General features: G+C 37.9%; 4 protein-coding genes across 6 annotated transcripts in view; 2 read left to right on the top strand and 2 right to left on the bottom strand.

The window, feature by feature from the left end:
* Positions 1-2908: 2908 nt before the first annotated feature.
* LOC142609828 (transcription factor MYB1) lies at positions 2909-7613 on the top strand. 2 transcript variants are annotated; one of them, XM_075781548.1, is made up of 2 exons: positions 2909-3396; positions 6038-7613. In XM_075781548.1, the coding sequence occupies exons 1-2, from the start codon at positions 3147-3149 to the stop codon at positions 6907-6909; spliced, it is 1122 nt and encodes a 373-aa protein (XP_075637663.1). In that variant the 5' UTR covers positions 2909-3146; the 3' UTR covers positions 6910-7613. The 2 variants fall into 2 exon arrangements, with proteins under 2 accessions (XP_075637663.1, XP_075637662.1); XM_075781547.1 differs by having other exon boundaries at positions 6029-7613.
* A 23751-nt stretch (positions 7614-31364) lies between these two features.
* LOC142611047 (uncharacterized) lies at positions 31365-35008 on the top strand. The gene is made up of 2 exons (XM_075783059.1): positions 31365-32434; positions 34436-35008. Exons 1-2 carry the CDS (start codon positions 31983-31985, stop codon positions 34674-34676), a joined length of 693 nt encoding a protein of 230 aa, XP_075639174.1. The 5' UTR covers positions 31365-31982; the 3' UTR covers positions 34677-35008.
* Positions 35009-37820: 2812 nt separating this feature from the next.
* Positions 37821-43155, bottom strand: LOC142610932 (serine/threonine-protein kinase BSK5). 2 transcript variants are annotated; one of them, XM_075782923.1, is made up of 10 exons: positions 42824-43155; positions 42475-42695; positions 42245-42380; positions 41606-41739; positions 41407-41512; positions 40338-40423; positions 39949-40137; positions 39301-39456; positions 38892-39005; positions 37821-38274 (listed from the first exon to the last, which is right to left on the bottom strand). In XM_075782923.1, the coding sequence occupies exons 1-10, from the start codon at positions 42903-42905 to the stop codon at positions 38032-38034; spliced, it is 1467 nt and encodes a 488-aa protein (XP_075639038.1). In that variant the 5' UTR covers positions 42906-43155; the 3' UTR covers positions 37821-38031. The 2 variants fall into 2 exon arrangements, with proteins under 2 accessions (XP_075639038.1, XP_075639037.1); XM_075782922.1 differs by having other exon boundaries at positions 39301-39459; positions 42824-43099.
* A 24037-nt stretch (positions 43156-67192) lies between these two features.
* The window catches only part of LOC142610627 (phosphatidylinositol:ceramide inositolphosphotransferase 1), a 5612-nt gene continuing 715 nt past the window's right edge, over positions 67193-72089 (bottom strand). The window contains exons 2-12 of the mRNA XM_075782491.1: positions 71980-72069; positions 71184-71270; positions 71019-71087; positions 70044-70124; positions 68854-68925; positions 68676-68736; positions 68485-68587; positions 68182-68277; positions 68046-68092; positions 67839-67963; positions 67193-67606 (exon numbers count right to left, since the gene is read on the bottom strand). Coding sequence (XP_075638606.1) covers positions 67526-67606; positions 67839-67963; positions 68046-68092; positions 68182-68277; positions 68485-68587; positions 68676-68736; positions 68854-68925; positions 70044-70124; positions 71019-71087; positions 71184-71270; positions 71980-72069 — 912 coding nt within the window. The 3' untranslated portion in view covers positions 67193-67525. The remainder of the gene's footprint in view (positions 67607-67838; positions 67964-68045; positions 68093-68181; positions 68278-68484; positions 68588-68675; positions 68737-68853; positions 68926-70043; positions 70125-71018; positions 71088-71183; positions 71271-71979; positions 72070-72089) is intronic.

Raw genomic sequence — 72089 nt, 5'->3', positions numbered from 1 at the left:
GATTCAGTAACTAATTTTTATTTTCAAAGTTTTAGATTAAATTAGCTTGTTGTTTGACTCTCTTTTTTTTGTTTAAAAATGCCAAAATATTAGTAAGAGGATTATATTTAAAGTTATTTTAGTTGTGATTAAAAAAAATTAGGGTCAAAATGTTCTGATTTTTATTTTAGAGGGTCAAAACAAAATAAATTTTTATATTTTATATATTTTTTCTTGACAATTCAGGGGGTTCATTTGAGCCCCCTGGAACATGGCTACGGCCGCCCATAACTTTTTGGTCTTTTAAAGTTCAAACAAAATCGAAGAAATATATATATAAAATATTTATTATCTAGAGAAAATTTTTAAACCATTAAATGAATTGTAATCATCGAAGTAAGAAATTGTAAGGCGATTAAAACTGACCATGATGACTTAAGTGCGTCGCTGTCGGCTGAACCATCCTAGCCTCTTGGTCCTGATATTTGGACAACAACTGAACAAGTCCACAGGTTTATGTGGGCCTAGGCTGATTATGTATGAGTCAGACTGTATGTTCATGTAAAACAAAAGATTTACTCAAGTTTAGGTTGGGCCGTAATCAATGGGCTCATTTCTATTTTTATATATATGGACTACTTTTTTTTTAGGTGCTATATGGGCCAAACTTAACTGTAAGCCGAAGTATGAAGCAAGGGCTAAGCTTAACATCTTAGGACCAAAAGGCCTAAAGTGCCTGCCATCTCTAAACAGTGACGTTGTGAGACCCATCACTTTTTTATTTTAAAGCACCAAAATGGTCTTAAATTACACGCTTCAATATCGTATTCGTATGCATCGGGTGAACTCAAAATTCCCCCAAGGGGATTTCTTCTTTTTATTAAATAATTAAGTAGATGGGAGTGAGAATCTTAAGAGGTCTCTTTTTGGAAACCAGTACTTTCCAGAAAGTACTGATTGAATTATAAAAGCATTTTTAGTAAAATTTTTGCTTTTTTAATAACATGGAACTTCTAAAAGTCAAGACCTTTATAATTTATCTCTATCAAATAAACATTAGATGATTGAGGCATCTTGCACAAACTCGTGCATCAATCCTTAAGTATGAATAAATCATCCCCTAGAGTTCAAATTAGTGACATTTGGATTTATAGCTCATCCTGGCACATTGTGGGACTCTATTTCTGAATGAATCCTCTAGTCCAATCACAAGATAAAGCAATGAGTTTGTTGGAAGGACACGAGAAATACAAGTGTTGAATGCGAGAACTGGGCTCTATCCCACCATGACTAAGCTTGATTGTTTTTTTAGGACTAATATGTGTACAAACAAGTCCAAAATACAATAATACATATATACGTGTTGCACGAACTAGAGAAACAATATAATATTAGCAAGCGTGAATATGTTTAGTGAATTCTTATTAATTGGTCAAGGAACTCAAGTATAGATCCTTTGTGAAAATAGCGCAAAAACTATAATCCCCAAACTCACAGATTTAAGTAGACCTTGAGGTCCTACAAGACTTGCAAAGCTTAGATCCATGAATCGATGTGAAGCCCCCAAGTAATACTACAAATAAAGACTCCCTTAAATACTATTTTTTGGGAACTCAACCTAAGTTCTATGCTTTTACTATGATTGTCAATTTGCTCTATAATTCTCACTTGCTTTTCTCTTGTTCCTCCTAGTTGTTTAATTGACTGATTTCTCCCCCTTTTACACTAGTCTGAAGGGTCTCAAAATTACTATCTTCTCCCTTTGCCTTGGTCTTGCCATTCACCTTTGTGTTGAATCTCTATATATTTCTTTGGGTTGTGTTAACGGGCACTGTGCAGTGCCCCCGTTAAGCACACATTTTCTAGACACTATATTTGTCTTTTTCTTCAATTTATATTACTTTTTCAGTGTTGCAGGTACTATTTCAGATTCTTTTGACTCTTTTTAACAAATATTTTTTGTCTTTTCTGCCCTTAACCAGCACCGCTTGGTGCTGGTTAACATTCTCTTATTTCTTTTCCCCTCTTGTTCTTGTTTCTCTTTCTTGAGAACTCATCCTTGAAAGAACTCTTGGTTGTTTTACTTTCGTAGGAGATACTTTTTTCCTGGGCAATTCAAGTATTAGTTGAGGTCAATGAGGATGGGTCTCTTCTCAAGGCTAGGAGAGGGACATTTCAAAGGTTTCCTCATTCTGATAGGAACTTTATGCATTGAGCCTCTTTTCTAAAAGTGGTATAAATCCTTCTTTAGTGTGGGTGAACTCCTAAAGCTTGTTAGGTATCATTCTCTTTCCATTGTTTCTTTTTGGCCAAAGTTCCCCGAGCGTCTCCCTCATGGACTGGTTGGTTTTCAACTTCAAGTTGCAAAGTTTAATGAGATTATTTGTTCCTCTTAAGTCTTTCTTCCAAGGGAACTCCATATTTTGTGACTATTTCCTTGGTGGACCCTTTTTGGGCTCCCTTTTTTGCTGGGCTGCTTTCATTCGAGGATCTCTTTCCTTACACCCTTTTATTGGGTTGCTTGCACCTTATTGAAGCCATTTTTCTCTCTTCTTTCGCTGTTGGGCTTTTTGCCCCATTCTACAAAGTTCTTTGACCTTTTCTACAAGACAGTTGCTATAGAATTATGTGTCCTTTATATCCACGCAAGGCCCATGATCTGGGTTCCTCGAAGTAGACTTGCTCTTTTATTTCTTTTTTGGGTATCAACACACACCTTAAAAGGAAAATTATTATTATTATTTTTTTTTTTTTGTTGAGAAACTTGGTGGCGTTTAGACCTAGTAACATTATTTGTATTTTTAAAAAATATATATGAATTAAAAAGTGTATAAAAATATATATAATGTTGTTTAAAAATTTTAAACGTGTTTGTATTCAAAAACATTTAAACTACTAACAACAATCGGGACAGGATTGCTTTGGGTAGGGGCCGGCAAAAAAAACAAAACAAACAATAGTCCTATACTCTTGTAGTTGAACTGTTCAAGTAGTTGTCATCTGTGAATCATCAGGGAAAAAAACCCGCGGAAATTTGAGATTGAGAGGGAAAAAAAGAAAAAGAAAAAGAAAAAGAAAAACCGAAACACTTGGAGTATAAATTTAGTCAGCTGTCTCTGTCGGAACACTGATTGCAGTGAATTCAAGTAAGGTTGGTAGTAAGTAGTATGGAGAGAGAGCGAGGAGTGGAGGAGGAGGAGGAGGAGGAGGAAATAACAGTAGTGGTGGAGGGCAGAGATAAAGTGAAGGGCCCATGGTCTCTCGAGGAGGACGCTATACTGAGTCGGCTCGTGAGCAAGTTCGGCGCCAGGAATTGGACCCTCATTGCTGGCAGAATCGCCGGCAGATCCGGCAAGTCTTGCCGCCTCAGGTGGTGTAATCAGCTCGATCCCACAGTCAAGCGCAAGCCCTTTACTGGTTTGCTTCATCTTCATCTTCATTTTCATTACTTTTAAGAATTTTGGTTGTTTTTTTGTTTGTAAAATTGAAGGTTAGACATTACTTTTATTCTCTTGCAATTACTTTCTGTTTGTGGGTTATACAAATACCGTTACTTTATTCATGTTAGTCTAAAAGAAATCTATCTTTTTGCAACCAATTGGGTTTTTTGGGTGCTTAACTCTCGCCCATTAAATATTGAAATTTAAGTAGAAGAATTAGGTTTCTTTTGGAGAAAACGAATGGAATGGGTGTTGAAATTCGAGATGATTGGGGAAAGTAGTGCATCATCTGCTGGTACAAGGAATGACAAATCTAACATTCAATGTATTGGGAATAAGATTGTTTTGCTCCTTAAAAGATCATTATGTTCTCTCCAGACCCCGCAGAAGTAGAAGCTTTGTCCATTGGGAACGACTTTTTTTTTTTTTTTTATAGATGATCATCCTGGATTAATTAGCACTTATTAAGAATTTTGATGTTATAATGCACAGTATTGTAACTGTAGAAATTTTGGTTACTTCAGTCTACATGAACAAAAAATCATAAAGATCAGCAAGACAACAATTACCCAAAGTATAATTTGTTGATACTTCCAGAGGATTCTGATCTATGTCAAGGCAGTGTGACATTGTGTGGTTGGATGTTTACGAACTGTTGGAGGTGTCCATGCAGGCTTAGCTACCTGTTGAATCAGGCTTAGCCACTTTCAATTTTCTTGACTAATTCACATGATTGCATACTGCATTCTACGTTGCATATGTGTTCTTATCTCCAAGTTTAGATCAAAGCACTCATTCAATTTCTTATGTTGTACATTTAATCTATTATGTCATTGCATCTGGCATGATTGTCTATCATCTTGTAGTGAAATCCTAATTTGTTGAAATACCATATTCGGCATGTCTCCCTTCTTTTGTTTATAAACCTTATGATATCCATAAAAGTGGAGCTAAAGTTTGCAATCAGCGTGGAAGTTTGCTTATATGGCTACTACTTACCGCCATAACCTGATGTGATTATGGGAATTAGCATAGAGAGGTTGTGTTTTTCATCTTCATGCGTGTGTGGACTGAAAAAACAGTTGTCATTGTTGACATTTCACATGTGGCTTGAATTAGCGCCACTAAACCAAGTAGTTTCAGTTTGAATTTGTTTCATGCACTACACTATATCAGTGTGTGTTTAGTTCTCTTTTACTGGGCTTTGAAATTCAATATGCAATCGGACTTTGTCAACCAACAATCTGTTTTTACTTCTACTTGGAATATGAGTCCAATATGCTGACTTTGCAAGGCCAGTTGTTTTGAAGGTGCAGTAAATTAGAGAATTTTTGTCGAAATTATTTGTGTGGAAGGCCAGTTGGTTTTGTGCCACAATTAGGGTACATTTGAATGTAATAATTATTTCTATAGTTTAGCTGTTGATAGTTTAGTTATGTTGTTATTGCAGGGAATAACATTCCTTATGAATAGCTATCTTTTTTTTAAAATAAGGAATTACTATTTCTCTCTAAAAGAGTTGTAATAGCTATTTCTTAGTATGTGTAATAATTTCTAAAATTAATATATTTCTATAAAAAAAATACCATATGCACATAACAATTATGAAAATAGAAAATGATAAAATAAAAAAAAAAGACTAATCTCTCTCTCAAAATTTAAAAATTCTATGTTTTAGGAAATATAATTATATGAGTAAGATATTTTCTAAAACATACCTAAAATTTTATCTAATGTTACAACTCACAATTAAATTTATGAATATGTTTAGTTATTCTATTATAACACATTTTATTCTCAATAATAAAGACTACCATCTTTGTCGTAATACATATTCAATGTACCAAACGTACCCTTAGAGCTCTCTTGTATGTGTGGCAAATAGAGGGCCAGTGTGTCGCAACAATTAGTATTTGTAGTGCTGCGGTTTTTGTGTTTGGTGCAGATTTGTGATGGCTCTCTCTTTGGTTTGTGCTATGCGGCAATTTGTATTTGGCCTTTGGTTCTTTGTTTTGGGTTAGGGATAAATCTCTTTGAGGGTGTTTTGCAAGGTGCAAAACTTTATCATTGTATTTGTGAGAGAAAGCTATTTGGCTGTAATTGGGATTTGGGTTTGTGAGAGTGTCTTTACACCAATATGTATTCTCCCAAATTTAGTTAGTGAAATTTCGTCTGTCGCCCGTGGATGTAGGCTATTTGCTGAACCACTTAATTCTTTGGTGTTCTTGTTTCGATTTTTCTTTTGGGTTGATTTAATTCATTCCTATTTTTCATTTGGAGATCTTCCTCAAGCCCAAAATATTCACAATCAATCTTGGTTTTTTAAGCTTCCGCTATTTTACAACCATCATCATTATCATGCTTTTGACAAAGATGGGAAACATGCATTACAGAGGTTTTCAGTGGCAATAAAACCCCAATCAGATTTTTACATGCTGTCTTGTATAGAAGGATATGCTTCTTACAATAATGGGCAAACGTAGTTGTTTGTATGTGTGATTGTATCATGTATATGTAGACATGCAACACCTTTGAGCATATTGTTTAATAAATGTCAAATTAATGCTTGTATCATTCTTCTTCAAGAACAAATGCTGACAAAACTACAGTTTTTTCAGATGAGGAGGATCAGATCATAGTTGCAGCACATGCAATTCACGGAAACAAATGGGCAGCAATTGCAAGGCTTTTACCAGGAAGAACAGATAATGCTATTAAGAACCACTGGAATTCTACTCTAAAGCGTCGACGGATGGGGGTTGGCAAGATTAAGTCAGAATCTTGCAATATGGTTGAAGATAGCTTAGAAAAAACCAAGGCATCATCTGAAGAAACCCTATCATGTGGGGATGTCAATTCATTCAAATCCTTGGAAGGAAGAGACATGAGCTCTCTAGAAGATATGGATGATCAGAATGAAGACAAGGTGCCAATTGAGGGTCATTTTAGTCATGAAGTTATAGACCAATCTACTCTATTTCGACCTGTGGCGCGTATTAGTGCTTTTAGTGTATGCAACCCTTTGGATGGCCTTGAGCCTGCATCATCTTTCCCATGGCCAGTTCCAATGCAAGGACCTCTGGTTCAAGCATCAAAACCAGATGTTGATATTTGTAAATTGTTTGAAGGGGTTTGTGGTGAGCGGTTGGTGCCTCATAATTGTGGCCATGGTTGCTGTGGGACTCAAAATGATAGAATTCCTCGAAGTTCTCTTTTGGGGCCAGAATTTGTTGAATTCTCAGAGCCTCCATCCTTTCCAAGTTTGGAATTGGCTGCAATAGCCACAGATATAAGTAAACTTGCTTGGCTTAAGAGTGGGTTGGAGAACAGCAGTGTCAGAGCAATTGATGATGCAGCTGGCAGAATAAAATCTCATGGATCTCAAGTGCAAACGAGGCATCTTGAAGAGAGTAGGGTGAATGGCCATTTTTGTTTTGATGAGGGAAACAGCAGGTTAACAGGCATGAAGACCAATGTGTTATCAACTTAGACACCATTTTCTTACTGCAGTTTGAAGTTGAGGGGATGTAGTTGAGTTCAATTATTGTATCTCCATGTTAAGTGGATTTGCAAGGTTAAAGACAGGAGGATCTAGAAGATCTGTAAACTCTAGAAAAACTCATGCGTTGTGACTGTGTTGTGTGATTAGATATCCTAACTTTCTCACTGGAAGACATTAGTGACATTGGAAGTCATGGATTATAGAATGAGAAGAAATTAGTTAGAGCCTGTAGCTGTAGTCATCTAATTAGCCTGGGCACCTGTATCTCTTTCCTAAATAACTGATGCAGGGATGGCAGTCAGTTTCTGGCTGTGTTACGGGAGATAGAGACCAACTTCATCTAATACAAAGTACTATGAATTTTTTTTTAATGGTTTCATTAGTTGAGCCAATACAAAAGTAAGTATTTCTCTGTGGTTTCATTAATTGATGCAATATTTGAAAGTCTGACTCATAAATGAGACCTGTAATTTTCATATGCCAATTGTTTACAATAGGAAGGCAAGGCAATGTCTGTATAGTGTGTACTAGTGGGCTGTAGTAGTGTAGCGTGTGCTCAGTTGTAATGAACTTGTGGCAACTATTTTCAATTGAACAAAAACTTGTACCATGTATCTGCAGTCTGCTGTACCAATCCTGTAGAATGTAATTTTTCTTTGCATCAATTTTTAATATTTCAAAGTTCCTAGTAAGATTTACATCTGAAAAATAATTTCTTTTTATATTTGGCTTTTTATAATTATTATATATTTTCTTCATTTTTGTATCTGACTGATTGCTCCCGGGTGTTGAGAGCCTGAACTCTCACCAATCCAAGTATGATGGCTAAGAATTAAGATCATGCCACATGACGCAAAAATTGATGCAAAGAGCATTGGTGGGACTTCGGAGAGAAATACTTGGGAAAAGATCAAAGTATGATGACCTCATGGATTCAGCCAAAAAATAAAAAAAGATGATCTCACAGATATCTAATATCTAATACTTCGGACTCACGTTGAATCAATCGTCTGGATTTGGCTGAACTGAACTTTGGGAGAGAGGAGCTGAATACATTTTCTTCCAAGTTACAAATTACATTCCCTGCACTTTTGACTTCCAAAAAGGGTACTATACTTCTGCATCAATGTCAAAATATTCAGTCTTAATGTTTATCATGAATCCAATGCATTTCACTAGTTCTGAGGTTGCAATACACATTTTGGCGCGTTGTCTAGTACCGATAATTTATCTTATGCATCCACTTTATTGAATGGGCCACTCACAACCTATAGCATTCAAGTCTTTAAGGTCATATTTACTGCTACATAAATTTGATTTTTTTTTTGGTAGTAAAATTATAATATAGCATTTTCTCAACAACAAAAAAAAAAAAGTCATATTAAAAAGTAACAATAATGAATTCTTTTAACAATTTATGTTGTAAAACACTAATTAAATATTATTTTAAGTGATAACAAAAATGTCCATTTGAACCTTTCACTTTAGGCCTCCAAATTTATTGAGCAGACTTGGGAGTGAGTTGGATCTAATACTGCATTATAGATTACTAGCTTGTAATCTCATGCATATGCATGGATACACTAAAAATATACAATAAGATGTATAATATAATTCTTAAATATATAATTTAAATACTATTGATAGTCATTTCTATATTTTGTTAACTCTTTAAAAAATTTGTAAGGATATTATTAGGTATAAAATGTAAATTATCCATGTTTTTTTATTATAATTATTGTGAAACACCTTTTTTTTTTTTTTTTACAATTCATTTATTCTAGACTCTTTAATTTTTGTACTTAATAACTCATTTGGATTAATATTTATGATGTGGTCTCACATTTGACTCTAAAATTAAGAAATAAAACTCTTTAAGAATTAATAATTGAGGACACATGGCACAAAATTAAAATTCTAATTTGAAATTTTAATTTGAGTCTCTCTCAGTTTCACTTATTATTATATATATAGATTTTCAATTTCCCTTGACGTGGCTACATCCATTGGGATCCAACTTTCAAGCCTGATTTGCTCTCCCTAGGGCTTGCACTTAGAAGGTGGCTTCAAAATTTGCGGTTAATCCTCATATCTAGATGCTGTGTGTTGATTTCCTTGCTTTTGAAAGACAACCTATGGTAGAGAACATTGCTATCTCTAACTTCTACTCCATATCTTCTAGTGGAAAACCTTTGAACTAAATTAGATTTAGTACCATAATTCTTTGGCCGCTTCTTATTTTTGGATTAATGGATGGATGTTTCCCTTCTATCTCAGTGTCAGCAACTATCATCAACTTTTTGACCCATAATAGCTACTTGTTTTTGGTTGGAAGAATATCTTAAACTACTTTCACATGTGCATTTTAAGGCGTTCATGCAAATTTAAATTCCAGATTTTCCTCCAAATTGTATGGTCCATGTCAAGTTGAACGCTTAGAGGCAATTTGAAAGAATAAGATCCCTCTTCATTGAATCCTCCAATTTCCTCCCATTTTTATTGAGTGATGCTACAACTATAAACTATTTTACAAAAATTTTACAAATTATTGTTGTGACCAATCCTTATTGGTTCTTATCTAGTCTCACCTCACTACTAATATTAATTTTTCACTTGCCAATAATTATTTACCATATCAGCAATTTGTAGAAAAGATCATAAAATAGTTTTTTTTAGAAGGCCATAAAATAGTTTTTTTTTTTTTTGAGTAGTTTGTTACTCTTATATTTTCCATTTTTGTTTAAATATGTAGCATTTTTTCCAGTTTGTTGTGGCCATTTTTTTTTTCAATAGTTTGTTACACATTTTCCATTTATTATCCATAATTTTTTTTTTTTTTGAGAAGGCCGTAAAATAGTTTGTTACTCTTATATTTTCCATTTTTGTTTAAAAATGTAGCATTTAAAAATCAAATAAATGTCACATCTCATAAATCGTACTCAAAATGGGAAGAAATTACTAATTAGAGAATTCAATCAAGAGGTAACATTTCCTAATTTTCTTGATTGCTTTGCCTGTTTTGTCATCAAACAGCTCTTGTAATACTCGAAACCATATGTATCAATTGAGCCACTAGGAATTAGCTTCCTTGGGAGTTGTTGCCCTTAGGGGTCGGTTTGAAGAATGGGATCCAAGGTATCCATGGATCCTCTCATATGTCAATGCAAGACCCATCTCTCACCAAAAGGCAAGCTCCCTTATCTAGGGTTGGATTGGTGTTGAGGATGCCCTTCCAAATACTGAAACCTTTGACCTTTTTGCAAATTTGAAACCCTTGTGCATATATTATCAGTGTACAACAAATGTGTTGTTTTAGGCTCTACTTGTGCAATTTTTACACCTTTGTTTGATCCTCTTTCCATTTCCTTGTTTATTAACCAGGAAAGGACCTCACTATAGAAGCTGAATAAGTACAATGAGAGTGGATTTTCTTCCTAAGGCCTCTAGGAGTGAAAGCTATCAAAACAGCCCCATTCAATAGTAAGGTGTATTTTATTATTATTATTATTTTGAATCTTTTTTATTATTATTATTATTATTATTATTATTATTATTATAAGGACACAGTTTGGTGCCTAAGCCCAAAAGGAATAGAATCTAGGCCCAAAGAGTCCAATACAATGAATTTGTAAAAAGTGAGCTAGAAAACTAGGCTTTAATGAATAAGATAATAATTACAATGAGCTCAGATGATAAGAAATCAAGAATAAACTGGTTTTGCCCAAAGAAAATCGTCATCGGCACAGTCCGAGTAGACTAGTTCTTATGTATATATCTTTTGAATTTGGTTACAAGTCCAGTTCTTATTGCTATAGTGTTTTTTCTCTCGAATCTCCGATCCCGCCTGTAAGGGGCTTCTTCCTCTATTATATTCTTCTCTCTTCTTCATCTCCACCATCCACGTGTAGGTCAAGTTGTTGGCTTTGATCCTTGTCTCATCAGTATCTTCCTAAAGTCTTTGGGAGTAGCTGTAAGGCTACTAGCCACTGTTCAGGTATCACCTCCACATTAATGTGGCCAAATGATTAACTACAGAGCATTCAATGCGGTGGTAGCAGCTTTCCCTTAGATATTTATTAGCTTCCCTTTGTCCTATGTTTCCCTGACATTTATCATTATTAGTAGAACCTTTAAAAGCGTTGCCCTCGAGGGCAAACCAATCCTTCTAACCTCTGCTTTTCTTAGCCGAAGAGGCATTCCTCCTCGAACTACCTTCTCAAACCTTCGCAATCATAGTTTGCTCATGCCGCTCTGATTCTTGCATTTTCCCTATCGTCTATCTATCCTCGAACCACTAAGCGTCCTCAGATAAGGCCCACGGCCCAATATATACTCCTAGGCCTTTTATCCCTACAATTATTATTATTGTTGTTTTTGTTCTTCTTCTTCTTCTTCTTCTTCTTCTTCTTCTTCTTCTTCTTATTATTATTATTATTATTATTATTATTATTATTATTATTATCTGTGATATATTGTTGGATTCAGTTCACAAAAGTCTTGTTTATGCTAAAAGCTTTAAGAGTTGCAATAAGGTGTATCATTTTTTTTTTTTTTTTGTTCTTGCCACCAACAATTAGGCATTTCCATTGCATGATTGATCCATCGTGCATGATTGCTTCTAATTTATCAACCAAATATCTAGGAGATCACACTCACATGTATGACATATTATAAAATGAAATTAGTCATTAATCTATGCGATGCACAAAAATTTTGCATTAATGCAATAATACACATGTAAGATAATTAAATAAATTTTTTCCACCATCCAAAAGATTAGAAATCCAAAAAATAGATGTTATGAATGAATACAAAAGAGATTTATTATTACAAGGTTAAAATCCATTTATAATACTAAATGGACTGAAGTGGACCAAATGGACCGAAATGGAGCAAATGGAAAGAATTAGACCAAAATGGACTAAATGAATTGAAGTGAACCTTAATGGACCGAATTAGACTAAGGTGGACTGAAGAGGACCGTAATGGACAGAATGGACTGAACTGGACCAAAATGGATTGAATGAACCGAATTGGACTGAAATGCTATGCTAATATGGCTCAATAGAAGCATAGCAATAATAAATTTCACACTTCAAGTTTTAGATATTATATAGATATAGATGCATATAAGTGTGCATACTAGTGTAATTGGATTAGTTTGCTAAAAAAAAACCTAAACCAAATGCATAGAAGAGATTTCATAGTGGAATGACTATAAGAGGAGTGATTTCCTTATTAGTGTTAAGACATATATGATTGGATGTTAGGAACATATGTCAACATTTTATGTATTGGCTAATCTTTTGACAAAATGTACTTTACTTGTAATTGGGTAGATCTAGGATGTGTTTAATACTTCAAGGAACAAGAGTTCAAGTCCAAGTATTGAAGCCATGCAAGTCTGTCCAAGAATCAAGTAATGAAGTGCTGAATTTTAAAGCTTGATAGCTAGCATCTATCGAGGTTTAAAAGCTGTTGAAACCCATAGCTCGACAGCAGGCTCGATAGATGGCTATCTATTGAGGTGTATGAAACTCAGTTTTCTAGGGTTGTTTTTCATTCAATCCATGAGTATGTGTTTGAGTTTTCTTTTCTCACAATCCTAAACATATATAAGGATTATTTTAAGGGCCGTATCAGATTACACAGTTGAGAGCACAATTGCACAAGAGCATAATTCCTCAAGTGTGACCGGAAACCTAGATTGCCCTAATTCTTGAAGAAGCTGTTGTATTTGTACACCGTAAGGTTTTGTGACTAAGAAACTTCGTGATCTTCATGTGTTGAAGAATAGAAGAACTTTGTAACCAACATCTTTCTTAAGTTGGTGATCAAGTCGCATACTAGGATCCGCACATCTTTTGGTTAGTCACGTACTAGGAGCCGTACAATACAAGGAAAGATTGTCACTACAAAATAAACCCAATTAAGTCTTGGAGTAAGGGTTCAACTATAGGTTAATATAAGGTACTGGGATTCCTTTACTTGTAATCGCTTGTTTTGATAATAGTGGATTATCGGGAGTGATGACCTTAAAATCACCTGGTGGGGTTTTTGCCGTGTAGGTTTTCTCCATTTGTAAAAAAATCACCATGTCATTTAATTTCTGCTACTTATTTAATTATTTGGTGATTTGTTTGTACTGACACTCATTGCATGTAATTGAACCTAATTAATTCACTTAGCTAATTAATTGGTTAATTCATCGTAAGGGGCCAATATATTTTTGCCCTATCAATTAGAATCATCATCTTTCTCGTTTTGGTACCCAAAAGCCTGCTACTTTATGCCAGTAAGAGGAAAATCTTGGAACCATGAAAATCATTTATTGAAATTTGACATAAAAATCAGTAGTAAGTCACGAAGAATAATTTAGACCAAGAATGATTCTTGCGTATTTGGTTGTTTTGTCACAGACTATTTTTTGACATCTAACAGTTTTTAGGGATGATATTTTTATCCAACTTTTTTTTTCCCAAAGAAAATAAGCTGTACCAAACTATTATGCGAGAAATGTAGCAGTTTTCCATGTTCATTTTTATTTTAACTATGATGCAATTTAACTAGGCGAGTTCCATATCCCAATATATTTGTCCGGTGAACAAACACAACTAGACCCATGATGACTGATGACTTTATAGTTTATAGCTAGGTGATGTACTCCCAAGTCCAAGCTTGAACTGAACCTATAAAATGGACCTCCTTGTGCCTTTTTAGGCAGTTGGCAAACTGCTCCATGAAAGGAACATGAAAAAGAAAGGAACTAATTGAAATAGCTTTTCCATTACACACACCACCCACATCACGTTTTGTACCAAAGAGTGAATCTATATATAATTATATATCACTAACTCCTCTTTCAAATCAGGATGAGAAAGTGTGTTGGTTCCGACTTTGACGTGTGAAAGCGATTTTTATTTTATCTCGGGTTGTTGGTTGCAATGCAAATTATATATTCTGGGGTCAGTGGGATTAGAGAAAGCAAAAATTGGAATTTTTAGATGACCTACAAGAAAGAAGAAAAAAGGTGAATTTAGATAAGATTCCCATGTAATTGCTATATATATAAAAAAATAATAATAATAATAAAAAGAGTATCTATCATTCTACGTGTACATTGACCACTTTTTATGTATATAGCCTCTTTCAAATAATTTGGGGCATTAAGACGAGGAGCATAGATAAAAACAGTAAATTTCTGATGCCCCATGATGGTATTGACGAATACGTGACTGACGAGGATGAGTATAGACGAAGCTGCCTTCATGGACGAACATGACCAGTATACGCGTCATCAAAAAGAATTAATGCCATTTAATGCTGCCAATAAAGCTCCAACCGTTACAAGACCAGCTGGACGAACCGATGGGAACGCATTTGTAGAGAGGGAAAATTCCCGACCTATCACAAGCTGACACATCATACTACCAAAGTCCACAAAATACAACCAATTACAAAGCGCCACGTACTGCTGCTAGGTTTTGCCATCGCTATTCACAAACCAATAGAAATTTGCCAAGTGTCATTGAAATAAAGGCATGAAACTGCATCAGCAGGTGTAAGCAATGACACAAGCAGCTCCGCACATGTAAGCGATGACACAGGCAGCCTCGCACGTGTAAGCAATGACACAAGCAGCTCCGCACATGTAAGCGATGACACAGGCAGCCTCGCACGTGTAAGCAGTGACACAAGCACTCAGCACGTGTAAGCGATGACATAAGCGGATCAATCAAGCTGTGACAAGTGTCACCAATCAAACTCCGCCACGTGTCGCTCACCTACCCCTAAACTCCTATAAATAGAAGCCTTCCTAAGACATTTAGGAGGACACAGACAAGACAGAGAGAAGGAAGAGGAGATCTTGAGTTCAGAAATCCAGAAGCTCTGCCGGAATCAAACCCCGAAGCCTCCAAGAACTTCAAGAACTTCAACCTCGAATACAAACAACATTCGAAGCAAAATCATCCAAACTACTCGTCCAGATCTCAAAGTCCACTGGAATCAAGCTCAAAAGCCTCTAGAAACCTCAACAAACCACAAATTGGTGAAGCTCTACGGATTCAAGCCTCCAAAGCCCCGAAGAACTTCCACCACAAACCTTCAAATACGAAGAACAATCGAAGAGGAATCATCCAAATCATATTCCTAAATCTCAAAGTTCACTGGAATCAAGCTCAAAAGCCTCCAGAAATCTCAACAAACCATAAATCAACGAAGCTCTACGGAATCAAGCCTCTAAAGCACCGAAGAACTTCCACCACAAACCTTCAAATACAAAGAACACGAAGAATACACGAAGAACACGAAGAACACACGAAGAACACGAAGAACAAAGAATTTCTAACAAGCTCATAGCCAGAGATTCATTGTAATTCCGTTTCAAAGATCTTCGATCCATTCCTCAGCCAAATTGAAGAATATCAAAATCACATTACCACAATTCCAATCAATAAATCTTTCAAGGAGATCGAATCAGAGGATCACTCTTTTGTAATTACAGAGAATTGTACCACACATTTATCAATACAAATTCATATTTGTGAAACTATTTTACTTGTTTGATTTATTTCGAACTAAGAAATTTAGTCGTCTACAAATTCTCACGTACTATGGGACATCTCTGCCTCTCATCTCATTCTCCTTCAAAGAAAACAATCTTCATCATCTTGCTACCAACTTCAATGGCCTCTAGCAAGAACATTCAAGCTTCAACAATAGCCACTTCAATTAAACTTGGTACGGCTACCACCAACAGTTGCATTGGAGCAATCAATTGTAGCCAACCTAAAACTCACAATAAACTTCAATCTCAATCAACCGAGGAAGCCAAGGTCCAGAAAATCATCTCCTTAGACCCTCTTAAAAGAAACAAGGTCATCAACAAGGACATCTCCATCTTGGAACACCTCAAGTATGGGGGCAAATCCTTCTTCCTTCACACAAGAAGCCGGTCGCACGATTTCTCTCTCATCAAAGGGAACCCAAAAGATGAGATTTCACGTGCTCACTTCAATTCACTTCCTTCTCCATCATCTCTGGAAGTTGTGAAGCCGCTCATGATGACTAACACCTCTACCATGGAAGAAAAGATGGCTGAAATGGAACAAAGGGTCGTCCTTCTCACAAAGCACTTGAAGATAAGGACCTCCAAATTGCAACTTTAATGAACAAACTCGAAGTACAAGATCTTGGTGAATCAAGCCATGGTCATAAATTCGCATCTGCAAAGGATGATGAAGGGAAAGAAATTGAAAACACTCCCCGACAAGAACAATCCACCTCAATGGCTCCTCGATATCCGTCCAACAATCGGCAGGATACATGATAACGAACACCATACGAGCACAATACGGAGGTTCTTCCACACATTCTCTCATGTATTCAAAACCTTATACGAAGCGCATCGACAATATGAGAATGCCAAATGGGTATCAACCCCCCAAGTTCTTACAATTCGATGGCAAGGGAAACCCTAAGCAACACATTGCTCACTTTGTAGAAACTCGTGAGAACGCAGGACTCAAGGAGGCCTCTTTGTAAAGCAGCTTCTGCTCACCGAAAGGAAACGCCTTTGATTGGGTATACCAGTACTTGGAACCCGAGTCGATTGATAGTTGGGATCTATTGGAAAGGGAGTTCCTTAACCGGTTTTACAGCACGCCGCCGCACGGTAAGCATGATGGAGCTTACCAATACTAAGCATGGAAAGATGAACCCGTTGTTGACTACATCGCCGGTGGCGTTCTTTGAGTCTAGACCGTAAGGATAGACTTTCTCGAAATATCTCGTCGTAGAAATGTGCATCCAAGGCATGCATTGGGGACTTCGTACATCCTACAAGGGGTAAAACCCCGAACATTCGAAGAATTGGCAACTCGTGCGCACGACATGGAATTGAGTATTTCTTGCCATGAAAATACAAAAACCTCCTATACCCGAGGAAAGCAGTGAAGGAAGTAAAGATGAATGACAGAATGCAAAAGGCAATCTCAAAGACCCAATAACCGTTAACACTACCATAGTTAAGGTTCCAAGGAGAGGAGCAAAGACAAATGAAAAACAACTTGAAGGATGGCAAAAGAATGAAGTACGTCGTCCGACCTTTAAGGAACGTGAGCAAAAATCATATCCGTTCCCCAATGAAGATGTGCCAAACATCTTAGAACAACTATTGCAATTACAATGGTTGAATTACCCGAATGCAAGCGACACCGTAAGACATAGGGAAAGTTGATGACCCTAACTATCGCAAATATCATCGCATCATTGGCCACCCAATTCAAAAATGCTTCGTCTTCAAAGAACAAATTATGAAGCTTGCCAAAGAAAACAAGATTGATCTAGACCTTGATGAAGTTGTCGGGTCAAACCATGTGACCATTGCTTGTGATGTACTTCCAACTCTCTGGCAGGGGGCAAACACCAATAAGGCTTACAAGTTGATTGACCAAGAGGGTGTAAGGATCGGCCCCATCAATGGGAAGTTCCTCAAACGCTTCTATGCTTGAAAATCAAGAATTGCTCCTCGGTAAGAGCTTAAACTACCCACTGCAGCACTACAAGAGTACATGATGTTTTTCCATTACCTTTAAAAGTGCACGAATAAGGAGAAATTAATCCCATTCTATGTCACCATTTGTGAGTGTGGCGTAGTGGTTGGATGCCCATGTCACCCTTGAGGAGATCTTGAGTTCAGAAATCCAGAAGCCCTGCCGGAATCAAACCCCGAAGCCTCCAAGAACTTCAAGAACTTCAACCTCGAATACAAACAACATTCGAAGCAAAATCATCCAAACTACTCGTCCAGATCTCAAAGTCCACTGGAATCAAGCTCAAAAGCCTCCAAAAACCTCAACAAACCACAAATTGGTGAAGCGCTACGGATTCAAGCCTCCAAAGCCCCGAAGAACTTCCACCACAAATCTTCAAATACGAAGAACACACGAAGAACACGAAGAACAAAGAATTTCTAACAAGCTCATAGCCAGAGATTCATTGTGATTCCGTTTCAAAGATCTTCGATCCATTCCTCAGCCAAATTGAAGAATATCAAAATCACATTACCACAATTCCAATCAATAAATCTTTCAAGGAGATCGAATCAGAGGATCACTCTTTTGTAATTACAGCATTGAAGTCCATAACTCCACCAGAGACGTTATCAGGGAGTCATTAACACTCCAACGGCTACAACCCCCAAGGGTATATAAAACCCTCACAACACCAATACAAGGTACAGAAAAACAACATCACCACCTGAATCCTTTTTTCTGGTATTCCAATCATTATCTTCTTCGATACTGACTTTATCATCGGAGGTGTTGTGGCAGGCACCACACCGGTGACCACTTGAGTAAATTCCTGCTCCCACAGGTTCGTCAGAGTACTACCAGGAGCCATCTGGACGAATCCAAGCAAATCAACGAGATACTGCTTCATCAGTTTGGCGCCGTCTGTGGGAAAGACTTTTTTATACAACGAGAACGCAGTTCCTACCAGCTCCAGATGGAATCCAACCAGGACTCAGCGGCCTTGGCACAGCAAGTCCGAAATCTCGCAGCCACCGTTGAAGAACTTACAAGACAGAATCAAGAGATGAGACAGAGGTTACAACAAGAAGAGAACCGGTCAAGAGCTGTTCAAGAAGACGAAGGGGATAGCCATGGAAGGAGTGACCGACGGAGAACGGTAACCCCAGAAGAGCAACATTCTGACATCCTCCAAGAGATGAGGAAGGAAATGGATGAATTAAGAAACGCCATCAAAGAGAAGACTGATCGAAGCCTGGATAAAATGGTCAGAGCGACGGACTCTCCTTTTACCATGGCAGTCCTAGAACGACCGGTACCAGCGAAATTTCGGCTACCTCAGCTTGAGCCTTTTGACGGGCTCAAGGACCCCCAAGATCACCTTAACACCTTTAAGATGACCTTAGGCCTTCAACAACCCCCTGACGAGATTATGTGTCGTTCATTCCCAACTACGCTGAAGGGAGCTGGACGAGAATGGTTCACGAGATTGCCCACTTCGTCCATCGACAACTTTGAGCAGTTAAGTAGTGCTTTCCTGCGCCATTTCGTCGGGGGGCAACGTCCCAAAAGACCAGCGGATCACCTACTCACTATTAAGCAAGGAGAGAGGGAGACCTTGCGATCGTATGTAAAACGCGTCACTCGGGAGACTCTAGAGGTGGACGATGCAGACGATAAGGTCCAGCTGACGACATTTAAGGCAGGGCTTAAGTCCAGAGAATTCGTCGTCTCGTTAGCAAAGAATCCGCCCCGGACGATGGCAGAGATGTTGTTGAAAGCTCAAAAGTACATGAACGCTGAGGACGCACTGGCAGCCATCGTAGACGAGGGGAAGCTAAAGACGAAAGGAAGGAAGGAAGACGAACGCAGGGGACAAAAGAGGGAGCGTCCGAGCCGTCGGAGAGGTGACACCGACAGACGAAAAGACGAGAAAGCTCTACGACCGGTAAAATTCACACCCCTAATTATGCCTGTTGACAAAATTTTGACACAGATCCAGGATCAACACCACCTAAAGTGGCCAAAGCCCTTGCACTCGTCACCAAGTGTACGGGACAAGAGCAAATACTGCCGATTCCACAAGGACCACGGCCATTACACAGAAGATTGCCGAGATCTGAGGGGACAGATAGAAGAACTGATACAGAAAGGAAAACTTCAGAAGTTTGTCAAGAAGGGAGATTCCAGCAGGTTCAGAGAGGGCGACACGAGCCAACGAGAGCCCTCATCCAAAAACGAGAGTCGCCGATCTCAACCACAAGAAGTAATCGGGGAGATAAGCACGATAGCAGGAGGACCTTTCATGGGGGGATCGTACAGGTCCCTCAAGAAAACATACCAGAGACAAGTAAACAGTGTCCATATGGAACCCCCTTTGAAACACAGACGGACGAACCAAGATATATTCTTCAGCGAAGAAGACGCGAGGGGAGTCAGGCAGCCCCATAACGACCCTCTGGTGATAGCACTCACAATTGAAGGGTTCAATACTAAAAGGATCCTCATCGACAACGGTAGCTCTGCAGACATTATGTACCTATCGGCCTTCCAACAATTGAAACTTGGTCCTGGTAAATTGCGTCCGTTTGAGTCCCCCCTCGTCAGCTTTAGCGGTGACCGGGTATACCCCAAGGGCATTGTGACACTAAAAGTCACGATAGGCGCCTACCCGAAGCAGCAGACCAGTCATCTGGACTTCCTGGTTGTAGACTGCCCCTCTTCGTACAATGTGATCATTGGGAGGCTCACGCTCAACCAATGGAGGGCAGCAACGTCCACCTACTGCCTAAAGATAAAATTCCCGACTGAAGACGGGGTCGGTGAGGTAAAAGGAGACCAAGTCTTAGCCAAAGAATGCTACCAAGCCGTGTTGGCTGCAAGAGAAAACCACACATGGACGATTGAAAGAGAAAAAGAAGACAACATGGAAGCCCTAGAAACGGTGGAACTCGTTGAGGGGGAAAGCTCGAAGGTGACGAGGATAGGTACAACTATAAGCCCCGAGATGAGGAATGAGCTCGTCCGTTTCCTTAAAGGAAATTTGGACGTATTTGCATGGAGTCACAAAGATATGCCGGGCATACCATGCCAGGTAATCCAGCACGAGTTGAAGACAGATCAGGAGAAGAAACCCGTCCAGCAGAAACGACGGGTCTTTGCCCCAGAACGAAACCAAGCAATCATGGAAGAAGTTAACAGATTGTTGCAGGCAGACTTCATCCGAGAAGTTTATTATCCCGAATGGCTGGCCAACGTCGTGTTAGTGAAGAAAGCAAATGGAAAATGGAGAATGTGTGTAGACTTCACGGACCTAAACAAAGCCTGCCCGAAAGATAGTTTTCCCCTGCCGAGGATAGATCAGTTGGTAGACTCTACGGCTGGACATAAATTACTAACATTCATGGACGCATTTTCAGGTTATAACCAGATAAAGATGGCTGAGGAAGATCAGGAAAAAACCGCATTCATCACAAGCCAAGGACTCTACTGCTATAAGGTAATGCCCTTCGGACTGAAGAACGCAGGGGCAACGTACCAAAGATTGGTGAACAAGATGTTCAGCAAGCAAATTGGAAGAAATATGGAAGTATATGTGGACGATATGCTCGTCAAGAGCAAAGAAGAGTTGACTCACCTGGACGACCTGGGAGAGACATTTAATACCCTCCGAAGATACCAGATGAAGCTCAACCCTAGTAAGTGTGTTTTTGGGGTAGCTTCGGGAAAGTTCTTGGGGTTCATGGTATCCCAAAGGGGAATAGAAGCAAATCCGGAGAAGGTGCAAGCGATACTCGACATAGCATCCCCCAAAACCATCAAAGAAGTCCAAAAACTCACGGGAAGAATAGCTGCACTGAATAGGTTCGTATCTAAAGCGACGGACAAATGCCTCCCACTTTTCAAAACGTTGAAGCAAGCGTTCGCCTGGACTGACGAGTGTGAGGCAGCTTTTCAAGAACTCAAGCGCTACCTAGGCAGCCCGCCCGTCTTGAGTCCCTCAAAAGCAGGAGAAAACCTTTATTTATACCTGGCAGCCTCATCCACAGCCGTCAGTGCGGCCTTAATCCGAGAAGAAGACAAGAAGCAGCTCCCAGTTTATTATGTCAGTCAAGCCTTCCAAGGAGCAGAGGCCAAATACCCCAGGATTGAGAAGATTATCTTCGCCCTAATAGTGGCTTCGCGAAAGCTACGACCATACTTCGAAGCACACCCTATCCTTGTAATGACGGATCAACCCATCAGGAAATCCATGAGCAAGCCTGAAGCAGCTGGGAGAATGGTCCAGTGGGCAATCGAACTCAGCCAGTTCGACATCGAATACCATCCCAGAACGGCCATCAAGGCGCAAGCTCTAGCGGACTTCATAGCAGAATTCACCCTCCCAGACGATGGTGAAGGCATGGACGAGGCGGAACAATGGACGATTCAGACTGACGGATCATCAGCCCGAAAGAGAGGAGGAGTAGGGATCATTATAAACACCCTCACTGGAGAAAAACTCCAATATGGAGTCCAATTAAAATTCTCGGCAACCAACAACGAGGCTGAATACGAAGGCATACTGACGGGACTAAGACTTGGCAATGCTCTCGGGATTAAGAACTTGCTCATTCAGAGTGACTCAAAACTAGCGATAGGGCAGATCAGGGAAGAGTATGAGGCGAAGGAAGAAAGGATGCAGAAGTACCTCAAGTTGGTCAGACATCTAGCTCGTGGGTTCGACAAGTTGAATTTCGTCAGGATCCCGAGAAGCCAAAATGCAGAGGCAGACGAGGTCGTCAAGATGGCCTCGTCTATAGAAGAACCAACAAACAAGGAGATTCTCATGGAGATTCAAAAATACCCTAGCATCGAGGAAATCCCGGTATTCCCCATCCAGAACATAGGTGGTTGGATGGCACCGATCGTCTCATATCTTCAAGATGGACATCTCCCTCATGACTCAATGGAGGCCAGGAAGATTAAAGCAAGGGCGGCCCGATTCATAATTTTGAATGATACCTTATACAAAAGAGGATTCTCCTTGCCTTATTTGAAGTGTATCGACGAGGAAGAAGCTAAGTACGTCCTCCACGAAATCCACGAAGGGATTTGCGGGGACCACACCGGGCCCAGATCCTTGGTAAGTAAGGTTATTAGAGCAGGGTATTTCTGGCCAACTATGCAGGCAGACGCTATGGAGCTCGTCAAGAGGTGCGATAAGTGCCAGAGGTTCGGGAACGTCCAGAGGCTGCCAGCAGAGAAGATGACAACGATTACCTCCCCCTGGCCATTCGCACAATGGGGGATCGATATCGTCGGTCCGTTACCCCTGGGAAAAGGACAGGTACGGTTCTTGCTCGTCGCTATCGACTACTTCACTAAATGGGTTAAAGCAGAAGCAATAGCAACGATCACAGAGGCAAGAATCCGAAGCTTCGTGTGGAGAAACATAATTTGCAGGTTCGGGATTCCACAAACGATCATTTCAGACAATGGCCGACAGTTCGACAGCCAGGGATTTAGAGACTTTTGCTCGGGGCTAGGTATCAAGAATAAGTTCTCGTCACCTGGGCATCCACAGTCTAACGGGCAGACGGAGGTAACTAATCGAACACTGCTCAGGATCATAAAAGCACGACTAGACGAAGCTAAGGGCGCGTGGCCAGAAGAATTGCCCAATGTCTTGTGGGCCTACAGGACGACAGCAAGAACCCCCACGGGAGAGACGCCTTTCAGGCTCACTTATGGCACTGAAGCAGTAATCCCAGTCGAGGTGGGTATGGCCAGCACCAGGCGAGAAGTCTTCCGCGAGGAGAACAACGACGACCAGCTTCGAATCAATCTGGATTGCTTAGACGAGGTAAGGGACAAAGCCTCCAACATGACGATGAAGTACCAGCGTAAGATGACTGAATACTACAACAAAAGGGTCAGGCTCAGAAGACTAGAAATTGGCGATCTCGTCTTACGTAAGGTGACGACTGCAACTAGAGACTCCGCCCACGGGAAACTTGGCCCCACATGGGAAGGACCTTACAAGGTCGTGCACTACTCCCGACAAGGCAGCTATCACTTGGAGACCCTGGACGGACAAAAACTCCCGCGACCTTGGAACATAGAAAACTTGAAGAAGTACCACCAACAGATATAGATCAAGAATGTACTAATTACTCAAAATTAATGAAATGATGGTTCAAATGATGTGCTCATACAGGTACCAAGTATCGGAGAGTTAGAAATAAAAAAAAATGCCTAAGTAATAAGATTCCGCATCGACGGATGTACATTACTGACGAAGACAAAAGCAAAGAACTTTTGTCTAAGTAATAAGATTCCGCATCGACGGATGTACATTACTGACGAATACAAAAGCAAAGAACTTTTGTCTAAGTAATAAGATTCTGCATCGACGGATGTACATTACTGACGAATACAAAAGCCAAAAACTTTTGTCTAAGTAATAAGATTCCGCATAGACGGATGTACATTACTGACGAATACAAAAGCAAAGAACTTTTGTCTAAGTAATAAGATTCCGCATCGACGGATGTACATTACTGACGAATACAAAAGCCAAGAACTTTTGTCTAAATAATGAGATTCCGCATAGACGGAGACACATCACTGACGAAGATTAAAGCAAAAAAAAAAAAACGCCTAAGTACAGGAGAAGGCTTAAGTGATAACGTTCCCATCAAGTGGGCGAACATTACTGACGGATACAAAAAAAAATTTTATAGCAGAATATGTCCAAGTAGATGTGATATTATAAAAGCCTAAAACCTGAGGCCATTGTTCAAAAAAAAAAAAAAAACCCATAAACACTGGGCCAAAAATACACATGAAAATTTCTAATTGTCCAGGAAATTGAGCCTGAAAAACATGTCAGGCACCTCAAAAAAAATACATATAATAAAAACTTTTTAATGACAGGTTCAGACATCCGGATCGGCATGGTCTTCAGCTGGGGCATCGAGGGCAGGGGCATCGATGACGGGAGCATCAGGAACGTCCCCAGGAGCTTCGGCGGCGGCGGCTAGGGCAGCCTCGTCAGCAGAGATCTCCTTGTCGACCTCCTCCATATCCAGCGCCTCCAAATCCACCCTGGAAGGATGCTTGATGCAATACCTCCTCAAGAGCTCAAACCCCTTAAAGTACCAGCTGAAGAGCACGGAGTTGTACTCTTCAGTCTGCTGGAAGCCCTCGATGGCCCTAGAGGCGACGACCTTGATTTTTTCCTTCGCGGCTGCGAGCTGCTCGTCCTTTTCCAGAACCAGCTGCTGTTCAACCTTAAGATCGTCGCCCAGCTTCTTGACCTCGTCCTTGTATTGGTGAACATCCTCCATCGCGGTTGTCAGATCCCTCTTCAGCCTCGAGTTCTCCATCTCCAGGACTTTGATCCGAGAAAGCGAAGACTCGACCTTGGCCTCCTGAGCTTGATACTCCGCTGAAAAATGGACGGCTTCCCCCAACACCTAAAAAAAAAAAAAAAACAAAAAGGGGCATGCGAAAGGATGAATAAGAAAGAGAGGGGCATATATGTAAAGGCGTCATGAGAAACAAACGATTTACCTGGACGAGTTTATGGATATGACGACCCATCAACCCAACTGGAGTCGAACCTAAAAGCACCTTCAGGTCCTCAGCATTCACGACCCCATGAGCCCAATCCGTCGCCAACCTCTCGTTATCCCAAATAGTGGACGAGCCGGCGGCCTCCTTACCTTTATCCGATGTGCGAGGCCTCTTGGAAGCAGGTGTCGGGATTTCTTCTACCGAAGTGGCCGGAGAAGCCGTCCTCGTCGTCTCGGCACCCGAAACCACAGGTGTGGTCGAGACCGTCGGAGTAACGGAAGCAACCTTGCCTTTCACTCGAACCACCTTCTTCCCGAGGTTCGACAAGGGTTCGTCTTTCTTGGACCTCATTTTCTCATACATGCCCTTGTTGAATTTCGTCGTCATCTCTGCAAAAGGGAAAGATTTTGTAAGAGAAAGAGTAAATTAAACAAGTACAGCCTCAGGGTCGAGACCGACGAGCTCAGAAACTTACTCTTCTTTCCCTCGATATCAAGGCTCCGTAAGACGTAGGGAGACGGATCGGGGCCGAGGTTGTAGAAGGCGAGTGTCCTCGGGTCTACCAAGTCGTCCCAATTTTCAATAGACTGGGAATAAGTGATGGCCGCCTCGACGTGCTCCTTGTACCTGCTTTTTAACTTCGGTCTTCATTTAGCTGCATGAGAACGAAGGAAATTAGCAACAATCACCCAAAAATATATATTGATAGGGGAATAATATAGCCTATCTCCAAGTCGTCCATAAAGGTCGTCCATAGCCCACCTACTACCATAAACACCCTCAGAAACTTACCTACAAGTGCCTCGTCCAGGGAAGAAGAGCTCAAGACGAGGTACGCACCATCAGAGTGATGCACTCGTCCAGAGTGTCGACATCCTCGTCTTGAGCAAATTCACCCGTTAGACGAGGCAGCCCCCGCGTGCGAAACAAAGCACGCCCAACTGAGGAACTCAAGGACGAGGTTGTCACACTTAGGAAAATCTCCAAATGAGATATGATAATCCCTTATCCCACGCGTAACCGCCAGGTATCCGTTGTGAAACAAGAGCATAACTTCCAGACGGTTATGCAAGTTACGTTTGATTTCTATCTCTCCTTGAAGCCAGGAGAAGTTCCAATTTTGGTAACCGCCTATGATAACACTATATAAAGGCTGTTTCAGACAAACCCAAGGTATGTTCAGTTTTGACTCCAAAAAAGTTGGAACTCAAATAACTTAGAGGAAAAAACTAACTTTGCCATCGGAGGACTTTTGGCCGGCAGCCCCGGTCGCCTTTGATACGCTTTTCTTTCTTTTTCAGGCCGTAGAAAGATCCAGTAGTCCTTTCTAGTCCGAAGCATCCAGCCTACTGATTTTCTTGGCATCATCATATATATATATATATATGTAAAAAAAAAAAAAAAGAAAGAAGGGGCGATAAAGAATACTGACGCACCTAAGGTCGGGGTTCCCCACCGACGAAGCAACCTGGGGATCTCACCCCAGTCCTGGCTAGAGGGAGTCTCAAAATTGTCCCTAGACACAAACACAAATCTGGACTTCCAGTACCTGAAGGACGAAGGTAAGCCCTTGACGATCCTGGTTCTTCTCTCCCAAGGTACTAGCTCGTAATACCCGTACTCTTTGGACTCTTTTAGACGGTATAAATATACGAGCTCATTTACCTTAATCATATCCCCATTAGTGGCCAACCATATTTCCATACAGTTGACCACTATTCTCCACGAATTGGGCATAAGCTGCCCGGGGACAATCCCCAGATATGCCAGGAGCTCCATCACAAACGGGTGGACGAGAAGCCTAAGTCCACAAGTGAAAGCGGCCTCGTAGAAGCACACTTCACCGGGGAAAAACGAGCAAGCCCTGTCGTCGTCAGTGGGGCGACGAACACGGACCAGCTCTGGGAATTGAAACCTATCCCTAAACCGACTGACGGCGTCAGAATCTAACCCGCACGGCTCCACGAGGGCATGAAAAGCCCTAACCTCTCTAAAAGCCGAGACGGCCGTATCTCCCTCCATAGGATCGTCACTAGACGACAACCCAGTATCGAGGTCACTAGACCTAACCTCTGACATCAACTGAAGCTTCTTCACCAAACCTTCAAACCAATCGACGGACTCTCGGAGCAATGGGAATAAATCACCCAAAACAACACCTAAACTGCTACCCTCAGAAACAAAACCCCTCAAATTGGGAAAAGCACCTAATGACCCCCCTAAGCGAGCAAAGAGAAAAGAAATTGAAGGACAGGTTTCCTTAACCTCTAAATTACTGACCATGAACTTCCAGTCTAAAAAAGAATACTAAAATTCCCACAGAAAGAAGGGAGAAACAAACAAAAAAAAAAAAAACAAAACAAAACAAAAATCAGATACTTGCAAAGAAAAAAAGAAAAAAAGAGAGAGGATGAAGAAGCTTACCTCGAAGAAAGCAAGAAGCACAACAGCCAAGCAAACAACCAAAAAGGAGCAAAGAAGCGTACGGGGGGGATGCTTAGAGGAGAAGAACTGGAGTTTGGAAGGAAATGAAAAAGGTAAAGTGCAGAAAAATGAGTTTAAAAGCCAAATAGAAGTGAAAACCGAAAATCGGCGGGAAACCCAAGGGTCAATCCCTTTCCAACCACATCACGCCACGTGGCCACAACCCACGTAACGCCGCCATAACGCATTCAATGCGGCACGAGATCCTAAAGGACACCCAAAAAAAAAAAAAACTGTTCGGCTTCCACGGTCGTCACCGACGACCATAAAGCCCGGGGGCATCTGATGGTATTGACGAATACGTGACTGACGAGGATGAGTATAGACGAAGCTGCCTTCATGGACGAACATGACCAGTATACGCGTCATCAAAAAGAATTAATGCCATTTAATGCTGCCAATAAAGCTCCAACCGTTACAAGACCAACTGGACGAACCGATGGGAACGCATTGAAGTCCATAACTCCACCAGAGACGTTATCAGGGAGTCATTAACACTCCAACGGCTACAACCCCCAAGGGTATATAAAACCCTCACAACACCAATACAAGGTACAGAAAAACAACATCACCACCTGAATCCTTTTTTCTGGTATTCCAATCATTATCTTCTTCGATACTGACTTTATCATCGGAGGTGTTGTGGCAGGCACCACACCGGTGACCACTTGAGTAAATTCCTGCTCCCACAGGTTCGTCAGAGTACTACCAGGAGCCATCTGGACGAATCCAAGCAAATCAACGAGATACTGCTTCATCACCCCACTCACCAAAACACTGAGCTTTACTATGTGATGACAAATTAGCATGCGAACAACGCTTTGAAAATGGTGTTTTTTTTTTCTTTTTAATAATTTGATATTTACGTCATTGATGATAAAGATTTGAATTATAGTTCTCCTCACGAAGAAAATAGGCAATATCATGAATTCTAAGATTAGTAATGATGGCCTTAAACTTTTAATCCAAAAAAAGACACAAAATACATGATTATCTTAATGTCCAAGTGAAGAAATTGACTGAAGTACTCTTTTCGCCCTAATGTTTGAAGTTGTTTTAATTTTGACTCTTAATATTTCAAAATTTTTTATTTTGGTTCTCAATGTTTTATTCCATTTTCGTATCAATGTTAATAGTCTGACTAGGTGTTTAGTCATTATAACACATCACCAACACAATGGCAAGTGTGTGTAGCCCATGTCACCTGTTAGATGAAAAGAAGGGGGGGGGGGGGGCTGCGGCGTGGGAGAGAAATATGATGAAACAACGGCGTATCATACTTTGGCACTAGAAAAAAAAAAAACAAAAATATAGAGTTTCGTCTGTACTCTTTCCACCCAACTACTCTTCGATATGGGTTGGATGTGGACTCGTGACACTCGTCATTGATAGTGTCAAAACAGGTCATGGTCTTCTGGTGCTAAACTACAATACAGTGTCATCTATGACTGTAATAGAGAGAGAGAGAGAGAGAGAGAGAGAAGCTAGGCAAATCTTCATCAACAACCTTTGGCTCTGCCACAAAAATGGCAATAGCAACAATCACCACAACATGAGCAAAAAAAAGTCCAATGGTGGACCGAGGCACATAGTAACTTTAAATTTTTGGTGTTTAATGGGTTTTGGTTGATATTTGGTTAGTGGAATTTGCTTTTGTAGGGCTAATTTTTGGTGGGTGTGTTTGGGTTTTTTGATACGACCTTAGCTTTATCCATACCTTCCTTTTTTTGTTCTTTTTCTTTTTTTGTTCCAAGCATGTGGGTGGCATGGCTTATGTTGACACTTGACATTATAATTGGTGATATTTCATAGTGACTAAGCACCTACTTGACGCTTAACGGTCAAACTACTAACAAAGATGGACGGAAGTAGCCAATATGAAAGTGAAACCAAATGTTAAGGGCTAAAATGAAAACTTTAAAATGTCAAGGGTTAAAATAAAAACTGAGTAATATATTAGAGAGGAGAGGCGAAACCATAAGAAGGGTTTCGACAATGACCAAATAGTGATAAATTCCTGAAACTTGACAAACACCCTACTAAGAAAGTGAAACCTTAGTTCTTTCTTGACCAACTTATAGGTTGATCAAGAAGACTCTAATGATAAAGTTAGCGACTACGTGAAAAAAAGAAGAGAATTCAAAAAACGAAGTAACATTGAAAAAATCTTGTAGCTCTATGCAGCACTGTGCTCTTGAACCTTAAAGGAGTAGATGTAAATCTTTTTGTGTTATTGTGTCTTTGAGAAGAATGAAAGAAATGTAGGAAAAAAAAATGGAGAAACCTAAGAGAAAGAGATTGGTCCGTTGTGTGTGTCTAGAGAGATTAAGAAGTCCCCAAAGAATTAAGTGAGTGGGAGAAGTTTTGTGTGAGAGTGGAGAACAAAAAAAATGACTGATGTGATTTCTCCCAGCACAAACAACTTCAAATGTTAAGGACCAAAAACTTAATTTATTAGAAAAAAATCCATGAAGCTCTTGGGTAACAATTTTGGTTTCATGACCTAATTAGTGGCTTTGCAAATGTAACTTTGATTTCAATGATTATTGACGTATCAATCTTTATCGAAGTGTATTTGCACCATTGTCGGCTTATGAGAGTAGTATGCTTTAATAGATGATTGCCAATATGACTTGGAAATGTTTTCAACAATTACTGCGTGCAAATCTAGTTGTATCTTTCTTTATCATTATATACTTGCGCCATTGTCGGCATATGGGGTTGGATTTTTTTTCCTTTTTTTTTTTTTTTTATAACAATCGGATTTGGAATTTTCTCTTTTTTCTTTTCCGACCTCATTTTTTTTTCCCTTTTTCCTTGGGTGATTTTATAAATGAAAACACTATTAGCTTTTGTGTTCTTCACGCAAAGGCAGACACATAAGGCGCATCACTATGCTTGGAGTGGTCCACCACTAGTCAACCAAGAAATTTCTTACGTGATTCGCGGGTCTAGAATCCTGATGGATCGCAGGCTTTAATCTGACATGATATCTATAATTTGGCACATTATGTTACTGTTTAATCAGGACCCACCAGTTCAGATCACTTGTTTGCAAAATCTTGGGTTTTTTTTTTTTTTTTTTTAATACATGATAGAATTTCTGTCCTAATTTAATCTATATATATATATGTGTGTAAAACTTTTTGCGAGAGACTTAAACCCTAACTCTTACCCTCACATCTTACAATTATTTATATTTATGAAGTAACTACCATATCAAAGATACGCAGTACTCAAAATCTTAGTTTTTAAACATTAACATAATTTGGCACATTATGTTACCAATTAAATTAAACCCATTAAACACCAATTTGGTGAGCGGTTTGAGTAATAATATTATCGAGGCTCTAGTAGTATATGTGTTATTATTTATTGTCGTCATATAACGTGAAGTGGATAAGTCCATAAGAAAGACCAATAAATAAAAAAAAAAAAGGAAAAAAAAATAAAAAAAGAGAAAGAAGAAAAAGAGTTAGACCCCTTGAACCAGTCCAGATCACATGGAAAATTCTGGACAAAACAAAAGTATGGTTGTGATGCACTGAATAATAGCCTTAAAGTATCAGTGGCATACTTTATTAGATAGAGTACTCCAATCATTTTGCTGAAAGGAGTACTAATAATTAACGAGGACAGACCAGTGATACACCAACTAACATAAACCAACAAAAGTAAATTATTGAATTATCCGACATGAATTTTCGTAACCTTAAAAAATAGTTGAAAGTCATTAATTTCAGTCTCAAAGAAGTACATGTCCCTCCAATCTACACCGTTAAGATCTTACTTCAATCGTATGAATCAAAACCTCAATAGCAATCTACGTACAGAATATGTTGGGGACAAAAATTCTAATAGTACAGCAAAACATATTCCGGCAACTTTTTCTTTTTCTTTATCTTTCTTTTATTTTATTTTTATATTTTTGTGTTTTTTGTTTTTGCTTGTTTTGTTTTTTAGTTTCGCAGTTACACTTCTTTTTCAGTGAAATCTCGCTCTGGGTTCTGATCTCAGTGCACCCCACAGTTCGTTTCTGTTCCCTCTTTTGCGTGCCTCTCGGTCTTTAGGACTTCTTCAAAAGCATGAGTCTGAGTCTGAGTCTGAGTCTGTGTTTGAGACTCTCTCTCAGAGACCATTCTTTACCTCCTTAAATACACTGTTTTTTTCCTCCACTCTCTGCTCTCTCTGTGTTTTGAGTCTCAAATTCTGTGACTCTTTTATTTTCTACCTCTTCTGTTCCACTGTATTTTTCTTTTTCTGTTTTTTGCTTGATTTTGCAAAGCACATTAATGGAGTTGAAGATGGGTCACCTAATCCAATACCGATACCAATTCCAATACCAACTTCTTTAAATCTATCAAATTTTACTCTCACAAACACAAACTCAAACAAACTGTCCCTGAAACCCCCCAAAGCTCCAAACTTTGAGGCATTTGAAGCTCTTTGTTTGTGGGGTCTTCAAAATTGTCAAGCTTAGAAATGTCCCACATCGATTTGGAGCAAGGGGTTCATCGAAGAGACTTCAGCGCAGACGGTAGTGTATGCTTTTCTGACGCGGAAGCAGAAGAAGGGTCGTGCTATTCACAGTTCTATTCGACGAATGGTGGGTCCTACGATGAGTACAGATTTTCTTGTGTGTATGATCCGAGTTCTGGGATTGGCAACGGTTCGGGTTCGGGTTCCGGTTCAGGTTCAGGGAGAGAGTCTATGTGTTCAGCCTCGGCTTCGGAGTTGGAGGTTGAGAGTGAGGTCCCTGAGATAAAGGTGCATTTGGCTAAAGTTGAGAGAGATTGTAGGATTTGTCATCTCGGTTTGGAGAGTAACAGCCATGAATCTGGGATTCCTATTGAGTTGGGTTGTTCTTGCAAGGATGATTTGGGTGCAGCCCACAAGAACTGTGCTGAGGCCTGGTTCAAGATTAAGGGAAATAAGTGAGTAAAAAATATTCTTGCTTTTCTCTGTCTTTGAATCTTTAATTACTTGTTTTTGTGCTGAATTGTGATGTTTTATGGAGGAATGGTGAATACCCATTTGCTTCTTTTAACTTCTAAGCATTAATGGAAGTATTTATGTTTTTAGAGCTAATATACAGGATGTGTTTTACCTTCGTTTTCATCTGATTTAGTATAAGACTTTTACTATCTGTATAGGTTCCATTGCCGACTCCATAATTTTTGGACTAAAAAGCTTTGTTGTTGTTGTTTTTAACTTTTCATATTTGTGCACACTATGAAACCCTTTCTTGAAGGAATGAAATGTATAATTACGCACCATATGAGAAAAATGAACGGTTATTAAACAAATCATTTCGGGAAATTTGGTTTTGAATAGTTTAATTTATTTATTAAATGTTGAGCATAATTGATGATCTAGTAGCTTAGAGCATGTGGGCGCAAGAATTTTGTTCTATAAAAGCTAAAGAAGATTAGCATTTTTAAAGAAGATAATGGAAAAAGGTAAAGAGTAGAGCATTTGGAAGTGTTGGTGATATGTCTAACTACACCCATGATTCCTAATGCTCCAACCTTTTTTTGAAGTCTAGGAATCTCTCTGGAGATATTTTCTGATTCTCCTAATTTATGAAAGTGGAGGTTTTTGGTCCTCATTGATGTATCATTTGTCTTGTTGGAAAATTATTACTTGGTGTGGCACTTCATATAATTTAATAGCTTATGTATAGATTCCAAATATCTTATTCATCCATTGTGTTAAGTGACCTTTACATGTTCACAAGTCATGAGTTACATAGGATAGTGAGTTATTTGTACAATTATTAAGATAGCTATTCTATTTCTTAAAATTGTTTGTGCATTGCTGTCGTCATGTTTCATACACCTCTATGTTGGTGTCGCTATCTGACAAGACCATTGCTGATGCTTTTTCTCAAAACCATGGTGGAATTTGGTAGCGATTATTAGTTATGCCATTGAGTATAACAGAGCAATTGACTGGCATACCCTTTAAGACTGGATATTATTTTCAATCAGATGGGATCAAAATTACACTTCTAAAGTTATTTGACCATGATCCAAATCTAACCTAGTTGCACGGATTTGTGGCAGACTTTCCTTATCTTAAAACCCGATAGAGAGTTAAGAGACTTGAATTAGCTGAACCTTTCTTTCTTGGCATATAGAAATTTGATTCTTGTTGTAGCTGAAGCATAAGTTCTTAGAATTATTTTTTAAAGGTTTTTAGGGAACTGAATATTTTCTAATTAGTAGAGGGTGCTAGTCAAATACTAGTTATCTTGCCTTTTAATGGAAAGGAATCAAAGCCATTTAGCGTTATAGCTTAGTATGATTAATAATGAACATTGTTATTGAAGATAATGTTTACGTTCATGTGTGATTGGAATGTGACAGAAATATTTGCTTCGGCCTAAACTCTTCCCAAGTTGTGTGTGTGTGTGTGTTATAGATAAATAGAGTATTCAAACATGAGGTTATTTTGGCCATCCTAAAACAGCATATTCTTTTCTTGTTTTATTCAAATTTTCTTTTCCTTTTTTCACTGTTATGCTTTCTAGCTTCCTGAACTTCAGCTCTTGATTATTGAATTTCTGGGTATTGTTTTGCACCCTATCTTTTTCACATAGGAGAAGCTATCTATAATTAAACTTGACAACATAGATGAATAATGTTAATCGTCATAATCTTTTTGCTACTACATCACAATCACCTGCTTGTGACTGCAGTATTGCATATAAACTGTGCCACGAGTACTATGCAAAGAATAAACATGCATAAAGTAGGGCATTGTCTTCCAAGTTTACCTTATTTTGATTTCATTATTCTGAATCCTGATTCAAGATACCTTCTAGCTCATTTCTGAAACAGTTCCCTTTACTTTGTGGAAGTCTTTATGATCTCATCTTCAAGTTTCATTGTTTGTCTCTGATATTTATTCCTGTTTTCTTGGTTTTGTTTTAGGACTTGTGAGATTTGTAATTCTGTTGCACGTAATGTCTTTGGATCAAATGACATTGAGTTAACACAGCATTCAAATGAAACCAACAATGCCACTGCAGCAGTGACAGTCTTGGCACCTGCATCCGTAACAGAGACGCATAGCTTCTGGCATGGCCACCGCTTCCTGAATTTTTTGCTTGCTTGCATGGTATTTGCATTTGTCTTATCTTGGCTCTTTCACTTTAACGTGCCATCATCATAGAACTCTGTAAAAGAGTTACTATGGAAAGATTTAGGAAAAAAAAAAAAAAAGTTCTGTAAAAGGGTCTTGCCAAAATTGTTAATATGATGATGGTTGCAGGAGAGTTTCAACCTTCAAGCCTCGCAGCATTTATATAGATAAAAATACAAATTAATCTGCTCCATATTTGTAGAGTTTGGTTTTTACCAATGTTTACACATTGCTCATATATTATAACAGCTTTATTATCAGGCTTTTGCTTTCCAAGTTTTAAAATTAATGTATTTGGATTTTCTGAGACAATACCGGCAGAAGGTGATATTGAAATTGTATATTTGTATTGCTCCACTCAATTTTCTCGCGTGGTGATTTCTCTTTATATTTTGGTAGATTCCTCTTTTGGGTTTTTGATGTTAAAAATGTATAATTTTATGTGGGCTGACAACAGTGGGATTGAGTTGGAGAGATTTTCAACCCAATTTCGAGTAGAGAAATTTTCAATCTCATCCAACCTATCATGTGTAGAAACCAACGAACATAGATCGGATTGGGGTTGGAATTGGGCCATTGGGTTGTACTCATATCTTTCATGCCTTGTAAAAAGTTGGACTATCATCGATTTAAACCTTTGGTAAATGAATTATTATAATTCATATAATATGTTTAAATTATATTTTCAAATTCATCAAAATTGATTCTCAAAATATCAAAATAAATTAAACTAAAAAAATTAAATAAGGATAAAAAATAATTATATATGATGGGTCAGTTGGTTCAAATTGTTTATAAAAACTAATTTATCAAGTGATTCAAGTGAACTAATGGGGACCTATTAGAGCATCAGCATTGAATGTGGAAAATCTCAAATGCATGCTAAATTCCAAACTTTTTTACAATTGAGCCCAAAAAACGTCTACAATGAAAGTTGTAAAATACAATAATGGTAAAAAAAATACCATTCAACTACAGTGCAATTGTAAATGTAGAATCGCACGGTAGCTCAATCGTATAAAAAAAAAATATTTTTTATTCGGTCCGTGTCTTCTCTCCACAGAACTGCTCTCTCTTCTTTCTTTATTTCTATCTTTCTCTCTTTCTTTCTACTCTCTCTTCTTCCTGCTCTCTCTTCTTCATGGAAAATATTGTTCAGATGGGTTTTGGTTTGCTGATGGATTTTGGTTTGCTCGGTATGTGATCGGCGTTGTGATCGGTGTTACTGGTTCCGATGGGTTTTGGATTGACAATGGGTTTTTTTTTTTTTTTTTCTGGGTTTGTTGGTATGTGATCGGCGTTGCTGGTTCTGATGAGTTTTGGTTTGATGATGGATTTTGGTTTGCTGGTATGTGATCGGCGTTACTGGTTCCGATGGGTTTTGGATTGACAATGGGTTTTTTTTTTTTTTTTCTAGGTTTGCTGGTATATGATCGGCGTTGCTGGTTCCGATGGGTTTTGGTTTGATGATGGGTTTTTTTTTTTTTTTTCTAGGTTTGCTGGTATGTGATCGGCGTTGTGGTTGCTGTTCTGTTGTGATCGGCGTGATGGTTTTTTTTTATCAGTTTCGCCGATCTGGGTTGATATGGATGAATGATGATGGAGGAGTTGTGTGGAGGAGTTGGGTTGATGATAGAGGAAGAGTCTGAAGAGGTGGGATGATTCTGGAAGAGAATAAAGTTGAGAAAAAACAAAACAGCAAAAAATATATTTTATTGCAAAAATATATTATTTTAAGGAGTAGGATAGAAAAATAAAAGTTTTGATGTTGGGTGTTTTGAAAAATAGTATTGTATAATTGATAAAGTGGATTTTTGATGGTAAAATAGAATAGAATTAAGAAAAATGAATGGGGATGCTCTTATGTTAGGTTTTTATGAATTTATTCACAATCAAGAACTTTATGAAATATTCGAATATTGAAGTGCATGCAACAAAATTGTCCATTCCTAAACAACCGCTTAAAATGATCCATGATGCAAGCAAATTAATGGTGGAGATATTCATCAGTTCTAATTTACGGTAGACAGTATGGGAGGAAGGGAGCAGGGTTCATCAGTACAAGCAAAGTATATAGTGTCTTTTATTTAAACTAAAAAATAAATGTAAAAAATAACTCATGGTAGTTCCTATTTTCTATACTTCTAATATACTTAGTACTCTTATCAACAATATCAATATAATATATATATATATATATACACACACATATATAACTTAGTACTAGTTGTTACTTCTTTGATTGTTTTCTTATATATGAGTTTTACTCTGTAAAAACCGACGAAAGTAATAATGAAAAAAATTTTAACTCCGAAAAAGAATAAACATCTATCACTAGAGTAAAAGAGGAAGAAAAAGTTGGGACCCCCATGTACTAATTTCTAATGTATCCATAAACTAGTTCCTATTCTTTGTTAGTTCTTATTATTTACTTCGTACAATTAGTTATCTCTTCTTTCACTTACTTCTATATAAATATAAGGACTTTTAACAAGCTTATTATTCTTATTCATATCGATTGAAAGAACTCAGTCTAATCTTCATGATGGAATAGTTGGTTCAACATCAGGCCAAATAATTTTGTCTCAACTAATGATCCTAATCTAGTAGACACAATTAGGATTCTAATAAAAACTAAAGGTGTAAAACATAAAATCAAAATAACAAAAAAGAAAAGCAATTGCGCTTTAAGCCGCATGGAAGAAAACTTATATTATTTTGCTTTTATGAAGAGTTACAATCCTTATATAGGAGAAGAGTAGTGAAAGAAGAAAGTCACACACACACACACACAAAAACCCTACTTCACGAACTATTACAGGTACAAACATAGTCTTTGGGGGAAAAAACAAGGCTCAAAATGGTGACGTCACACATTGTCAGAGTAATTAAAACGTTGACAACAGTGATGTTCAAGAAATCATTAAATGACAATTGAACCTTATATTTTTCTGTTAAAAACACTAGGAAGTACCCAATGAGCTACAAGGCGCTTCGCAAGAATATAGCATATAATTAGAAATTAACAAAAGTAGGTGGAATGGAATACACCCATCTCCGGAACTAAACAATAGAGATCTTCTTGATATGATCATTGGCAAGGAGCGGGAACATAACTGGTGTGATTCACTTTGCAGATAAAATTTGTTAAAATAGACCCTTGCCAGATTAACATAAAACGCGGAAATACAATAAGTAAACCAATAGTAAATTTTCCAAGAATCCTATATTGCAGCTTTAAGCTGAAAATGGCAAAAGACAGCAAATGAAGGATAGATACAATCATACAAAAGACTAAGCATAACTACATAGAAAAAAGAAAGAAAAGAACCCCCCCACCCCCCTAAAATATTTTTTTTCTTTTAAAAAATTCTATACACTTTTTTTATTTTTTGTTCCTTTTGGCTTCCAAGTTTGTGCCATCTTTGAGTGTTTCTTGTGCATCGTTATCCATCCCAAGCTTGAAGAGGCAAGCTGCTTGAAGATACAAAGCAGTGGGCCACTCAGGAGACACCACCTGAGCTTGCATAGCATCCCCCAGAGCTTCTTGCGGCATCTCACTCATCAAGTAAGATAAACAGCGCCTAGCATACACAGTGGGTGATTCCATGGTCCCGCCATCTAAGAACTACACAAAAGACCATGAAAATATTAAGCTTTTTGCACAAACTAGCAAGAATTTTCAGAAGTCCTCAGCCGAATTAACCCAGTTCCTAAATGTCTATGAAGACATTCAGTTCAAATGCTAGTAGATAGAAAACTCCTATTACTTACCACTTTACTGTCACTGTCACTGTCACTCATCAATGAAAGCTACTCAATCTAATGCATATTTTCCATGTTTTACAAAGCACTAAATTTATTGTGCAAAAAATTATTACATGTTCGATACAAACAAATGAAACAAATTCAGTCTGGCAAACCACCACTCCGTCTAGCTTCAACATAATCTGGACAACATAGAGCACATTTTCTTTGCTCCTATGTTTTTGCAATATAAGATTTTATTGTTTTACGGTCATGATACACACATTATTATAAAATGTTCAATGCAAACTAACGAGACCAATTTAGCCTTGCAAACCACTACTCTGTCTAGCTTCGATATAAACTGAACAACATAAAACACATTTTCTTTGCTCTTATGTTTTTGCAATATAAGAATTTATTGTTTCAGTCATGATACACACATTATATGCACACAAGTTGCTAGCTCAAAATGACTTCTATAGGAAAGAGGCTCACTTTTGTATAGCGAGCAATGGCAGTTGCAAAGTCCTTGGCTCGAAAAGCAGTATCTCCATGTGTCTTACAATTCAAGGTCTCCTGCATTTGACTGGTCCACAGTTGAAAAGAAAGCTGCAAGTCGATAAGGACTCAAGCAGAATCAGTGCCAAAATAATTGTAAAAAGATAATATAAAAAAAATGTTCAAAGGAGAAAATACATTAATGTGGAAGCATCACTAAGTATCTTTTTTTTGATAAGTGAAGCATCACTAAGTCTCTTACGTCCAAGGGAAAAGAAACTGTTAGTTTTTGGATTGTTTTATTAACGAAAAAATTCTACTGAAACCATTTACATTACTGAAGTTGATATCTATATATTTTACAATTTAGCAAAGAGAATTAAGAACAGGACAGGCAGTAGCAAACCTCATTAGCTATCCCCTCATCATCCTTGTATCCTTTCTTCTCCAATATTTCATGTATGGCAGTAAGATCCATTTTCAAGCAAGCTTCACCCAAAGGTGTCAATGTCGTGGAGGATGCAGTTTCATGTGGGATACCCATTAAAACATACGATGGAACCTGCTAGAATACTATTGAATGAGAAATTAGTCTTCCTAAGACAATTGTAACATGCAATATAGCTGATCACTTAATGAAATGTGAATAGAAATGATGAGATTCAAATTTCAACTTTTTCCGTTGGGTCTCTTGTACATGTCCTGTGTATTTGGGTTATACACCCTCATGCGTTTAAATAACATGTTTAATATATAATTAAAGAAGTGAAAAGTGTCAACCCAACCCATGATCAAGAAAATAATATTGTTATTATTTTCAAGAGAAAAAGACCACTTTAATGATATGAGAGAGAAAGTCAGCTTAAGATATCAGTTTCATTAGAAAATATGCAATGTTTTTAATGAAGATCCATATATGAAAACCAAGTTCTCCAAAAATTAAAAAAAAGAATTAAGATCAGCATCAAGACATTGAATCCCTATACCATGAAAAATTAACATTGCAAGTGTCAGTTACTCTATAGGCAAAACTACAATCGAAAATGGCGTATACCTCCGTTTCTTTCTGAAGTGACATGAGAGCAGTGACAAGGGACTTTGCATTTGGCCTCTCACGAGCTTCAAACTGCAAACAACGGGAAGCTAACCGCACCAACTCAGTCCCATCATCATTAGAGAAATGACCCTCCAAAGCAGAATCCATCAGCATTAGAAAATTCTTGCCACGGATTAGGTCGAGCGCCTATGAACAAAAACATATCACAGAAGCCTAAAATTTTGAAACTTCATCGATAAAATCACAACTGCCATTATTCAATTCTTGCACCTTAAAACAAATCAGTTTCTAATATTATTCATGACATTGCATACTGAACACAAGCACTCTAGTTTTAACCAATAAACACTTATGTATTCATATATGAGACTTGGATGAAGACCTACATGACTCGGTGGAATATGTTTGCCACTCAGAAGATCTAGCAGCATGGTCCCAAAGCTATAAACTACACTTTCTGCAGTCACTCTACCTGTCAAAGATAGACACATATGCACATAATTATACACTAAGTCATGGCTTAAACTGACATTGAATGGCAATCATATAACAAAAAGTGAAAGCATATGCACATTGATTGTTAACACTTCCATAACACATTGTAATGAGAACTCCTAGATTAGCTTTTCTTTTTGCATGTTAGTAACCTTTTTACATGTGTCCATTCATGTCATTGTTACATGATAAAAGAAACAATTATCAACTTCAATGTATGACAGTTCTATGTGGAGCGAGTTTAACCCTTAATTGTTAGAAAGCTAAAGCAAGTTGTGTACTTCAATATCAGATTAGATAAAAAAGGGAAACCTCTATAGATATTCAAACAAGTTGAAACAAGGCAGAGACTGGACAGGAATTTTTTAAAGGGGAGCCAGACTATATAATGTAAACATTATTAAACTAGACACACACACACACACACAACCACACATTTATACATACATACATATGTGTGTGTGTGTGTGTGTGCGTGTGCGTGTGCGTGTGCGTGTGCGTGTATGTGTTTGCTTGAAAATATAAGTGAAGAATTCATGCTTTTTGAGAAAAGGAATAAACTAACACCACAGGAAAGTTCTTGATTCAAATTTTTAGGACATGTTAAAGTTACAAGTTTTTATCACATAATATGCTTACAGCTTTAATCTCATTTTATAATATAATTTTTTCTTCCTTGAAGTTCCAATCTCTTGAACATTGCAACCAAATTGCAGCTTCTAAAAAATGGCTTCTGGTTCCTTTATATTCATTAGGTAGATGCTTCTACTGTGAAACAAAAGATTATTTGCTAATGCTATAGTAGCACAACTGCACAACATTTCCAGCCTTTTTAAAGCCCACTTATGCCATTGTATGACGGTGCACTAACTTCATGTAAAAATACTATACTTGAACACTCTTGTAACAAAGTATATAAACCAGTAATTGAGCAACAAAAAAAACAGAGAGTATGTATACCTGTCCTCAAGTACTCTGGAGGGGTGAAAGCCAAGTTGGTACTGTAACTCTTGCCATCTCTGCTATTCTTCATTAGGCCAAAGCAAGAGAGCCTGGGATTGCCATCCTGTTCATAAACAGACTCAAATTACACTACAAAACCAAAAAAAAGAATGGATTGCCAAAAACCGAGCAAAGTCCATGTCAAAAAGCACTATACCTGATCAAATAATACCCTGTAAGCATTGAGATCATGATACAATCCCCGTCCTTTACTGCTGCAATACTCCAGAGCTTCTGCCAAATACAGCGCCACCCTCAGCCTCATTGCCCATCTCATGGGCTGGGCCTCCCCTGTACCAATTCAAACCCCCCCAAGAAAAAATCCATAACTAAACTGCACTTTTAGTTTCTATAGAATCTGCTTAGACATTGTTTGTTAATTTATCCTCAAAAAGTTAAAACCCAAATCATGCACATTAGCTTCGAATTTAACTCATGCTAATGGATTAAAGCATAAACTGCTGAGCCCGTTTAAGGTGAATTCCCCTTAATTTTCCTGCAATGGGTTCGGGGGCAGATGGGTTCAATTACTCATAAGTTGTACTGGCTAGAGGTGAGTCCAAAGAGCTCTTCAAAATTAACTCCTGCTCATACATAAACTGCTTATAGCCCATTCGAGGTAAATTCCCCTTAATTACCGGGTAATTGGTTCGGGCAGATGGGTTCAATTACCCATAAGTTAAGTTGTACTACTAGCTAGAGGCGAATCCAAACTCCAAAGGCTCATTTTAGGTTCTACTACATATATTTATTTTTATATAAAAAAAAAAAAAAACAAGTAAAAACTAAAACTCACAGTGAAAGAGATGTTTGGCGAGAGTCTCATTGGGCGTAAACTCAGCTACGAGCAACCTCTCCTCAGCTTCATAACAACATCCAATCAGATTGGCTAGTTTGTCACTTCTCAAACTCCCCACTGATCTGGCTTCCTCCTAATTAAAACCACATTCAACAACTTATTAAATATTATTAGTTAAAAAGAATTTGATGGGAGGGAGGGAGTTAAAAGTGGGGGGATTAACGGACGAGGAATTGGCGAGAATCGGGCCAGGCCAACTTGTTGAAGCGCTTAACGGCAATCCAAATGCCGTTATCAAGCTTTCCTTTGTAAACAACGTTAGGAGCTTTGAGACCGTGCTCCGACACTATGTTATCAGGCGAGAATCCACACGTGGCAGCTTTCAGTTGCTCGTAGCTGAACTCCGTGAAACTCGGCCACGATTTTTTCTCACTTTTGCCCCCATTTTCTGCAACAATATACAATGACAAAAAAATCACACTCACTCTCTTATTCATTATCATCCTCGACGACGACAACAACAACAAAACATTTAAAAAAAAAAAAAAAAACGTTAGTGATGGAAATGAGAAATACCGAGATCGGAGGATTCGAGGACGGAGGGTTTAAGGTGGGAGTGGAACCAACAGAGAGAGAACTTGGAGCAACGGGCTCCCATTGGCGAAGAAGAAGAGAGATCTAAAGGGTCTATATTCGATAAAGAAATGATCAGAAGAGCTTTTCAACCTTCATTTCAGTACAATGGAGTATGGACTAAAGTGTGTGTCTGTGTGTTTTGGTTTTGGTTTTGGTTTTGGATCCGAGGTTGGCTACTGAGACTTCCTACTTTTTTGCTAAACACTGAGGCTTCTTACTTATCTTTCTCTCTCTTTCTCTCTTATATAAGTCTCTACTACTACTACTACTACTAGCGGCAGTAACAGACTTACAGTAATATTAATAATGTGGATAAATAAATATTAAAAATGTTGTTTTTTTAAAAAATTTTATCGCTAATCTGTGTTTGAATCTCTCACGTTCCTGTGCCGTAAAGGACCTTTTTCATTACTTTCTGCGTTCTCACCATTCCTCTCTCTCTCTCTCTCTCTCTTTAATTCGTATATATTGGGTATTTTCTCCTTTTTAACGTTTCCCTTTTGGGATGTTAGACCATTCTAATCAGTCTATTATATTTTGTTTATTAGAATATTACTATTTTGCATAAAAATATATATATATATATATTACTATTTTTTATATCAATTTTTTAGTTTGTACGAATAAAGAAGTAATATTTAAAAAAAAAAAAATTGCATATGAATAGTATAATTGTGTAAAAAGAGACATAGCCAATACTTGGAATTAGGAGATGGCACTGACTTCCGGCTCTACTTTTACTTAGCTTTTTTTTTTTTCTTTTTTTTTTTCTTTTTTTTTTTTTTATATGTGTGAGTATGCTTTTAAAATTTTTTAAAAGACTGACTCTTTTGTTTTAGGTAATTTGGTTTATTGAGCTTAATTTTTTTTAGCTTTAGTATTAGTAATTTTAATTTTTTTGCTAATTTTTTTTGGGCTCGTAGATTTTATTTTAGATTTTAGATCTATAAAATTTGTGTGGTATTTAAAAGGGAAAAAATACTAGAGTTAGACTATTTAGAATCCGTTTATTTTACTGAAAGCGAAATTTTTTTGCTAAAACTACTGTAAATAAAAGTAAATGTTAGTTGAAATAGTACAGTGGGATCTATAAATAGTACCAAAAAGTGTAGTAGAACTCATGAATAGTAGCAAAAATAAGTTGAATAGTAAAATAAGTTGGCAAAAAATAAGCTAGCCAAACAAACACTTTCAAACTTTTTTACAAATTGTTGATATGGAGAGCGGTTATCGGTAAGTAAAAAAGTAGTGTAAGTATTCGGTCCAAATTCGAACTAATAAAAATTTGCTATCTCAATAATTTGTAAAAATATTTTAGAAACGTTTGTGGTTATAGTATTACTCTAAAAAAAAAAATTATATCATTAAGGGAGAGGCAAAGTGTAATTTTATAAAACAAAATTACTAAAATAATTTTCTTTAAAAAAAAAAAAGGGTGGGGTCATTTCCCCCTAAGTCAAAGAGTGCCTTCGCCCCTGCGTGTAAATATATACTATTATTGTAGCAATAATGTAATTTTACACACTTTTAAATTAACTGATGTGAATGATCTTTAAGTTTAACTTTACAAAACTAATACCTTATGCTATTATATATAATGTGTACAACAAACACACCCTAAAATAAAATAAGAAAAGGAAGAAGAAGAGTAAATTTTATGATTTTTTTGTTTGTTGTTGTTGATGTGTTAGGTTATGATTGATCTACAATAAAAGTGATATCCTTAAGAGCATTCACATTAATGTGACTATTTTAACATTTTAACAAATTTTATAACTAAAGACCTACAAAAACTTTTGCATTAGTCTCACCAAACTAGTCTAAAAACCAGACATGGCAAAACTAGCGGGTCGAGTCTGGTTCGGGTTGGGTCAATTGGGTTGCGGGTCAAAAACGGGTCATCTTAAGCGGGTTAAAAAAGGGTTCGGGTCAAACGGGTTGCGGGTCAGGTTGACCCGTGTTTTTCACATGAATTTTTTTTTTAAATAAATAAAACAACATATTTGATGTAAAATGCATTATTTTGACTTCACCACTTACATCAAGAATGAATTCAGTTAAACTTATTAATACTTATTCAATAATTTTAAAATTATACAAATCCTAACATTGCTATCTAAAACAAAAAAACACAAACATAAGTAAAACAAATACATATGTTTTATTTATACACAATATCAACATTCCAAAATATAAAACAAAATTACAAATAACTTATTGGATAACTCATTTGATAACGAATAAAAACATATAAGAAATTTACAATCTTGAAAATTAATTTTATAATCTATTATCAATTGTGGTTGGCACTCTATTTCAATTTGAGACATACATTAAAATTTGATTGCTTACTTATTTATACATGGTCTCTTTTATGAATATCATATCATTGTTAAGCAACACACACTCTAGGAAATATCATAATTTATTTTGAAAAGCCGTTTATTTTGGACATAAATTGTTAAAAAATAAGTCTAAGCATTCATAATTTATGTTAATTTGATACTTTAGCTTCACTATTTTTACACTTGTGAATGTTTATCACACATGTCTACAATTTTAAATCTATATTTTTAACTTTACTGTAACCATATTATCTTGGCATGTACTTTGTTATTTGATATCTAAAAATCTTTCCTTATTACAGAATGCTCAAACATTTATCTTTCAATTAATTTGCATATGTAAATGTATCAATTGTTTCCTTAAAACTCACAATAAACAATTAAAACTACTATTGTCTTAATTTTACTTTTTTTATCCAAAAAAAAAAAGTTTTAAAAAAGTGATTCGGGTTCGGTTCGGGTCGCGGGTTGGGTCGGGTTGACCTGCAAAAAACTCGAAAAACTCGGGTCAGGTCACGGGTCAACCCATTTTTGTTTCAGGTCAAAAAATCAGGTTCGGGTTGAGTATTTTTTGGGTCAAGTCGGGTTGAGTCAGAAAATTTTGACATGTTTTGCCATGTCTACTAAAAACCTTAACAATAAACAATAACACAGCGCAAGTAGCCTAGTACTATTCATTGCTAGAGCTTAAACAAAAACAAAAACAACAACATTGTATTTTAATCCTTTTTTTCTCAACCCTCTCTCTCTCTCTCTCTCTCTCTCTCTCTCTCTCTCTCTCTCTCTCTCTCTCTCTCTCTCTCTCTCTCTCTCTCTCTCTCTCATAATAACCCACAAATTGGAGCAAATCCGTTGGGTTATGACTACCAATGGTGGTCTAGGAAAGCAACAGTGTAGGGGTTTTTACCGTTAAATATTGGCTCAAGTTATGTGGATTTTGTTGGGTTTCTGATGGTGGTATTGTGGTGGTGGTTGGGTTTGTTTTGGTTTTGTTTGGTTTCCTTATTAAGTTTATGATGTTGGTTTTGTGGTTGTGACGGGGTTTCTGACGTGGGTTTGTTGGCTTTGGGTATTTTGGGTTTATGATGGTGGTTCCGCGGTGGTGGACCTGTGGTGTTGTGGTGGTTGGGTTGGGATTTGGGTTTGTTCATTTTTCATAAGAAATTTTTTATGTGGATTTTGTGATAGTTATAAATTTTTTATTTGGGTTTTGTTGGGTTTATGATAGTGTGTATATATGGTGGTGCTGTGGTGATGGTGGTTGTAGCGGTATATTGGTATGGGTTGAGAGGAGAAAAGATAGAAAGATAAAATAAATATTTAAATGAAAAAATAGAGTATTAAATCTGAAGCACGTGTATAAAAAAAAATAGAAAGTTAAACTAGAAAAAGTAGAGCTTTCTTTTATGGGAAAAGAAAAGCTTTTTTGGTGAGTTAAGAAAGTTTTAGATATTGTGAATCTAATATTACACTAATTATATTTATCGCCACTAAAAAAATACAATATATCAAGAGTTTTATAATTTAATTTATTGACATATTTTATTATTAAAAAAAATCATAACCTATATATATATATATATATATATATATATATATAGATAATAGGTGATGCAAAGAGAAACTTCAATTGGAATTCTAAATTAGAATTCTAATCTATTGTTGTGCCACGTGTCAATGTAAATATGAAATTGGAGTCTAATTTGTAATTTCAATGTGCTCTTTTTTTTCTTTTTTTTCCACACCCGTGTATTTTCAGGTTCACCTCCCTTTTCTACACCCACGTATTTTCAGGTTCACCTCCCTTTTCCACATGGAATTTCAAAAGAATCTCTCGGTATCAATAATGTATGTATTTGAGTATTTTTGTATCTTATATAAGAAAAGGTTCTCTAGATATTCCGATTGTACTTGTCTTTACAATTTTCATGGCCCTGGTTTATGCTCTGCAAAACGAATTCCAACCATTCCTAAGGTTTGAATATTGTTTTCTTTCATTTGCCTATATTATCGTTCCTTTTTGTGTAAATTTTTTATTGTTTAATTATATAATTTTGTGGTTTTCCTATGATTGATGTTGTATGTTTATTGTCTTTCATCTGCCTATACTTTCTTTCTTTTTTGGCAATAATTTTTATTGTTTAATTATAAAATTGTTTTGTTTTCCTATCATTGATATTGCATGTTTCTTTTCTTTTTCATAACACGTTATCAGCACGAGTCTCTATCCAATTTCGAAAAGAAGTTGTAATCCCATTATTCTTCAAATATCAAAGATTATTTGTGTAGTTTTCTTAATTCACTGTAAATTTTCTTTTAAGGAATTAGTACTTATCTTATTTGTTTGTCTTTACGTTTTATGCTCATAATTTTAGTGATTTTTAATTGATAATTTTTTTTATGAGATTCACGTTATTCTATTGTTATATATTGTTATGAGATGCATGTTATAAGATTCACATTTAATTGATTAAAATATTTTTTTTTAAAATGGTTTGTGATAAAACAACTTAATTATAATTATATGTACCGTGTATGAATCAACCTTGAATATATATGTTTATGTAGCATTCTTTCATTAGAATTTTGTATGATAAAAATATTTGTTAAAAAATTACATAATACTAAGTTTTATTAAACATGAATAAACTAAGTCTTTTAAACATGATTAAACTCATGATTAATAAATAAATAAATAAAAACAAAACCAATAGTATCACTTAAATAATAAAACGCAATATATTTATTTCTATAGTTTTATTAAATTATATCCATTCTCGTGCGGTAGCATAGGTTACATACTAGTTCACATAATTAGATCTTGTGAAAATATTATAAAATTGGTCGGTAACATACTAAAAATGTTGATATCTCTCAATAAATACTACTTATTTTTTTTAATCGTGTTCATATGAATCATATCTTGAGAGAGGAAGAGGGCAAAATATGCCAACGTGGCAATATATGTCAAACTCTCGCCTAAGAATTTGTGCAAATAAACGGACATATATTATTTGATTATAATTTATATTACTATTTACTACGGACTGTGGAGATGTCAACAGCTATGATGGCAATTTTACCTCTTTTACTTTTTTCAATTATGAAGTTGATTAGTACGCAGGGAAAACAAAATTGAAAAAGAAAAAGAAGAAAGCGACTGTGCAATGGTGGCGGCAGGAGGATTAGTGGGTTGGTATTAGTAGTGACAATTAACACTAATAGTCCTTGTCCTCTGGGTCAAACAAATTGAAAAAATCAGATGACGCGGACTCTAATTGGTTCAGGTAATCTTGGATTGAGACTAGAATTGATAATGTCATACCACCCACTCCTTATCATAGTTCTCCTTTTATTATATAAAATATACTATTAATTAACGGTTTCTTTAAAAGTATAACTTCTTAAATTTATTTTGCTAAGATCTTTGACGATGACTTTAAAAAAAAAAAATTAATATAAATCAATCTACTCCTCCAACATATTGGATTGAGAAAAAAATCAAATTTTATTCAAAGGAGTGTGCCATATAACTTATAGAAACTAGGCCAATTTGGATTGATAAATTATTTATCTATTCATCATTATGTGTATACTTCTAGAGTTATAGTTTTTTTTTTTTTCTTTTTTTCTTTTTTGAGAAAGTAAAGTTATAGCTAAGTGGTCCCATTATTTTTCCAATAATAATAATAATAATAATAATAATACTAATTTTATACTTTTTTTTTGGATTGGGAGAAGAAAAGAAAAGGTTAAGTGGTCTCCTTTATTAGCTCTAAGAGGTGGAAGTCCAAGTCCTATAACATCCTTCTTCTTTTTTCAAATTTGTAAATTAGACATTTATCACACCCTTCTTATAGGAGGGGTGCCATTTAAATCAAAATTCATAATTGCTGCGTTCTTTATAAACTAATCTGAGGAGGAAAACCCTTAAAAAAAAAAGAGTAATGCAGGCTGTACAAAATCTTACATAACATTAACTTATTCATAGAGTTCTAAAAATAAAAAATAAAAACTTTTTCATAGAGAGTAAAATAATATACAAACTCATTTGGCGAAATCATGCATATATACTACGTTATAAAAAAGTCAGGCGTATTTTATTTGACCTTACAACCATGCACGACAAAGCAGAGAATTATTGAGTTGCAGTATTTTTTAAACAGATACATTAATTAGTCACAAACTCACAGCATGAGGAAGTACTACTTTACAAAAGGTATCTTTCTTTTTAATTGACCAAAAAAGAAAATCAAAAGCGTTAACTCTTTTTTTTCCTTTTTTTCTGAATCAGATGATGATGATTTCAATAAAATAAAGAGAAATAACAATTATAACAAGCAGGAACTAGAATCATTTCTATCTTGTGGCCCTAGCAAAAAATCATGATGGGATATATTTTATTTTCCTTCCCTTCTACACAAATTAAAAGAGCCCAATTGGCTAAATTATGGGCACAAAAAAATTTAATTACTTCCCTATAAGTATGATTTACAACGCAATCAGTGAAGGAATTTAAAATAACTCTAGCTAGGATCATTTATAATATATATATATATTTGATATATAGCCCAATGGGGACCCAAGCAATATTTCTGAAGGGGGAGGAATGAGAATAGGATCAAGTGCATGCATATAACAAAAGCGTGACCTTGTTAGTTGTTATTTGTTAGCATTACCCAAAAATAAAGAAAATCAACCCTTGAAACTTTGTTGATCATATGAAATACTATTCCGGCTCAAACATGAGGAGGGCATCGACCTCATAATATAGAAACCTATTTTGTTTTCATGCAATTTTCTATTTGATCTTAATAAGATGCTTTCTGTTTTAGCAAAATGATATATAGTTTCTGCATAATTTGGGACCACATCCGACCACTAGCATTGGCAATGCATAGATTTGACACCCTATAAAGATAATAAATCAATACCAACAAAACTTTAGGGTTAGTTATGGACTCAATAAACTAATATATTTTTTAGAAGTAATCAATAAACTAATAAGAGTTAGGCAAAAATATTATTGTGGTGTGTTAATTTGGATCCTGATATTTTCAATTTACAGTAATTTAATTTCTATAGTCAACTTACTCGCGAAAATTGACTTTAAATTGAAAAATATTGATCAAATTGACTGTACCAAAATATATAGACCAAGTTGACTATGACTTTAAAATGTAAAACCAAAATAGTATTTTCACTTAAAAGTTATTTACATGTATTTTATTTTTTTCAGTTTTATTCCACTCAATAATCATGAACTCACTTATTTCATTTTTATTATTTCCATTAGTACAATTTTAAATCTTCCTCTTAACTATTTTTCTTTTCCTTTTACTTAAATCAAATCACTCTTTCACTTGATACATTTTTAGTAACTCTCCTTTCAACCAAATCACATATCAAGCAAATTAAGAAAAAAAAAAATTAAGCTATAATGTCTGACAGGTGGTGTTATTATTAGTACCACCCATATAGGGTTCAAGAGGACCCCTTTTACAGGGAAAAGAAAGAACATGTGAAGGCAAAAGGTGGTGGTTATTAGACAACAGACATGCTCAAATGATTATACTGCATCACTCTGTTATCAGACATAACAATGATCCCTCCCTCCCTCTATTCTCCTTGAATTCTTCTCTTTATTGACCAACTTTATAGTCTTTTACAGCTTAATTTGCGCCACAATGGCCTTTTGTGGCCATTGCCACAGGTGGGCATCCCACACTTTTATCCAACATAAGATGGCCGAGTATGGGACCTCAATGCTGTCGAGTGTCTGCATAAACACGCATGAGGGAGAGAGAGAGGCCACATTAGCAAAACAAATCTAGTTGTGATACAGCCCATTGTTTTGAAATTTTGACAGAAATCAATGATAGAATAAAGATCATAAAGAAAATATACCCTCTCTCAAAAAAATCTATTTTCAATAATGCTATTGATAACCTTATCGTATTTGTTTGGGCTTCTTATGTTTTAGTTTGAGTGTGTGAGTTATTTTTTATAAAGAGAAAAGTTAACCGATCCTATAATGTGGCGTTTGGTATGAGGTAATGTTTTAAGATTTTCAAAAATGTTTGAAGATTCTCATGTTTGGTTGCAAATCACACTAGGGAATTAAATGCTAGGGGAATCTAGATTCCCTCATTAATCCCCTTTCAATAGGAATGTAAATTCCCTTTAAAACAGATAGCTATCCAAATTCCCAAACTTAAAGGAAATTGTATTTTTTATAAATTGACAATTTTAACATTTTTTTCCTTATTATTAAAGCAATTGAGATAAAATATAAAACAAATCATCAATTTTTTTTTCTTTATTTCTTCCTGCCTAAACAACATTATCTTTTCCCGCCAAAACAACATAAATAGGATAGACAACTCTGTTGATATATATATTAACAAAATTCTATCTAGGTTTCAATTGTGAAAAAAAAAAAAAGTTTGAAATGTTAGACTATAATTTTAATGAATTTGTCATAATTTATTATTTATATTTTGTTTTTCATTATTTATTTAGAGGAAGTTTTTTTTTTTTAAAAAAAAGTAGACTTTGTATAGAATGGAAAAAATAAACAATCCAATTAAGATTTCTAAAAATAAACAAAACATTATAATCCCACATTCCTAAGAATTTTATCAGATTCTCAATTAAACCAAACATATAAATAGTTATATTCCTAAGCATCCAGATTGTAAGGCATTACATTCCCAATAATCTAAATGTCAGGAATAATGTAGATTCCTCATACCAATCACCACATAAGGGTATTGGTTTAAAAACTTTTTACTAAAAAGTAAAAAAAGTAATTGATTTTTTTGACAATTTTTTTATATTTCTCATAAAAATTGTATTATAATTTTTTTAAAATTATTTATTAAAAATTATAGTAAGGAACCCGCTAACATAACTGTGGGGGGCAAAAAGATCATGATGGGAACGTGGGCCTTGTGGGCCGTGTTAAGGAAGGCCGACCTGATTCTGGGTTTAGAAATTGTTAGTACTATGGGTCGGACCATGAGCCGAGGATCTGAAGATCCAGCCGAGGGTGACCTTATCCTCGGATAAATGTTGAAGAACTCGGGATTTCATAGTAAAGGTTGGGGAATGACACGGTCAAGACCAATGGTTAAAAAGGGGTGAACCCTAGAACGCCCCAGAAGCACCGGTGTTGAAGAAAAGTCAAAGATAAAGGCTGCTACCTCCACATTAAAGACCTTGCACCTACCCCCCTGGCCGCATTTATGGGGAAGTGACACCTGAACAGTAGAAGAGAAACTTCTGGTTACTATTCAAATGCACTGAGAAGGGAAATATCTAGGCTAAGGGGGAGATGGGGCAACACGTGTACAAAGTGTTCAAAAAAAGGAGTATTTAAGGAGGGACTTAAAACAGAAACAGGACGGACTTTTTTGTAACCTAAAAAGAAAAGAAATAAAGAAAGATATAATATAAGAACAGCCCTTGGCTTACGTCCGAGGAGGCCAATTTGCAACATTCCTTGTTGTTTCCAATTATTTACCACCCTTAGTTTGTTATTTGATTCCCACCCATTTCTAATCTAGGTTTCAAGCCCACACTCTACAAATTCGTATTGTTTAAGGCTCGTTGGGCCTGAGCCCATAACTGTTCTTGGGTCCAGGTGCAATTGTGCACTTACAATTGGCGCCGTCTGTGGGAATCTAGTCTAGAAGAGGTAGGGATATTATGGCAAGCTTAGGCTCTCACCATGCAGAGTCACAAGGATCACAACCGGAAGATCATTTCGAACGTCTTGAACATCGTAGAGATCGTGAGGGAAGCGTCCATACAGAATACCCAGGCGCTAGCCATACTCATGGAGGGGGTAGCACTACCCACGATGAGGGTTCTAAATCCATGCAGAAGGAAATCAATCGTTTAAAGAGGAAGTTACGCCGTGCTAAACGTAAGGTTTCCCCGTCCTCGTCTAGTTCTTCCTCAGAGAAAGATAGGGGACTTGGCTACAGTTCAAGGTCATATTCCCCCACCAGTGCAACATCCTCTGGTGAGGAGAACGACCAGCCAACCCGCAGACGTAAGAAGCTTCGTTCTAGGGGCTTAGGCAACGATACCATGAGTAGGGCGTTGCACCAACTCTCTAAATCTCCGTTTTCACGGAGGATTGAGAGGGGAAGGCTTCCCAGGAGGTTCACCCAGCCCACGTTTACCATCTATAATGGCCGGACTGATCCGGTGGAGCACGTGAGTCACTTCAACCAAAGGATGGCAGTGCACTCTCACAACGAGACTCTGATGTGTAAAGTCTTCCCCTCCAGCTTGGGACCGGTGGCTATGAGATGGTTTAACGGTCTCAAATCGGGGTCTGTAGGCTCGTTTGGGGAACTAACTAGGGCATTTGCTTCGCGGTTCATCACGTGTAGCAGAGTCCCTCGGCCATTGGACTCGTTGCTATCCATGGTCATGAAGGAAGGGGAGACACTGAAAGCATACTCCGACAGATACTGGGAGATGTTTAATGAAATAGATGGCGACTTTGATGAGGTGGCGCTTAATACTTTTAAGGTGGGTCTCCCTACTGACCACGACCTAAGAAAGTCCTTGACGAAAAAGCCTGTTCGCAGCGTACGCCGTCTTATGGATCGTATTGATGAATACAAGAGGGTAGAGGAAGACCAGCAGCAGGGGAAAGGAAAGGAGAAGGTTATCCCGCAGGAGAGAAGGGATTTCAGGTCGGACAGATATCACAACAAGCCGAGGAAGGACTACTTCGGACAATCCGGCTCGGCAACACCCCAGGCTGTAAATACTGTGTTCCGAGAACCAGTGCATCAGTTATTAGAAAAAGTTCGTAAAGAGCCCTTCTTCAGATGGCCCGGCAAGATGGCAGGGGACCCTGCTAGAAGAAATCAAAACCTTTTCTGTCAATACCATCAGGATGTGGGTCACACTACTGAGAACTGTCGGACCCTATGGAATCATCTAGAGCAGCTCGTCGGTGAGGGAAAGTTAAAGCAGCACTTGTGTCAGCCTACTGGGCAAGTCAGTCAAGTTGGTTCAAACAACCAGAGGAACAGTTCATCTCGGCCAGCATTGGGAACAATCAATGTTATCTTCGTCGCACCTGCAGGACCGGCTCAGTCCCACTAGGATTATGGCGGTTTCCTCATCCGCAAAGCCGAGGACGTGGGTAAGGCCGAAGAGATGCAGTACTTTACCCGTCTTGGGTTTTTCCGAGGAGGATAAAGCAGGGACTATCCAGCCCCATGACGATGCTCTTGTGGTTACCCTCGGGATAGGAATTATGATGTGAGAAGGGTGATGATTGATCAGGGCAGCGGTGCATATATCATGTACCCTGATCTGTTTAAAGGGCTAAGATTGGAGTTGGAAGATTTAACCCCTTATGACTCCCCACTTATAAGCTTCGAAGGAAGGGCCGTTATGCCGAAGGGACAAATCCGTTTACCCGTTCAATCCGGCACCGAAACGGTTGAGGTAGATTTCATTGTGGTTGACGCGTACTCTCCATATACGCCATCCTCGCTGTGCCATGGTTGCACGCCTCGGGAGCTGTCTCCTCTACCTTACATGTTAAGGTGAAATTCCCCTCGGGGAGCATGTTGAGGAAATCCTCGGCGGCCGGGTAGTGGCTAGGCAATGCATATCGGCCGTGGTGCTTTGTCAGAAATTGAGTCATCAACCTTGCCCATCCGGAGTCATAGCAGTGCCTCCGGAGGCACTGGAGCGATGACAGAAGATGAGGCCGTTTGTGAGGAGTTAGAGAAGTTTGTAATAACAGATGATCCAGAGAGGTTCTTCCAAGTTGGCATACGATTGCCACACCAAGAGAAGATGGAGTTGTTGAAATTTCTGAAAGATAATTTAGATGTTTTTGCGTGGGACCCCTATGAGGCTCCAGGTGTAGATCCGAACTTTATTTGTCATCGTTTAAACGTCAATCCTGCCATTGTTCCGAGGAGGCAGCCACCTCGGCGATCTTCCCGAGAACATTCTGAAGCCGTGAAGGAAGAGGTTCTTAAACTCAAAAGGGCGGGTGCTATCAAAGAAGTTTTCTACCCTGAATGGTTGGCTCATACTGTTGTTGTTAAAAAGAAGAGCGGTAACTGGAGAGTATGTGTGGACTTCACTGATCTGAACAAGGCCTGTCCTAAAGATTCGTTCCCAATGCCACGGATTGATCAACTGGTAGATGCCACTGTTGGACATCCTCGGATGAGTTTCTTGGACGCCTTCCAGGGTTACCACCAAATTCCCTTGGCGTTGGAGGATCAGGAGAAGACTGCTTTCATTACTCCAACCGGGAATTATCATTATAAGGTCATGCCATTTGGTTTAAAAAATGCGGGGCTACTTACCAAAGAATGATGACCCGAATGTTTGAACAAAGAATCGGGGAAAACCATAGAAGTATACGTGGATGACATGGTGGTGAAGAGTAAGACAGTACCTTCGCACATGACAGATTTGGCCAACACCTTCCAGATATTAAGGAAATATAAGTTGCGCCTTAACGCCTCCAAGTGTTCTTTTGGTGTGGGGTCTGGAAAGTTCTTGGGATATATGATCACTCATAGGGGCATAGAGGTAAACCCAGTGCAGGTTAAGGCTATTCAGAATTTGCAGCCGCCTCGGAATCCAAAAGACATTCAGAAATTGACCGGAATGATTGCTGCGTTGAATAGATTTATTTCTCGGTCGGCTGACCGGTGCCGTCCTTTCTTTCAGTTGTTGAACAAATGGAAAGGGTTTCAATGGACTGAGGACTGCGATTTAGCTTTCCAACAGCTTAAGCAATATCTTTCTCGCCCACCTATTTTATCTCGCCCTGAGGTGGACGAGGTTTTATTTGCTTATCTGGCCGTGGCTATTCACGCAGTGAGCTTAGTCCTTATAAGGAATGAAAGCGGAGTACAGAGACCGATCTACTACGTTAGTAAGTCCTTGAATGAGGCCGAGGTGCGCTATCTGCCCTTGGAGAAAGCACTTCTGGCTGTAGTCCACGCCACGCGCAAACTTCCTCATTATTTCCAGTCTCATACTGTAATCGTTTTGACCCAGTTGCCTCTCAAGGCTGTGTTGCGTAGTGCTGATTATTCTGGCAGGGTGGCAAAATGGGGAACCATTTTGGGAGCCTTTGATGTTAAATACAGGCCTCGCACATCGGTAAAGGGACAGATTCTCGCAGATTTGGTGGCAGAGTTTACTGAACCATTGATAGAAGAAACTTCAAAAGAAGCACACATGGGTGAAAAATCAGTTGGTGTGATCACAGACGTATCGCCCTCGGTTTGGAGAGTTCATGTGGATGGGGCTGCTAATCAAAGGTCGTGGTGTTGGACTTGTTCTAATGTCCCCCGAAGGAATTGTCTTCGAAAAATCTTTGAGATTGGCCTTCTCGGCTACTAATAACGAGGCCGAGTATGAAGTGCCTTGGTAGGCATGCAAATGGTACATAAGATGGGTGGCAAGGAAATCCACGTATTCTCGGACTCTCGCTAGTGGTCGGCCGTGTCAGCGGGAACCATGGAAGCTAGAGACCCCACGGGGACTATTTGGCCTGTGTTAAACGTCAACAAGCTGAATTCGACTCCTTTGCCTTAGCTCACGTCTCTAGGAGTGGAAACACTCATGCAGATTCTTTGGCTACATTGGCCACATCCTCGGCTCAAGGTCTACCAAGGGTTATTCTCATTGAGGATCTGGTAGAACCCTCTCTTGTAACTGCTAATGCACCTCGCATCCATCTAATAAGGCCTGGTCCTAGCTGGATGGATTCGATCATGTCTTTTCTTAAAAATGACATCCTTCCTGAAGACAAGGCCGAAGCAGAAAAGGTACGTCGAAAGGCGCCGCGTTTCTGGTTGTCCGAGGACCAGAAGCTATACAAACGATCCTTTTCAGGACCGTACTTGTTGTGTGTACACCCTGAATCAACAGAATCATTACTGGAGGAATTGCATGAGGGAATTTGTGGGAGTCACACTAGGAGAAGGTCCTTAGCCCATAGAGCCCTGACTCAGGGTTATTGGTGGCCCAATATGCAGAGGGAGGCTCAGGACTATGCCAGAAGATGTGATCAATGTCAGAGGTTCGCCCCTAATATCCACCAACCTGGAGGGGTTCTTAACTCTCTCTCCAGCCCTTGGCCTTTCGCGCAGTGGGGCTTGGACATTGTAGGGCCATTTCCGAGGGCTGTTGGCAACAAAAGATGGCCGGTGGGAACAGACTACTTCACTAAATGGGTTGAAGCCGAGCCCCTAGCCAATATCCGAGATGTCGATTCGAAGAAATTCATATGGAAAAAACATCGTTACTAGATTTGGTGTACCACACACACTCGTCTCCTCGACAATGGTGTCCAGGCTCGATAGTAAGGCTTTTAGGAAGTATTGTGGTGATACGGGTATCATAAACGGATATTCCACCCCCGTTTATCCTCGGGGAAATGGGCAGCCGAGGCCGTTAACAAGGCTATAGTTAACGGGCTCAAGAAGAGGTTGGACGATGCGAAAGGTAGATGGGTAGAGGAGCTCCCTCATGTCCCGTGGACGTATCGGACCACACCGCGAGTCCACCGGAGAAACACCATTCTCTATGACTTATGGAGCCGAGGCGGTGATACCACTAGAATCTGGTTTTCCTACTTTAAAGACAAGTTCTTTTAGCCCAGAGAATAACCAGGGACTTCTAGAGAAAGATCTTGATTTACTTGAGGAACGGCGTGAGGCAGCTATGGTCCAATTGGCTTATTATCAGCAGAAGCTAAAACGAGGATATGATGCCCATGTGAAGCTAAGACCACTTGCACCTGGTGATCTTGTATTAAGGAAAGTTGTAGGTACTTCTAAGAACCTAGCATGGGGTAAGCTAGGACCTAACTGGGAAGGCCCCTATCGCATTGTTTCAATAGCAGGCATAGGGTCGTATAGGCTAGCTGACCTAGACGAACGAATTGTACCACGTCCATGGAATGTAAATAATCTTAGAAGGTATTATTATTAATCGAATGAGCTTTTGTCAATTAATATTTCAAAGTTATGGCTAGCTCTCGGATTTGAAGTTACAATTTTTAAGAATCAAACAGAAACTTGGTTAAGTGCAGTCCTCGGACCACAAACCTTGTGGAAATTGATGTCTTGTCGTTTGTTAAACAGAACCTTAGTTATGCCGGGTCTTCGGACCTCCTACTTTGGGAAAATTAACATTTGAAGTTACAATTTTTAAGAATCAAACAGAAACTTGGTTAAGTGCAGTCCTCGGACCACAAACCTTGTGGAAATTGATGTCTTGTCATTTGTTAAACAGAACCTTAGTTATGCCGGGTCTTCGGAACTCTCCTACTTTGGGAAAATTAACATTTGAAGTTACAATTTTTAAGAATCAAACAGAAACTTGGTTAAGTGCAGTCCTCGGACCACAAACCTTGTGGAAATTGATGTCTTGTCATTTGTTTATCTGTTCCTTAGTTATGCCGGGTCTTCGGACCTCCTACTTTGGGAAAATTAACATTTGAAGTGATAATTTTTTAAGAATCAAACAGAAACTTGGTTAAGTGCAATCCTCGTTTCACAAACCTTGTGGAAATTGATGTCTTGTCATTTGTTAAACGAGAACCTTAGTTATGCCGGGTCTTCGGACCTCCTACTTTGGGAAAATTAACATTTAAAGTGATAATTTCTAAAGAATCAACAGTAAACTTGGTTAAGTGCAGGTCCTAGGACCACAAACCTTGTGGAAATTGATTTCTTGTCATTTGTTAAACAGAACCTTAGTTATGCCGGGTCTTCGGACCTCCTACTTTGGGAAAATTAACATTTGAAGTGATAATTTCTAAAGAATCAAACAGAAACTTGGTTAAGTGCAGTCCTCGGACCACAAACCTTGTGGAAATTGATGTCTTGTCATTTGTTAAACAGAACCTTAGTTATGCCGGGTCTTCGGACCTCCTACTTTGGGAAAATTAACATTTAAAGTGATAATTTCTAAAGAATCAAACAGAAACTTGGTTAAGTGCAGTCCTCGGACCACAAACCTTGTGGAAATTGATGTCTTGTCATTTGTTAAACAGAACCTTAGTTATGCCGGGTCTTCGGACCTCCTACTTTGGGAAAATTAACATTTAAAGTGATAATTTCTAAAGAATCAAACAGAAACTTGGTTAAGTGCAGTCCTCGGACCACAAACCTTGTGGAAATTGATGTCTTGTCATTTGTTAAACAGAACCTTAGTTATGCTGGGTCTTCGGACCTCCTACTTTGGGAAAATTAACATTGGAGGTGATAATTTCTAAAGAATCAAACAGAAACTTGGTTAAGTGTAGTCCTCGGACCACAAACCTTGTGGAAATTGATTTCTTATCATTTGTTAAACAGAACCTTAGTTTTGTCGGGTCCTCGGACCTCCTACTTTGGGAAAATTAACATTTACAGTTACAATCTTTAAGAATTAAACGAAAGATTGCTTAATATTTATCTTCGGACTACAGCTTTGATTAAAGTTAACTTCTGATTGTGTCTGGATGTTAATACGTTACTGTTTATTAACTCAAATCGTAAAGTTAACTTCTGGTTGTGTAAGGAATGGTCCTCGGCTCTTACATCTTACTAGAAACAGAGCTATGCATTACAAGGGTTTAATCGTTATATGAGGCCCTCTCTTCTTCTTATGAGGCCCTCTCTTCTTCTTAATCGAGGCATTATTCAAATGAATTAACCATGTCACCTTGTATTAAATCTTTAATAATATACACGTGATTATGTGGAAGTTATGATTGTGCAATCCTTGGAGTTAGATTTTTATACTCTGAGAAACTTTTGATATGACTTAATGGGAAACTTTTGTAATAAGTACAAAAAGAATAAAGTAAAATCAGACACAATCCAAGTGAAAAGTAAACGAAATCGTTCTTCATTAATCAGTTGAATATGCATTACAATATATAATTCAAAAACAAAAAAAAAAGAGAGAATGGAAAAAGAGAAGCCCTAAGCTAAGTCCTAAGCTGTTGGAGGAGGATCTTGCTGAGAGGTACTAGTGCCCTCGGTCTTTCTCAACTCCAGCTCAAAAGGAGTCATAACCTGCTTCCCTTTATCCGCTGTCTTTGTTGGAAGGACGTTGGGTTCCACCGTTCGGTTCAAGTTCTTCTCTCGCATCCACTCCTCCTTCCTTTTCTTTATTGGAACCGAAGGTTCGTAGGATCGGGAATTTGCCGTGTGACCACTTGGAGGTAGAGCAGAAGAGTTGTCTCGGGGGTAGAAGCAGGCAGGGAGCCTCTTCAATCTCCCCGTATTTCTAGGGGAAGCCAAACGTTTTCGGACTTCCTCAAATCCGAAGATTGGGGAACTCGCTACGTTTAAAGCTTCCCCCATACTTTTTGACAGATTCGCGCGCATAAAGCCGCGAACTCCTCCGTCACCGCTCCTCGGTTGTTGCTACCCCTTCATCGAAACTTGCCCGCTTGCGCGAAGAGAGTTGGAAGGAGCCGGCTTCTTCCTTCATCGCCGCCAGTTGCTTCTTTCGATCCGAGCACTCCCTTTCGAGCTCGGGAGAGCTCTTCATCTCTTTCACGAAGGAGTTTGCGCCGTCCTTCTATCCGGGTCTTCATAGTCTTCAAGTTTGACTCGACCCCATTTTTCTCTCTCCTCGGGATCCGCTACCTCCGAGGCCGACTTCTCGTTCTCGGCAAGGGCTGTACCCAAGGACTTCTCAGTCTCCATCCTAATTTCGAGCTCAGTTCTGGCTACTTTCCGAGTGTCTTCAATAAACTTTTCAGCTACAAAGACCTCCTGAATAGCCTGTAACAAAGTATGATGGAGTTAGGAATAATGAAAAATAAACTTATCTATAAATATTATTAAAAGTGGAATCTACCTAAAAAGGAGAAAAACTTACCAGCGCTAAGTCTCTTTTCAGTGAGAGAAATAGTTGTGGCTGGCTCATCTTTTCCAAAGTCTCCATGTCTTTGGGCAGCAGAAGAGGGCGTTCCAAGACCTCGGCCAGGTGGTGGGCATGGCCTTGTTGAACTGCCCTTATACTGGACTGGCAGGAGATGGGAGCGCCATCCAGTCTTAGATCGGGGGACCAGGTGGTCGGTGCTCGGCGCACTACAGCCTCATCCCTGATTTCCCCGAGTTCAACTGAACGGGCTCTACCCTTGCCCTTGTCCAGCTTCTGCTGCTGGGCCGGTGGGAGTTGTTGGCGTGGTTTCTTGGGGTCTTTATTAATTGTCCCCTCATTATCCCCCTTCCTCTTCTTCTTGGGATCCTCGGCTGGCAGTTTTGGCTCAGCTGGAGGAGGAAGAGGAGGTAAAGCTGGGGGAACTTGGGACGTCCCCGTTTTCTTCTTTTCTGCAACCTTAGCAGCCCTATTGGTGAGGAGGCCCTCCATTCTTCCCATGTCTTCTTCAAATTCGTCCTCGGGAAGGGCAACTACAAACCCTGCGATTCCAGAAGCCTCGGTGGCTTCTTCCTCCTCGTCGGAAAGTACCACAAACTGGTTCCCGCAAGGTCTCTCGGTGTCTTCGAGATGGAATTGGTCTATCTCGTCGTCAAGTGTGTGTGAAGAAGACACCTGCTCTTCTGGAACAACAGTTGCTTGTGAGTGCACGGCGAGGGGGACTGCTGCTATCGACCGGTTGTACAAAATGGTATTAGGAGCGTCTGGGAGGTCACGGTCGTCCAAAAAGTGGGGCCGAGCTACGTTTATCCTCTTTCGTCTTCGGTCGCCCGCAATTATGGCGCCCTCTATCTCCTGGAAGTCTTTGGAAAGGGGGGTGTACCCAAGAATAAGGTGAGCAGCCCGGAGTTGTAGGTCTTCACTAACGAACACCTCGGAGCGAAGTACCCGGTTTAGATCTGCGACGTTACAGTGACTCAGACGAGGACGCACGTGTTGCTTATCTGCAAAAAAGACATCAATACAAACAAACTTGGTCAGATTTACATAGATGTTTAACAAATTTAAGCAAGTATGAATACGCTTTTCTGTGTGTGTGAGAAGTTGTGTTGTGGGAAGATTAATCCTACGGCATCGCACCTGGATCTCCCCACTGAACTGGGCAGTGGAGGCCGTTGTGCCAGTTCCCAGACACGATCAGGTAGTCGTCCTTCATGCCTTTGTTTGACTGGGGCGCAGGAGATTAGTCTAACAGTGCTGGACCGAGATTTAATGTAATAACCTACCTTAGAAAGTTTATGGGACTCATATAGAAACACGACATCGTGCCATGTGAGGTTTAAACCCATTTGCTCGTTTAGAGCATCTACGCTACCTAGAACTCTAAAAACGTTTGGGAGGCATTGATCGGGACACAACCGGTGGTTGCGAAGGTACTCCCTCATTACGGGTTTCATTGGAAGGGTCATCCCACCCTCTATGAAGGCTATCATAGGAATGATAACCTCTCCCTCCTTCTTAGAACCGGCCACAGCTGTTGCCGGGCAATATTCTAACCCTACGTCGCTGGGAATATGGTATTTGGCTCTAAAGCCTTCCATCCCAGCGGCGGAATCAACTAGACACTTAAACTTACCCATTAGAAAAGAACGAAAGGTTAAGAATAGGGGAGGGTGTTTACGAAGACAGCCGAGGACTTTATCCGAGGAGAAAAGGTTAAGAATAGAGAGAAAGCAAGAACTTACAAAGTTGAAGGTACAGGTTTCCACGGTTTTCTGCTGGTAAAGAATAATTGTTGTTGTTTTGATGGGATTGATCCCTGAAGACTTAAATGAAGGCGCAGGTTCCCGAAGCGTCACGACGTGCGAAAAGGCGGCCTCGAAATTATATTTGTCCCGCCTAAAATTTCATGGAGTGATGAGGGCCGTTGGATGTCCATCTCACCGTTAAACGTGAGGGACAAAATGTAACTGGCAGTAATAAATACGCGCGTTGTTCAAAATAAAACCGCCAAATGGCATACTCTGGGACGCGAAACGATTTCCACACGTGCCATTACTCGCAAAGTGAGTAGAGCAGGTTCTCGTCGGATCAAAACCCTATTTTTCTCCTCGGACGTTGAAAATTAGAGTTTTGAGGGGCTATTGTGGGGGGCAAAAAGATCCTGATGGGAACGTGGGCCTTGTGGGCCGTGTTAAGGAAGGCCGACCTGATTCTGGGTTTAGAAATTGTTAGTACTATGGGTCGGACCATGCGCCGAGGATCCGAAGATCCAGCCGAGGGTGACCTTATCCTCGGATAAATGTTGAAGAACTCGGGATTTTATAGTAAAGGTTGGGGAATGACACGGTCAAGACCAATGGTTAAAAAGGGGTGAACCCTAGAACGCCCCAGAAGCACCGGTGTTGAAGAAAAGTCAAAGATAAAGGCTGCTACCTCCACATTAAAGACCCCGCACCTACCCCCGGCCGCATTTATGGGAAGTGACACCCGAACAGAGGTTATAAACTTCTACTATTCAAAGGCGAAGGGAAATATCTAGCTAAGGGGAGATGGGGCAACACGTGTACAAAGTGTTCAAAAAGGAGTATTTAAGGAGGACTTAAAACAGAAACAGGACGGACTTTTTTGTAACCTAAAAAGAAAAGAAACAAAGAAAGATATAATATAAGAACAGCCCTTGGCTTACGTCCGAGGAGGCCAATTTGCAACATTCCTTGTTGTTTCCAATTATTTACCACCCTTAGTTTGTTATTTGATTCCCACCCATTTCTAATCTAGGTTTCAAGCCCACACTCTACAAATTCGTATTGTTTAAGGCTCGTTGGGCCTGAGCCCATAACTGTTCTTGGGTCCAGGTGCAATTGTGCACTTACAATAACCATATCTAAATTCATAATCCCAACATCCAATTGATAGAAACCACAAAGAACCCTTCTAATTTTTATAACCTCAGGTAGATAAGACAGCACATAAGGATCCATCTAATTATTCATTATTACTAGAGCATGATGCTCTGAGCTATCATCTTAGAGTATGGAATTATTTTCGCTAATTACAGGGGAATGGAGCAACAAGTGTGATTTGGAAGAGGATTTGTCAAAAATACAAGAAGCGTAGTGTCAATTTTTCGGGAAAAAAAAAAAAAAAAAAAAAGGAGAGAAGCGCAGTGTCAATGACCAAAATCACAAAAACACCCTTAAATTTTAAAAATGATCAAAATACACTTGAAATTTTCAAAATCACCAATATCCTTTTAAACCATTAAAATGCTCAAAAATATTCCTTAAGAACCTCAAATAAGAGTGCAAACATATATATATGTTTGCACTCTTATTTTGATTGTACTTGTTAGTAGAATTTTCAATAATTTTATTTTGATTATGTTTATTTTTAGGTTAATTTAGTTGTTTTGTAATAATATTTTAAAATAGTGAATTAAATTTTTTATTCAATATTAATATAATAAATTTTATATATGTTTTTTTTTTTTTTTTTATGAATCAAACGTGGAAAAATGCTTTCGGTAGAATTCTAAACAATAATAATAAAAAGTTAACATAAAATAATAATAATAATAAATAAATAAAACAGTTTTCACTAAAACATTTTTAAGATTCAAGAAAAAATTAATCACATCACCAACTAAGAGATTTAACCAGCTACAAACCATGTGCTGCTAAAAAAGAAGATCCAACTACAAAATTACTTTCTTATCTTATGAACTTTTATATTTCATGTAGATGTGGTAATTGCATAAGAGCATTCACAAGTGCCAAATTGCTATTTTTAATAACCAATATAACAAAAATGAGGCTGCAATAGTGGTGCTATTGCTAAAATTTTTAACACACTTGAATTACAGTGAACTGCCATCTATGGCAGTTCACTGCAACTTAAAGCTCAAATATATATATATATATATATATATATATATATATATATATATATATAATTATCTTCTCCCTGTAGCTCACCGTATTCAGTTTTTTTATCTTCTCCCTTTCCTCACCGAAACCCTCTCCCTTTGTCCAGTCGCCCAACTGCCACCGACCCAAGGCCCTAGCCTGAAATTTCTCTTCACCTCAACACTCCCTCTCATGGCTATCTCTCTCTCTCTCAAGCTCTTCTCTCTCTTCCCTTTCCTCTTGATATGGCTGTGGTGGCGGTGGTGGTGATGGTGTTTGATTTTGCCTTTGAGTTTGGTGGTTGTGGTGGTGGTTTGGTGTTTGGTGTTTGATTTTTTTTTTTTCTCTGCAGTGAACTACGTGACTGGCTGGTTGCTAAAGTTTTTGTGGATATTTTTTATTATTTTAATAAATTCTTTATATATTATTTTAATCAAAGTGGTAAAAAAAATGGATTGGGTTAACGGGCACTGTAAGGTGTCTCTTGACAACACACTTTTGGGATAATTTTTTGGTAACTTTTCAGCTTTTCAGCAGTTTTTCAATTTTTTGGCAATTTTTTTTATCTCTTTTGAAAAAAAATTAATAACTTATTCTCTATTTTTTTTGAGTGAAGCACAAAAAAGGAGACGTTAATAAGCACGGTGCTTCTTAACATGATACAAAAAAAAAAATTATAGATGTTGGTTGTGTTATAAAGTAATATATTAAAATAAATAAAATAAAATTTTGAGACGTTATAATTTTTTTTTTTTTGTACAATACACTGGATCTCAATCGGTGAAACTTGGCTTTTAAGTTGTTAGACTTGCACTTCCAATAGCGGTAATTCATGGAACTTCGCGCTGGAGTACACATTCATGTTCTGGAATGTGAGAGTTGGCAGCAGTTGGGGTACTAGTCACAACTCACAACCAATAACCACAAGGACTTACGGCCCCTACTACCAGTTACCAGTAATGCAAATGGAGCTACCATTTTTTTTTTTTTTTTAATGATATGAGATATCAATTAAAAAAAAAAAGATTCATGGCCCCTACTAGATACAGTGAGAACTGACTTTTTAGAGAGTTAGAAGTGAAGAGAAGAGAAATGTCACTCTCATCACATTTTCATAACAAATTTGAAGTGTCTAAATTATTACTAGTTTTAATTTTAAATGTTAAAAAGTAATAAATGCCACTTAAAATTTATTATAAATATATTGTTACCATGAATTTCTCAAGCTCGAAATTTACGCAAATTGAGAGGCGCTGCACGCTAAAAACCGTTGGACCAAGCAAACCGCAAAGGTCAAGAATCAACGTATAATAATTGTTTGAAGAATGAAACTGATTCATTGAACGCCTGCCCAGACCCAATACCAAATCAAAGATTCCTTTGATGTCCAGTCCTATATAATGTCAAACTCAAACTTCTTGTCCTTCCTTAAATTAAATGTGGTCTTCGCATCTAATAATATAAATATTGCTCGAAGTTAATTACTTAATAAATTAATGAAAATTTAGGGGTAGTTGATAATGGAAGGAGCACCGAATGTGGTACAAGAGATGGGGAGGAATGGTCTCTGTCAAAACTGGTAAAACAGAAGAGGCATGTGAGGCTGCGGTGGTCTCCCCCAATTAAATGAGAAAACTGTGCCTTCCCAAAAAAAGTGAGGCTCCACGTACAAAGCAAACTGCGGACATGGTGGGACATGGGGGACAACAAGACAGGACCCATTTACTTGCATCACTAGCACATGCCTGCTGCCTCAGTCATATAGAAAACAACAAAAGCCACCATGTGCTCCCTCGTGTCAATAACTCATCACCCATTCATTTGCAAGAATTGGATCCTTTGGGACTCAATCTATTCCATCCATTCTATGATAGGGTCCTGTTTCTTATAAGATTTATACTAAACTCTACTATGAATTTAATTAGTAAAACCTACCAATAATATGAAATGATAAACCAAAATGCCATCATACTCCGAGAATACTTAATAATTTTCCATATAAAATCGCTCTAATTTGGACAGAGATGGAGGGTCCAAACCCTTAAAAAGGTATAAACCAAATAATTAATCGTGACAATGATCTCTTTGCCTTGCAAAATGAATTAAATAGTAAAAGTAAAGATGATGATTTATCAGCAGAGCACAAGGGAACAAAATTTGCATGATAGAAAATTGAATATATTAATAGGAAACATGGAAAATTCGAAGGTACAAGCTGATGCTGATAGAAAATTTTTAACCATGACATAAAAGAAGGTACAAGCTGATGCTGATATTAAATTATGTTTACCATGACATTAAAGGAGCAGGACCACAAAATTCAATTAAGCATAAGCCAAATTCCATTTCAACTGGAACAAATTAGGTTACCGCTAACACAGGAACGACAACCCACCATACAATCCACTCAACCCTCTAAAATGCATGAAGATCTAACCAGCAATCATTGTTGCAGCTCCTGTTGTTGCAGCAGCATCAGCTTCTATTATCTATACACCATTCATAGCAGTATCTGGATGGCCTGTATTGCCATCTTCCAGATTCTTGCCGTTGACTTGAGTTCTCTGCCTCTGGAAACAATGTAATGCTTATCTAAGTCACAGCTTAACACAAACATGTTTCAATTATAATAACTTTTTTTTTATCAGTAATTACACACCCGATGGTTATTGAACCCACAACCTTAACCTTAACCTCAACCTTACTCTTACGAGAAGAGGAGGTGCCATTTGAGGTTAGAGATAATTGGCTTCAACTTCAATTGTGATAACATATAAAAAAAATAAAACTGATTCACTATACCCGATCAGTAGGGTCTCCTGAGTTCCCATTCAAGAGCTTGTGATTCTCTTCTTTGTTCCTGCTATCCTTGTCTTTAGAAGTCAAGGGTAACAATAATGATGCTCCACTTGTCCGATCAGGCATTTCTGCAGTAACAACACAAGTCAATGAAACTGCCCAAAGACTGTCAACCAAGAATTTTAGTAATAACAGTGGCAGATTCCTAACCTGGCAATTTCTTGTCTATAAAGAACACAACCAAATTAACAGTATACCTGCAGGGGAATCATAGAGAGAACTGTGAACAAAATGTAAATTTTATTCAGAAAATGTAGAAGTTTATAAAGATGAAAGAGGACCATACCATGCAACAACAACATCAACCGTGTAATGTTTGCGGGATGCTATGATCAAGAAACTCTGGATCACAGCAAGTAACCAAGCAAACTGTTTTATAAACCTGCAATGATGCATAATAAAAATTTAAGATCAGTTGGAACCACATATCACCAAGATAGCATTTGGTCAGGTAGCATTGTGAAGTTAGATTTAAACAAGTCAAACAAAACTAAAAACAGCGGTCACAATCTCTACCCAGAGAGTCAGAGACAATCAGCTAGCTTAGAAGTCAAACTGGGTTCATCAATATTTATAAGTCGAACTTTACCTTCGCGTGCCATATTTCTGGTATGTGCGCACAAAGACTAGAGTAAAAATCATGTGTGATGAAAAAATCAAATCACCACAACCATACACTATCCCCCGAGGAACTGCATTTTCAATAAACAAAATGAGCACAAATACGTACTATTTCCTAGCATTAAGGCAAAGTACTTCAGTAGTACAAGAGTCACTCACAATTAATCAATAGGACTTCAAGTGCACTATCAGGACGAGGCAGTGTGGCAAGTTTTGAACCCTTCATAACGTAGCAAGAGGTTATTTACTACTAGCAGGGGAAAAATTAAAAATGACTGCACAATTTCCAAAATGAGCCCTTCAATTCAGAGCAACTTATGGTACAAAAAGAGTCTACCTCACGACAATGATAGTTTGGACCAGGAAGTTGGGTAGAATAGAATGTGAAGATCCGTAGAATTTGAGAAGCCTGTGCAGCAAATAAATACACAAACCAACCATCAGAAGACATTCAAGCATCACTTTCATAAATTATATCTTCTCAAGAGGATTAATAAACCCAAGAATTGACTAATCCATCACCATCCCACCCCTGCTACCACCACAAGTAAAAAATGCACACAAAAAAAAAATAATAATAATAAATTAAGCCTGAGATCATCAAAGCAGGAGTTTGCCTTTAGTTAGCAATCTTTGCTCATTATAACAAATTGGTTCAATACAGTCACTTCACAATTTATATAACGTATCATTTGGCTAACCAAGCATGGATTTAGCATTACTCAAATGCAAAAATGCATCATGATATCAATTAATGTTGCTGAAAGTACAAATATCAACTGATAAGAAAAAAGGCTAAAAAAATGGTCCACTTCTAAAATTGATAAACAATATTCATTATTTTTTATGAGTAATGAACATTAATCATCAAATTGATAAAAAATATAGCAATTATGTAATGGTGTACCCCACATAAATACCTACCAGAAACTCTCTTGCCAAACAACCCACATTACTGACCGCTAGGAGGTCATCCATAAAAATTCAAACTATCAAAGGATTAGCCTACGTGGAAATTACAAGTCTCTAGTATATATTGAAATGTTTTCTCCTTAATAATTTGGATAATGCAAATTTTGAAAATCAATTACCACCTCACTTCTATTTCTTTAGTGAATAAGGTGAAATCCATACATAGGAGAACCAACTTTCTACACCTAACATTAAAGATAGAGCTGGTAAACCAAAAAATAAAAGAACATCTAGCAAGCATAGGAGATTACACAAGCATAAGAACTGAGCTATAATTCTGGTTCAAGTGCTTATATAGAATGATGCATAGGATTGACTCACTATTTTTTTTTTCAATAATAAAAAAGGCAAACTCAAGAGCCAATGAAATGTTGATAATTTTTTCAATAATTTTTTTTCCTTCTAAAAACAAGTTTATTTACAAATGTAAAATTTAATTAGTAATGTTCCAAATTGTCATGCAACTATGAATAACAATATTATCTTATCAATGATTCTACATTACCATCAAGATATAGACAACACAAAAGAATACTTAATATAACTGCCACTTACAACTAAAAATGCTAGAACCCTGCACCAAAGTAAAACTGTATAGATCCTTTTGCCCTTCAAAATAAACGGATGGAAAGTCCACTGCAAAAGAACATTCACATTATTAGGATTTTTTTTTTTTTGGAAAACACAGTAAAAGTGATTCTGTACAATTGAAACTGAAAGGGAAATAAACCTTAGTGAAAGAAGATATGGCATACTTAAGAAATGGGTAGCAACAATAGGACATTATTTAACAATCACCAAAGTTATAAGCAGCCCAGACAGTGAATTAATTAGACAAAAATCCAGGCAAATTTAAAGCATTTAACAACTATATAATGAGAACCACTAGAAATGACAAATTACATGCATGACTAAAACAATATTATCTGAATCATAACATGAGGTGCTTCTTATCCTAGCTTTCAGAATCGACTCAAAAAGAATAATATAGCAGAAGAGCCTCCTTTATATAATCAAATAATATCCAAAAGTATTTTATATAAACAATTCAAAGGAATTTTTTACAAAACCTTTTGAGCAAGAACTACGCTTCTTAAGAATAACATAGCATGCACATCAACTATAAGAATGTGATGAAGGGTGAGGTCATGGGTTCAAATAACTTATTAGGTGCATGTATAATTTACAAATAAATAGTGCACATTCCTAATAAACCGATTTGCCTAACTTTATAGAACAAAGAAGGCAACAGGAAAATCAATAGTCTCGTGGAGGCAATGAGAAAGGCATATTGCAGGAGGTACGTGAGTTGCTTATCAAAAAATAGTAAGCACTGAATTTAAATGTACAAAATTTAGCATGTTGTCTTCCATTAATCCTAATTCCAGATGCAACAAAGAAAGAACATAATTCAATGGAAACAGTTTCAACACTCTAGAATACAGCTCTTCAAACAGGAAAAGAATGGTTACAGATGCAGCCATACAAAGATATATAACCAAGATAGCAAAGACAACAGCAAAGCCTTACCAAGAAGAAAGATATAAAAATGAGGGTGAATAAAGTCTCACTGATATAAGCTTTGTCTTTCCCAAGTTCCTATTTTCACATAAAGATTAAATATAAGAAAAGAATTCTACAATAAGAAGTACATTACACAAACCGGGAGAAAAAAGAGAACAAATTGATACAGACCGGAAGAAGAAGAAACCCAATATCCTGAAGTAATGGCCCTGGCCGATGTAGATAATGAACTCCTCGAGCAGCCAGACCATGTATGTACTGTAAAAAGAAGTATACGTCACTTATTAGGCATATATAAAAGAACAAAACAGCATAACAATTCAAACAAGAAGAACCACACAAAAACAAAGCTTTGAGGAAGGGTGGAGAAATCAAGGACTTGGGTTTTCTCGTACATACATTCAACTTAGTAGCTATAAAGAAGTTTATTAAAAAAAAAATAGTTGCTATAAAGAGTACCATATTCAAACACACTAACAAATAACCAATGCCAAACTAATTAAGCGTACCCAAATGAAGAAAAAAATTTAAATTAATTAAGACACCAAGGCCATTTACCAGATAGGAACTTTACCTTGCACTAAAAAGAGCATAGATCATCTTTAATAATTATTTAAAAAAAAAGTACCATAACCTTTTACCGGTTCTTTCACTTCCTTTATTGTCTTTATAGAGAACAAGGAGGACATGATCCATCCTCTCAACACTAAAATCCAAACAAACACAAATGCAACTTTAATGTTCATTCCCACAAACAAATCCAAGCAAGCCTATCTGAAATAAACCCCAAAACATGACCAACAAGCTCACTAGTCACTATTCTCCTCGTACAAGTGTGAAAAAGGAGTTGAGGTTTAAATCCTCCAACCCCAACCAAAAAAAAAAAGAGGAAGCTAATTTAAACAATAATAGCAAAATAGAAATTGAATTCATAAAATTATGGAGCAAAGGATCAAAATAGTTGAACCTGAAAAATAAGACCGGCAAGAAGGTATTTCCAATTCTCGGCAAGAAGGGTGATCTCTGCTGTTACCTCTGCACAAACTCTTTTCCACAGCTTCTCATCCATAACAGTAA

Source organism: Castanea sativa, chromosome 9, assembly GCF_040712315.1.
Source record: "Castanea sativa cultivar Marrone di Chiusa Pesio chromosome 9, ASM4071231v1".
In the NCBI taxonomy this organism is placed as follows: Eukaryota; Viridiplantae; Streptophyta; class Magnoliopsida; order Fagales; family Fagaceae; genus Castanea; species Castanea sativa.
Note: the sequence above shows the minus strand (reverse complement) of the source record. Positions and strands in the feature narration are given on the sequence as shown.

Coding starts and splice junctions, on each gene's coding strand:
- LOC142609828 (XM_075781547.1), top strand. CDS start 3,147: ATGGAGAGAGAGCGAGGAGTGGAGGAGGAGGAGGAGGAGGAGGAAATA. Junction 3,397..6,028: donor CAAGCGCAAGCCCTTTACTG/GTTTGCTTCATC, acceptor ACAAAACTACAG/TTTTTTCAGATGAGGAGGAT.
- LOC142611047 (XM_075783059.1), top strand. CDS start 31,983: ATGTCCCACATCGATTTGGAGCAAGGGGTTCATCGAAGAGACTTCAGC. Junction 32,435..34,435: donor TTCAAGATTAAGGGAAATAA/GTGAGTAAAAAA, acceptor GTTTTGTTTTAG/GACTTGTGAGATTTGTAATT.
- LOC142610932 (XM_075782922.1), bottom strand. CDS start 42,905: ATGGGAGCCCGTTGCTCCAAGTTCTCTCTCTGTTGGTTCCACTCCCAC. Junction 42,381..42,474: donor CCGATTCTCGCCAATTCCTC/GTCCGTTAATCC, acceptor GGTTTTAATTAG/GAGGAAGCCAGATCAGTGGG. Junction 39,006..39,300: donor ATGAGGGGATAGCTAATGAG/GTTTGCTACTGC, acceptor ATCGACTTGCAG/CTTTCTTTTCAACTGTGGAC.